This window comes from Medicago truncatula, chromosome 6, assembly GCF_003473485.1.
Source record: "Medicago truncatula cultivar Jemalong A17 chromosome 6, MtrunA17r5.0-ANR, whole genome shotgun sequence".
Lineage (NCBI taxonomy): Eukaryota > Viridiplantae > Streptophyta > Magnoliopsida > Fabales > Fabaceae > Medicago > Medicago truncatula.
The window spans coordinates 19,736,502-19,791,059 of NC_053047.1; the positions used below are offsets into that span (position 1 = coordinate 19,736,502).

General features: G+C 33.0%; 5 protein-coding genes across 8 annotated transcripts; 4 read left to right on the forward strand and 1 right to left on the reverse strand.

Annotated features, from left to right (window-relative positions):
- Nucleotides 1-286: 286 nt before the first annotated feature.
- Nucleotides 287-1,364, forward strand: LOC11443657 (uncharacterized). The gene has a single exon (XM_003619362.4). It carries the CDS (start codon nucleotides 473-475, stop codon nucleotides 1,217-1,219), a length of 747 nt encoding a protein of 248 aa, XP_003619410.2. The 5' UTR covers nucleotides 287-472; the 3' UTR covers nucleotides 1,220-1,364.
- A 4,138-nt stretch (nucleotides 1,365-5,502) lies between these two features.
- LOC11441193 (DUF21 domain-containing protein At2g14520) lies at nucleotides 5,503-12,455 on the forward strand. 2 transcript variants are annotated; one of them, XM_003619363.3, is made up of 12 exons: nucleotides 5,503-5,763; nucleotides 7,257-7,333; nucleotides 7,838-7,921; nucleotides 8,264-8,377; nucleotides 9,074-9,160; nucleotides 9,243-9,382; nucleotides 9,574-9,661; nucleotides 10,148-10,221; nucleotides 10,504-10,622; nucleotides 11,125-11,378; nucleotides 11,899-11,945; nucleotides 12,037-12,455. In XM_003619363.3, exons 1-12 carry the CDS (start codon nucleotides 5,520-5,522, stop codon nucleotides 12,185-12,187), a joined length of 1,479 nt encoding a protein of 492 aa, XP_003619411.2. In that variant the 5' UTR covers nucleotides 5,503-5,519; the 3' UTR covers nucleotides 12,188-12,455. The 2 variants fall into 2 exon arrangements, with proteins under 2 accessions (XP_003619411.2, XP_024641471.1); XM_024785703.2 differs by lacking the exon at nucleotides 11,899-11,945.
- Nucleotides 12,456-17,785: 5,330 nt separating this feature from the next.
- On the forward strand, nucleotides 17,786-27,443 carry LOC11438769 (DNA-directed primase/polymerase protein). Its single transcript, XM_003619366.4, has 14 exons — nucleotides 17,786-17,991; nucleotides 19,030-19,181; nucleotides 20,078-20,247; nucleotides 20,361-20,507; nucleotides 20,593-20,644; nucleotides 20,762-20,936; nucleotides 21,707-21,789; nucleotides 21,989-22,201; nucleotides 22,683-22,799; nucleotides 23,072-23,228; nucleotides 24,317-24,424; nucleotides 24,998-25,063; nucleotides 25,154-25,407; nucleotides 26,252-27,443. Exons 1-14 carry the CDS (start codon nucleotides 17,910-17,912, stop codon nucleotides 26,372-26,374), a joined length of 1,899 nt encoding a protein of 632 aa, XP_003619414.2. The 5' UTR covers nucleotides 17,786-17,909; the 3' UTR covers nucleotides 26,375-27,443.
- A 1,548-nt stretch (nucleotides 27,444-28,991) lies between these two features.
- Nucleotides 28,992-34,726, forward strand: LOC11439705 (DNA-directed primase/polymerase protein). 2 transcript variants are annotated; one of them, XM_003619367.4, is made up of 14 exons: nucleotides 28,992-29,505; nucleotides 29,877-29,973; nucleotides 30,051-30,172; nucleotides 30,274-30,361; nucleotides 30,453-30,599; nucleotides 30,684-30,735; nucleotides 30,837-31,011; nucleotides 31,196-31,278; nucleotides 31,471-31,683; nucleotides 32,341-32,463; nucleotides 32,901-33,057; nucleotides 33,277-33,384; nucleotides 33,902-33,967; nucleotides 34,058-34,726. In XM_003619367.4, the coding sequence occupies exons 1-14, from the start codon at nucleotides 29,091-29,093 to the stop codon at nucleotides 34,207-34,209; spliced, it is 1,998 nt and encodes a 665-aa protein (XP_003619415.2). In that variant the 5' UTR covers nucleotides 28,992-29,090; the 3' UTR covers nucleotides 34,210-34,726. The 2 variants fall into 2 exon arrangements, with proteins under 2 accessions (XP_003619415.2, XP_024641466.1); XM_024785698.2 differs by having other exon boundaries at nucleotides 32,347-32,463.
- Nucleotides 34,727-36,861: 2,135 nt separating this feature from the next.
- Nucleotides 36,862-44,674, reverse strand: LOC11440642 (uncharacterized protein At3g49140). Of its 2 annotated transcripts, XM_003619368.4 has the most exons (11): nucleotides 44,476-44,673; nucleotides 44,066-44,171; nucleotides 41,500-41,722; nucleotides 40,566-40,668; nucleotides 40,403-40,470; nucleotides 39,743-39,919; nucleotides 39,498-39,626; nucleotides 39,037-39,372; nucleotides 38,364-38,522; nucleotides 37,860-37,955; nucleotides 36,862-37,248 (listed from the first exon to the last, which is right to left on the reverse strand). In XM_003619368.4, exons 1-11 carry the CDS (start codon nucleotides 44,546-44,548, stop codon nucleotides 37,144-37,146), a joined length of 1,575 nt encoding a protein of 524 aa, XP_003619416.1. In that variant the 5' UTR covers nucleotides 44,549-44,673; the 3' UTR covers nucleotides 36,862-37,143. The 2 variants fall into 2 exon arrangements, with proteins under 2 accessions (XP_003619416.1, XP_024642074.1); XM_024786306.2 differs by lacking the exons at nucleotides 36,862-37,248; nucleotides 37,860-37,955 and adding an exon at nucleotides 37,986-38,178 and having other exon boundaries at nucleotides 44,476-44,674.
- Between the last annotated feature and the right edge of the window lie 9,884 nt (nucleotides 44,675-54,558).

Below are 54,558 nucleotides of genomic sequence, written 5' to 3' on the forward strand. Positions count from 1 at the left end.
TAGTCGACAAATGGATGAAAACTCAATTTAAACTTTAATCACAATGAGCATGAGACTTAACTTAATTTGTGGTATTTTTCATTTTTGGTGTAATTTTCATGATTTTTTTGGTCAGGTAGCACGATTTTTTTTGTCAGGTAGTGAAATTAAGAGACATGTAATGATGGTGCAATTTGTCTACTATTTTTTGTCTACACATCTTAGGATACTTATTTTATACCAAACAAAAGTAACAGTGATAGGGTCTAAAGTGTATTATATCAATACCTATTCAAAAATTGTACTTGACAAACATTTTTCTCAAAGAAGAGAATCAACCAAAGAACATCTTTATCTTTTCATCCCTTCAATTTTCCCGCTCTTGAACACCCTCCAATCAAAATACTTACTAAATCACCATAAATACACACAAAGAACAACATCATCACTATCACAAAAAACATACTCCACACAAACATTGATATAATCCAACATGGGAAATTGCTTGTTGGGTGCCAACTCAGATCCAGACACATTGATCAAAGTCATAACATTTGATGGTAACATCATGGAATTCTATCCTCCAATTACAGTCAATTTCATCACAAATGAATTCCAAGGCCATGCCATATTCCCAACCAATGATCAATCTTCCAAACCACTTTGCCAATTTGATGAGTTGGTGGCAGGACAGTCATACTATTTATTGCCTATGACTGTCCTGTCACCAAACAACAAAATTGATTACCCTTCTACCTGTGCCACCGCTGAGACCGGTGGTGGCGGCCAAATTATCCGACAAGGACATGTTAGGTCTCAAAGTGTTCCTACAACACCTCTCCCCGCCCCATATAGAATGTCATTGGATTATCAATACTATCAAGGCGTAGGGTTGCTCAAAAGAACCTCCACAGAATCTTTCTCTTGTAGGACTAATAGAAGTAGTGTTAACAAAAGCACTATCAGTAGTAGTAGACGTAGTAGTAGAAAGAGTACTGGGATTTGGAAAGTGAAATTGTGTATAACTCCTGAAAAGTTGTTGGAGATTTTGTCACAAGAGGTTTCAACCAAGGAGTTGATAGAGAGTGTGAGGATTGTAGCCAAATGTGGTGTTACTGCTGCTTCTTCTGGTGGTTGTGGAATTTCATCTACAACAAGCATTGTTTCTGATCAATGGAGTCTTTCTAGTAGTGGTAGGAGTGCTCCTTCTAAGGTTGATGCCTTAGTTCTAGACATTTAAGGCCGTGTTGGATTGTTATATTAGAGTTTATCTACCGACACAAGTACTTGTGAAACCGTTAAGGACAGCTTATGGAAACAGCTTATTTCCGTAAACTCTCCAAAGTAGTTTATAGCTTATAAAAAAATATTCTGACTTTAATTTATCTTTATGTTATACGTTTACTTGTGATGTCATATTGTATAATTTTGTGTATTTGTTGTATAATTTATACAAGTAACAGAAGGTCAAATTCTCGTGTTGATTATTGTAAAAAGGGTTAATAGGTCTTTACCCTCTGTAATATGGTGGCATTTCACATGGGAAGGTATAAAACTTTCCCACCATGGGTCACACAAGATAAATGGTTAGATTGTGCATTTCTATTAAAGCTTATCATGTTCTCCCACATCTGATCTCAATAGCTTCACTTTCCAAACTTTTCTCATCTTGCCAAAAGAGCTAGCAGTTACAACCAAACAAAAGGTTCCTGCCAACCTTATAAAACAAGCAGTGGCAATGAACAAGTAGAAAATAAGCACAGATATACATGGAAGGGCGGAAACAAGCCAAACTCCAAAAAAGTAAATTTACAAAATCCCTCCCATAGAACCGCACCAACAATAACGCTCCAGCTACAACAGCACAAAAAGGCAGATTCAAAAAGACAGCCGCGTTCATCTTCTGTTTAGACATTCTCGTGGATTCCACGTCCACTCATAGAAGAGGAAAGAAGCTATCTTCAACCTACTCAACATCCAAACCCAAGAAAGCGCTTTAATTTCATTCACTATTTTAGTTTGTTTACTCTAATTTTCAAACCATAGTTAAATCATATGAAAAATTAATTAAAAAACTATAATGTTGGAGAAGATGCTCGGAGATTCATGAATGAGAGCTGTTTGAGAAGATCTGTGTCATTCAAGCTATTGCAAAGCTGGCGTGGTGGGAGGAGAATTGGTGGTGTGTTTTGATGTTGTTGGTGGTGGGGAGGAGAGAGAAGGGTGGTGGGAGGTGTAAAAAAAAAAAATCCAGTGTTACAAGTGTATGATAATTAAGATGGTGTTTTCAAATTAATCTAATGGCTAAAACAAATTTTTCTATGGTGGGAAGGTTTTATACCTTCCCATATGAACAGCCATCTTGTAATATAGGTTATTTTTTGTTTTCTTCCCTGTAAAATATTTTTGTTTTGATTTACGTCCCTAATGGGCCAAATGAAAACCAATTTTATTTTATGTTTTTTAAAAAAATTTCGTTTTTGTTTGGCCTATAAATCAAAACAAAAATATTTTACAGTACAGGGAAAAAACTGGAAATGACATATATTACAGAGGAGTAAAGACCTATTAACCCTTGTAAAAATGGTTCTCAATGTCACTTTAATTTTTAATTAATAAAAATTCAACAGTGGAAATAATTAGTTTATTATGTCCGGCATAAATTCTCTAATAATGAGGAATGGAATAATGGATAAATAATTGGTTTGTCAACATTGAACCGTTTGGTTTCACTGAAAGCTTTACTTTGGGGTCTTAAAAAACAAAAATACAGATACAGATACCCATGTCCAAGTGAACAACATATTATATGGTGGAATATTCGGTCAACTCATTCCAACATGTAGACATGTACTATGATTTATTTATAAATAAAAACTAAATATGAAAAATGCATTATTATATGCAGGGTTCGGGGTTTGAATCCCGAACATCTCACTTATTCATCTTATAAGATGAATTCTATCTACTAGGTCACCAGATAAAAAAAAAAAAGTTAGCAGTTTAGTTATTACTTTACTTAATATTACCAAGGAAAATCATTAGCTATTTTATAGATTGATTTTTTATCAAGTGCAAATTTAAACCGTGTCAGAATGATAAATTTATCTTAAAATTTATACATTTTATATTAAATACATAATTTTATAATAAATAATTGTTGTTTAAAAAATTATCATTTTTAGTTGTCTTAACTAAAGTGACCAAAGTAACCAAGAAAAAACTAGGGTGACCAAAAAAAGTAGTTGTTTTGACTTATGCAGTATTACATAGGATAGACAAATCTTTACAGATTTTACTATATTTTTTTTTGTAATTTTCAAATTTAATTCTCCTCATCTCTCTCTCTCCTTCCCCTCTCTCTCTCCCTCTCCCTCTCCCTCTCCCTCTCCCTCTCAACAAAATGTATATTTAAAAGGCTTAAATATGTTTTTAGTCCCCGTAAATTTACCAACTTTTCGTTTTAGTCCCTCTAAAATTTTCCTTCAACTTTTGGTCCCTCAAAATTTTTCCATCTTCACTTTTGGTCCCTCTTTTAAAGTAAATTCATATGTAGAATTCATATTTTTGAATAAAATTTTGCAGAAAACATCATAATATTATAAGAATCTCTCCCAAAAAAATATAATTTTTTTTTAATAAAACATGAATTTTGATATTTTTTTATGGTTAAAAATTCATATTAAATTTATGTTTTGTTAAAAAATTCTATTTTTTTTTTGGGAAAGATTTTTACAATATTCTACACATTTAAAAATAGGGACCAAAAGTAGTGATTAAAAATTTTATAGGGATTAAAAGTTGAAGGAAACTTTTAGAGGGACTAAAACGAAAAGTTGATATATTTACAGGGACCAAAAACATATTTAACCCTATTTAAAATATTTAAAATACCTTATATATTTGACATAGATACACTACTAGAAAACTTGAAATTAGAGACGGACAAGATCTGTTTCTAAAACATGAAATTTCTCTCACTAAACAGTTTAGAGACAGAATTAGAGACGATATTTTAGTTTGGGTCTTTGATTGGAGATGAAATTTGTCCATCTTTACTCTGATTGTTTTAATTTTTTTTGAAAAAAAAAACAATATCCATACATTCAAAATGATATAGTACATTAATACAATACATATTCAAAATCTCTAAAAACAAAAATGATGAATATGCGAACAAACTCACAATATTCATATTAATAGCATAAAACGCCATAGTTCACATGTATACAAATATGATTATATTCAAATCTTCTGAATACACATGAATCAAATAAACAACGCACTAAGACGAAAAATAAAAAATACGCTACACAAACATGGAAAATCAAAACAAAACAAACAAAGTCGTGCAAAGATGAAGAAATCACAAAAACAAACAAAATAAGATTTAAAATTTGTGAAAACTATTTATTTAACTAAAACAAAAAGAAAAACAATTCAGACGCATGACTTTGGGTCAAAATTGACCCTTAATCACCCATCATCTTCAATAGATCAGATTGTTTTGCTTTATTTATTTTCAAATTGTAAGATTTGAGACGAATATAGAGACGACGTATTATGTTTCTAAAAGTTGTCACTATTCCACAAACCTTAATTTCCGTCTCCAACAGTTGAATGTCGCCTTTGATTTCGTCTCTAGTAGAGACAAAACAAATTCTATTTTTCGGTCGGTATTTGATATTTTTCTAGTAGTGATAGGGGACTACATGTGAATGATTTTTTTGTCAAGTAGACATGTGATTGATTTTCCTAGTAGTGATAAGGAACCCTTAAAATAAATAAGTGAAGAATTTAAGGTTCAAACTCAACCCCTATGTATTGCAACGTTTGTGCAGCTGAACTATATTCAGTAGGAATTATTTATTGGTGCACATATGAATGGTTTTTATTGGTGCAAAATCGTGGTAGAAAAATCACGAAAAAATAGAACCAAGCTTTTTTTGAATAATTGAAATTATTTCCCTTAAAAAAATAGAAATTATTTAACTAACTTAAATCACATGAATTTGGGATCATTTTGTGTACCAAAAATTTCTCCATGGAAAAAGTTGAATTTATCATTTGACTTAGATTAATTAAATAATTATTGTGTCTACTTATTAGTACACAAATAAAATTGCTTTGTTTTATTCCAAAAACAATTTCTTTTGTTTTTGAAAATTAAAAAAAAAAAAAAACTATGATTCAAATGTAGGTTGTCAAGAAAAATACCGACCAAAGTTTTGAACATCACATAGATTAAAAAGTTTAGTGTAACGACACATGTTCATCATTGAAAATGATTACATATATGGACAGGCACTATCTATTTTTGTCAAACATATATTAAATGCCCTAATTTTGCCTCTTAGAAATCTCCAAAGAGTTAGGAATTTATACTTTTGGACCTTTTATCAAAATGCTGGGGTGGTAGTACCCAATTTATATATATTTAAATTTGCAGGCTTCATACAAAGTGTTATTATATATACTTGTGACTATAAAGTTACTTATATTATACTTTTGTTTTACATTCCTTATTGCAATATTGTTGCATGTATTTGATATTTTCCTTTGCTTCTATACAACATTTTAAAGAAAATATGAGTTTACATGAAGTAGAAATTGATGATGAACATTGTTGTGGAAATCATTTTTGGGTTCTAGCATTATTGTGTTGGGTTTTTATGTTTTTTGCTGCTATTTCATCAGCACTTGCTTTAGGGCTTTTGTCTTTCAGTCAAGTTGATCTTGAAGTTCTTGTTAAAGCTGGACAACCTCATATCCAAAAAAATGCAGGTATATATATGTCATTGCTTGCTTTTTTACACTGTCAAAAAATATATGTCACTGTTTTTTTATTTCAATGGCATATATATAAAGGAGAACAAATATATACAAGGATGTTAGATCATCAAAAGTGACCTAGAATCCCACCAAAAGCAAAAATAAAAAACACTCACAACACCACCCAGAAAAAGACTAAAACTCCAACAAATACAAAGAAAAAACAAAAATATTATAAAGAAAAAACCTTTCTCCCTCCCTCGAAATCAGGGACGGATGCATGTTGGGATATGTGTGGGCTTGTGACTACACAAAATTTTTAGAAACACTTTATCACAAATTATTTCTCTCTTGGTCCACACATTATCGTCATATATTTCAAATTCTTTCTTGATAATATGAATATTATCAAGAATCAAATGCAAAATCGCGTGAGAGATGACCAGATAAATGATTGTTTAGTTATTTATATAGAGAAAAATATTTTTATTAATATTCAAAATGAGAAATCATTCAAAACTTACATCATATAAAAATTCGTAAAAGATAATTTTATATATGGTGTCCCAACTATTCAAAAATCTTGGATCCATCACTGTTTGAAATGTCCAAAATACAAAAGGAATAGACCAATAAGCAAAACAAAACCCCGCTCAAATGTACCCAACCAAGACCTCTCTATACTAAGGGCTATGAGCTCCAACAGAGAAGTGGTTCCACCACCCACTCATAGTGCAACAAGGTAATAGTACATTTAAGCATTTTTCTTTTATATTCAAGTGAATTCCACAATAATTTTACATTCTCACTACCAATAATATTTTTCCCAAAAATACCCTCATGCAAGCATTTACTCTAGATAGGTGACTTGCAAAATCAAGTTTCTTGGTTTCTAATTACTTTAGACATTGTATTCTTTCTACATCAAAATAAAAGGAATACAATATGTGACACCAAATTTGTTTATCTCCATCTTTCTTACTATTTAATTTGTACAATTTTCATACAATTTAATAAAAAAAAATACAAAAATCAAAATACCAATGAACTTGACATCAAAATTTTGGTGTAAAAAAGCCACTTCTCTATATTGGGGTATTATTGAAGAGAATATACTCATAACAAAAAATATTATTAAAAATTATATTACAAGAATAAAACGAGAAGTGTGAAATTGCACGTTCCAACCTACTACTAATATATCAAATGTTCGTGCTATCGGTAATCAGATGATTCCGTAATTCTATATCAAATACGATGAAAAGATAGATTGTGTTGCTCTTGAGTCTTGAGAAGTCATTAAAATGTTAAGACTGAATAAAAGATATAAAGTAAGTTGGTCTTACTAACTTCATAACCTCCTACCCAACTTTACTAATCACTTTATTTAACAATAATGTAATACCTACTTTTTGCCATATAAATTGTACTTACAGGATGAAATGTGGACTATTTATTTGTTACTTTATTAAGTGAAGATGACGTTAATTTTTATTTATCTGCAGCAAAGATTATGTCGATTGTTAAGAATGAGCATTTAGTTTTATGCACCCTCCTCATGGCTAAATCATTGGCACTAGAGGTATGTTGCATATATCATCTCATTTAAGAATTTTTTTTATAAGAATCAATCTATTTTTTTTTACCTTTTTTGTCGGTAGCCTGGTTAAAATTTTACCTCTTAAAAGTGAATAATTGGGATAATCAGGATTCGAACTCCGACGACCGCATATTACAATACATTGTCCCTACTAATAAAGCTAAATTCACAGGAAATAATCGATTAAACCTTTGTTCTTAGATAAATAAACATTACTATGTATATTATTCCAATATCCACTTGGTATGATTGATTTTCGTTTTTAAGTAATCTTTAAAATTTAAAATCTCTTATCATATTAATTATTTTGAGATAATTGTAGAATTAAATTTGAAGACCCAATCCATATTTTGTGAAGTGGTCATAGATAATTAATTACCAATGATATTCTTCCAAACAAATTTGATCAAAGATTTTTAATTTCATTTTCATTTTACAATTTGCTTAATTTTATGTTGCCTTATAATAAAATTTGTATTATTAAAGGGAGTTTCTGTTCTTATGGAGAAAATGTTCCCAGAGTGGGTTGCTGTGTTGCTTGCAACTGCCCTTATCAGTATCATTGCAGAGGTGAATATATTATAGCTATGTTAATTTTACAATGTTTACTAATTAATTGGTATATATCATACATGATTAATTATGATTATATATTTATAAGGTACGGACACTCTTTGGATTATGTGTGTTTTGGTGTCAGACACACGTCGGTTTCCAACACAGACACGATACCGACACCTGTAATTACACTAAATTATGTCATTTTTTTAAATTATTATCGGTATCGGAGTGTCTGTGTCGTGTTCGGTATTTGCGTATGTTTATGTGCTTTATAGTTGCACATACAAAATAAAATTAATACTACAAACTTTAATTTACTTAAATACTCATATGAGACATTAATATTATCAGGTTATACCTCAAGCCTTGAATTCTCGTTATGGTTTAAGATTTGGAGCTACAATGTCTCCTTTTGTTCGAGTTCTTCTCCTACTTTTCTTCCCATTTGCATATCCAGTTAGTAAGGTAATTGACACTTTCTAAGCTGAGACTTTTGTAACATTTTTGAATTATTAATAGACTTGTATCATTGTCATAATTTAGTGTAATATATCGTGCAAGTTACGTTTTACATAATCGTCTGAAATTGCGATTTAGGCTGCGACATCATGGTTTATGATGTCACCACAACAAAATAAAAATGTTACTGAAGTAGCATTGGCTTGCAGTCGATTGTGATTCTCCATAACATAAAAAATCGCAATGCCATCATCAATGTTATCACAATTTTTTTTTTTTTTTTTGTGGTGGATGGGGTTTGAACCCTGGACCTTGCATATATTATGCATTGTTCATGCAAGTGAGCTAACTTATATGAAAAAGCACGATTTTTTCCCCACTTATAATCTACATTTCAATATAACACAAAAGCAAAAAATGAAACCAGGATACTATATGTACGACTCATGGTCACTGATAAGTGGGAAAACGCTCTAGCATAGCGAGATGAGTGTTTAATAAAAAATCTACATTATTGTCAGCAACCTCTATCGTCCAAGACGTAGACACAATTGGTTGAATTGTGATCGATCGTTTGCATTCTTGTCTGCGTTTATTTATCTTTTTATTTTAGAGTAAAGTTTGTTGTTCTAACAAATACCTAACATAATTTTTAGCTTTTCAATATTTTACTTCTACTTGACTTGTATTCTACTCTTATAGTTGTTGGATTGTCTTCTTGGCAAAGGACACACTGCACTTTTAGGAAGAGAAGAGCTGAAAACTTTAGTCAATTTACATGCCAATGAGGTTAACTATCTTCTTTTACTCAATCAAATAATTTAATTAACATTTTAATTTCATTATATGCTAAAGTAATTTATATAATCAGGCAGGGAAAGGTGGAGAGTTAACACTCCATGAAACAACAATAATTGCTGGAGCTTTGGACTTAACTATGAAAACTGCTAAAGATGCTATGACACCTTTAAGTGAAACATTTTCACTTGACATTAACTCCAAACTTGACATGTATGTCCCTAATATCTATCACTACTATTTTTTTTTGTGGTGTCGGGGTTCGAATCCCGGACCTTGCATGTATTATGCATTGTCCTTACCAACTGAGCTAAGCTCACAGGGAGTGAAATCATTCAGTAATATGATGCTTAAGCATTAATTAATTTTTATTTTCTTTTCTAAATTTCTGATTTTTTTTATAGGCATACAATGGGCATGATAATGAGCAAAGGTCACAGCCGTATACCAATCTTCTCTGGAAAACAAACAAATATTATTGGTCTTATCCTGGTAATCCTTCAAGTAGATATATTTTTGTTCTAGTTGATAACAATTTCTGTTTGGACCCTCTTAATAGTCTCATATTGGACGAGATAAGACATGGAAAAATGTGTTTATAGGTAGTGCGCAATTCTCACTTCAGTAGAAGTCATGAACTTATAAAACATGAATTCTCGAACCGTGCCTAGCGGGAGCTCTAGTGCAAATCCTAGAATTGGTGGGACCCCTTCTGTAAAAACAGGGTAAAGCTGCATACAATACCCAAAATAGTGGGACCCCTTCACAGACTCTACGTATATGGGAGTTTTGGTGCACCGGGCTGCCCTGCCCATTAGCGCAATCATTTAAGTAACAAAGAACATTGTATCATTTTACATTAAAGTTTATATTGTATGGTTTTACATTAAAAAGACTTTGCTAAAGTTTCTGCATAATATAACTAAACATATTTCTATAAGTATATAACAAAAATTGCTTGTTTCAACCATGATTTAGGTCAAGAATTTAATGTTCTGCCGTCCGGAAGATGAAACACCAATTAAGTTTATGACTATAAGGAGAGTTCCCAGGTATGAAATTTCTCTACCTATTTTTTATCATGATATAAAAATATGACGATGCTGTTGAAGAATATGAAGGTTGATAAGAAAATAATCTTTTTTTTCATAACCCTCCGATTCTCAGAAGTTCGAATTTGGATTCTCCAGAACAACCTGTCGTTAACTAAAACTAATCGACAACTTGAGTCTAACATAATGCTCGGACATTCTGCTAATCGTAATTGATTAATATAATATTAGTAAGAAGAGAATTATCTAAATTTGGTTTATGATTTTCTTTTTGGTTAACAGAGTAGGTGAAAATTGGCCACTATATGATATACTGAATCAATTCAAGAAGGGTCAAAGTCACATGGCTGTTGTTCTCAAGAGTAAAGAGAACATTAGAACTGCTGCAACTAATACAGAAGGTAGAACTTCTAGCCTACACGAGTTATTTTCATTCAAAATTGTTTAGACCCCGTCTTTCAAAAGTACAAACTCGCGGTGTTTAATGTTCTTACGATAAGATGGTGATTTAATCCGTGCCGGTTTGACAAAAGAAATAAAAAGTTACACAACACTGATCAAGTTACCGTCTCATCTCTGAAGATGAGGTGAAACTTGAGCTTACTTCCTAGGAGTGTCGTCAATCTTCGTTAAAGTCACTAAATGATGCAGCGGCTTATAGAATCGTCAGATCAGAAATTTCTCTCTTTAGATCTGACGGTTTTAGTAGCCAATGCGTCATACATTGACCATAGATGATCCATACGAAATTTCAGTCTTTCAGCACATAGTAGAATATGTCCATAGATTCTTTCAGCAGATTTATGCTTCATCCTAAACAACTTTTGCATAAACAACCTAAACTATTAGAACAATTGCATCTAAAAAAGGAATTTAAGCTTATACATACTATGGACATTGCAGGATTCGGCCCGTTTTTACCACATGATTATATTAGCATATCAACTGAGGCATCAAATTGGCAATCAGAAGGATCAGAATATTATAGTGCAACATTGAAGAATGCAATGCTTCAAGAGAGTAAAGACTCGGATCCATTGCATAGATCGAAACAACATGACACGAGTATATCGTTAGAGAATATGGAGTCTCTTCTAGGTGAGGAGGAAGTTGTTGGGATTATAACTTTGGAAGATGTCATGGAAGAGCTACTTCAGGTTAGTCTTACTTCCTATCATAGTACAATAATTTTTGTTCATCTTCAGACCCTCTGTAAAATGTGTGTCGAGTCGCGTGGATCATACTCTTTTTAGGGTAAAACTCCTTTTTGAGCCGATTTTTTCTATTCACAAGACTCAAACTTAAGTTTTATTGAAAAGATATGAGTTTCTTACTACTTTGACTAACCAACGATGGTTGAAATTTGGTTTTCAATTCAATAACATTCGTATTTAAATAAATAGATTGCTATAAATGGTTGAAGACCAAAAAAAAAGTTGAAGGGGTGTTTAGTGTCCGACACATATCAATGTCTGACACAAGTTGCATTCATTCAATTCCATTAATTTTCTTATATTATTATTAGTGTCAGTGTCAGGTTTAGTGTTCGCATCTGTGTTTATCTTTCTTATCATTATAGACACCTTATAAAAATAATTAGCAATTCGATTTTCCCATGTTAATACAATTTATACTATAAATAAGATTGCTAATACATAGTTGTTTTCATTATTCAAGGAAGATATATTGGATGAAACTGATCAATACATTGATGTCCATCAAAAGTGAGCACAATTTCAAATATAATTCCATAAACACATTGCATTAAAATTAAGATTATAGTCTAATATTTTGATTATATATGTCTTGTTTCAGTATCACAATAAAACTGCAACATCCAAGAAGAGGTTCAACAGGGTCTTCCAAAAGAGCTTCAACTTCTCATCAACAAAGGAGAAGTTTAGATGCATCTCGAATTCGATTTTCAACTCCTACAACTATTTCACCAAACTTTCCTTCTAACTAAAGCTAACATTGCTCAGTCCTCGTGAGCTTAGCTCAGTTGATAAGGACAATGCATAATATATGCAAGGTCCGGGTTCAAAATCTCAACCACCACCAAAAAAGCTAACATAGCTCACATTCTTCTGCTGACATATTTGTATCAATTTTTTTCTGTCTCTTGTTATTTCAATGAGTATTTATGACATAAGTCTCTAGCCTCTTTATTCTTTCTTTGTTAAATATGTAAATTATATATATTGAAATTTATGAAGAAAATGTACTTCATAGAATTTTATAGGCTTAATTACACTTTTGGTCCTCGTGTTTTGGCATACTCACGAAACTGGTCCTGCCCTTTTAAAACAGAACAAAACGGTCCTTCAATTATCATTTTTGTTGCATTTTTCGTCATACCCCCCATTTTATTCTCCAAAAACGCAGAGAAATGACAGTTTTAGACCTACCCTCTATGCTCAACCATGAAATTAACAAGGAATAAAGCATGTGGGTACAATGAATCCATTTTATTCAACACACTAACCAAAAAAACCCTAATATCTAAGATATGTTTCAAATTAAGGTTTTTTTGGTTAGTGTGCTGAATAGAATAGATTCATTGTGTCCACATGTTTTATTGCTTGTTGATTTCATGGTTGAGCATAGGGGTAGGTCTAAAACCGCCTAAAACTGTCATTTCTCTACGTGTATGGAGTTGGAAAATATGAGGTAGGACGAAAAATGTAACAAAAATAATAATTGAAGGACCGTTTTGTTCTGTTTTAAAAGGGCAGGACCAGTTTCGTGAGTAGGTCAAAACACGAGGACCAAAAGTATAATTAAGCCAATTTTATATTTGTCACACAATGATGAGCTAATTTTTTGTTTTTCAGTTTTCTTTATATAAAAACCATAAGGCATGCAATGACATTGCAACACAGACAATGGTTACAACTAAATTGGCGCCAAAATCTAACAAACATTTCCAGCTGTTTTTACTGATTTTTGGTAAACAACCGCTAGTTTAAAAATATTTACCTACAAGGTCAATCAGTAAATCTTAAGGATATATTGTGTTTGTTATTTTCCAGAAATTTAATGTTATTCTTGAAGAATCTTGATAAATAAAAGAAAGTAAAAAGAAATTGAATTCAACCCGGTTGAACCAATCGAAATCGGTGTAAATGACGGTAAATGAATTGTTCAAAAGAAACAAATAAATTGTAGATTGCAAAAACATTTAAGAAAATGAACTTAAATTGTATTGATTGAATGTAAATTGATACACATGTTCATACATTGCAACTTGTGACTCGTTTCTCTCTTTCATGCGGATAATTTGAGTGTAACTTTTTTGTATTAATGAATTGTGACCCTTTTTTTCTAAGGAAAACTACTATTTATACAAATAGAAATAACTGCCTAGATTTGAATTTAAAACTATAACTGCAATATACTAACTATACTTATCCATTCGATTTGAATTTCGAATGTGTCTTGAAAAATACCCGTTGCTTTGACCTTATCTAAATCCATAACAAAACTGCCCTTTGATAACTTTCTGTCTGTCGAACCGAAACACGCGCTTTCGAGTATCTCCAACAAGTCCAACTTCGATAGGAATGAGAAGACAACTTCTTCGATGATAAGGTTGACCCATTTACTTAGGCCCAATACAATCCAAAGCCCAAACACCATGTTTTGCAAACTTACTTGCAGCATACCCTTTCTCCACAAAGGGGGTGCACGAAGCGAGTGAGACCGGTTCAAAGGAACCACAACGTCTCTCCGCACATTCCCGCAATAAACTCTTTAGCAGTTACACTTCCCACAATTTCGTAACCATCAGAGCCAGGTGTGCCACTACAACGGCTCTACAGCCCTCTACCTCTATAAATAGGGGACTCACAACAGTCTCCAAGGTAGAATCTATATTTTTCTCTAAACCCTCACTCTCTGATTTCTACTTACTTGAGTGTTGGAGTGCCTGCAGGTACACATTGTAACGCCCTATTTAATTATTTGATTGTTTTATTGAGTTTAGAGTATAATTATATGATTTATGTGATTTAAATGATTATGTGGTGTGTTGTTATTTTATTAAGTGGTTTTATTTTATTATTTAATAGAATAAGATTTGAAAATAAAATAATATTGAGATAAGGGGCTGTTTTGAGAATTTAGAGAGTTTAGTGAAATAAGTGGAAATAAGATAAAGAGGGTTGAGGAAATAAATAGGAGAAAATAGGTCAGAATATAGTTTTTACGTGAAACAAGTTTTGGAGAAAAGCAAGAGAAGAAAAGAACCAAAGAGGAGAGGCTGCCAATCGATTATCCTAAGGTAAGGGTGGGACTAACCTTCAATAATTCTGAGCATTGATTCTGAAAATTGAGTTTAACATATTGTGGTTGGGAATTTGAGGAATTGGGAATTAGGTTTTGAGAATTGTAATTAGTTGTTAATTGAATAGAAAATCCATAGAATTTGTGTACATATGGTATTCTGATCATAGGTTATTCATAGTCTAATGTTCCAATCAGTTTTGGAGTTGGGTTAATGAAAATTGGGATTTTCGCTTGAAAAGTCGGTGTTTGAACGTTTTGCAAATAAGTGATTATGTGAGGTTTTGGAAATCGATTTTTGGGTGGTTGAAACTTGAATTTTTCTGTAGATTATGATAGAGCTAAGTGTCAGGAGCGTTTAGGCAAAAACGGCATCGAAAACGGGTTAACGGTTTGATTATTATGTGCGAAAACGTGAAGGTTGAAAATCTGAAGTCATCTGTCAAATCTGGAAAAATCGTGCCACGATGGGAGACCAACGTGCCACGATGTTGTCAAACAAGAAACCTTAAAAATGCAATTTTCTTCACTCCAATTGTTTCCAAACTTCTTCCTAAGTGTAGGGACTTTATCCTAACCATCTAGAGATGTTTTAAGGAAAGAAATGACCTTGTATAAAGGGTCTAGCGAGTTCTTGAGTTGATCTTTGGGGTAAGAATGAAAGTTGTTTAAATTAATATTGTTGTTCAGAGAGTCTGAGTTAAGATGATTAACGTTGTTGGTAATGTGATGTAGCTATATATGTATTATGTGGAAAATGTATGATGTTCAAGTTGTTGTTGATTATCATTGATCATTGTTATGTTGTGAGTGCTTATGTGATGTCTCTGCTGTTGCTGAATATTAATTAAGTTGCAAGTGTTGGTCTAAGTTGCAAGTGTTGTTGAATATTAATTAAGTTCAAGTATTGGCCTAAGTTGCAAAGTTGTAAGTTGTTGTTCCAAAGTATTGGAGTCATATAAGTTGTTGATGTTGTCCAAGTTGTACACGTTGTTGAGTCCATGCATACTCATTAAGTTGAGGGCTTGATGCCCTGTGAGCTTTTGCTCTTACGTTGAGGGCTTGACGCCCTGTGAGTGTATTTATGCTATTATGTTGAGGGCTTGATGCCCTCGTTGGTACCACATGCATGATTAAGAAGATGTAGTTTCATTGTCAAGTTGAAGTCGTAGAGGTTGCATAGTCGTTGTTGATAAGTTGTCGTCTATCCATGAGTTGTTAATGAAGTATTATATGAAGAATTATTATTGTTAATTGTTGATGTTTATGTTGTTAAATGCATTTGATGAATTATATGCTTATTATTATTGGATGTGAAATCTCACCCCTTCTACTTGGAAATGTTGCCTTTCATGGGTAACTTGCAGGTGACCGAGAATAGTTGCAGTCGTGAGTGAATTTCTCTCACGTGTGTCTTAGGTGCTCTGATACGTAATGGGATGTCAATTTTTTCGTTGCTTTCGATTCCTTACGTATTATTTTATGAACTTTCATGAACATGTTGTTGGATTAAATTTTATAAGATTTTACGTTGAGGCCTTCGTGCCAAAGATTGTTTAAATGATGAATAAATTCCGCTGCGATGTAATAAATGAAATGTTGTTGAATTTGAAAGATAAATAGTAATTTTATCCTATTTAAGATTTTATGAAAAGAAGTGTGACATTCCGTTTATGTTGAAATACTCTGATTTATATGTGAAATTTTCAAGTTGGGAAAACGGGGTGTTACACACACCCCCATCCGCTCCAAGAAGCACTCTGATGTATTCCACCACCACTTAAACCACCGCATTTAAAACACGGGCAGTCACTTTTTGATCATGTATGATCACTTATATTGTACTGTATTGTAGTTGCAGTTTCGTCTATAGACGATTTTTATTGTAAATGTATTGAGTCAAACAATATTATTTATTGTTTTTAGTTTAATTTAATTCATAGATTCTTTCACATTTTTTCCACACCAAAATATAATGTCTGGATCCGCCCCTGGTTTCAAACCAACCGAACCAAATATTAGAGGTTCCGTAACTCTTGAGTTAGTTTGTTGGTGTTGACTTGCGTCATTGGAGTGTGCTTCTTTTTAAAATGTGATATTCAACTCTTTCTGACCCAATTTTGACGGGATAGTTTAGCTTTTTCAAAAAAAAAAAAAATTGTCAAATATTAATTGAGTTATTTATTTAAACTGACCATGTATGTAGTATACGCGAAGTCTGAAAAATTAATCTATAAAAATAATAACACACCCTAATTGTATAATTTGATATTCTTCTTGACCATATAATATTCATGAAGTTCATAAAAGTGATCCGGAGGTTGAATTATTTCATGCTTCTAACAACCATGTTTAAAACGTTAAATTATGGATTTTCAAACAAACAAAAAAGAATTTTCAAACAAGGGATAAATTAATTAAGAAATTTTAAAGCACAAAAAACTAAAAAAAAATCAAAATCAAAATCTAAACCTTAAAATAAATTTTGAGATGATTGTTTGCATAGGCGTCTATAAAAGTACATAGAGAGGATTTGCGAACATTCGTAGCATTTCTAAGACACCTCAGTTTATTTTGATTTTTCAATCGAAACGTGCAAAATTGCAATATTATTTCGAGTAAGCATATATATGTTAGTGAAATTTCGTTCACTAATTTTATATGCATGCTTTAGAACATCATAATAACATTCAACATGAAATTTTGATATGTTTAAATGAGGGACATATTAAATATGAATTGTTTAAGGAATTTATAATTATGGGGAACAAAAATTCATAATTAATCATGAATTTTTTAACATTTATATGACAAGGTAAATAAAAAAGAAAGAATCTATGTTAAAGGATTAAAATATGTGCTTTTTATTTATAGTTGAGATGACAATGGACACCCTTTAAGCAGGATACTATGATGTCCATCCTCATACGCACGTTTATTAAAAATTTCTTACCCAAACTCGTACCTCATGGACAACAAGTTTGGTGCTCGTCTGCGTTTATAGTCATTTTTCATACTTTCTATATATTACAAGGTCATTTTAAAACAATCAACCATAAATTAAACGTTAAAAAAATATATAAAAATAAAATAGATATGGTGTATTCCTTTAAAAAATATATTAATATGTTATTTTGGAAAAACATAGATGACCCATCTAACAATATTTCAGGTCGGGCTTTAAGGCCCATATTTGATCAGACCGGATCCAGACCCAAATTCCTACACGTTTTGGCCCGGTTCCGAAACACTTTCCTCATTCCTCAAATTTCTCCTGAAATTCAAATTCCCGCCCCTAACGGAAAAGTGCAAGAAAATCGAAAATTTCACAATCTCAAAATTGAAATTCTCATTTTTTTTCTTCTTACAGAAACCAGAAAGAAAAGAAGAAGAAAAAAAATCCAATGTCATCATCAAAGAACAACAACAACATGAACGATGTTGATCGTTTGTTCGCTTGTTTCAAATGCGGTATATCACCACCCAGTAAGTCTTTCATTCCTCTCTCTGTTCTTTTTTTCTTTTCTAATTTTTTTCTTATTAGATACTTCTGATGAAGGCGTGTCCAGTGTCCAACACGTTTCAGTGTATTTGACATCAACACAACACTGACACATGTGATTACTTTCAATTAATTCAATTTTATCAAATTATTATTGGTGTTGATATGTCAATGTGAGTGTTATATCCGGTGTCTGATCTATGACACGTCAACGCAAGTAATAATCTGAGAAAATGAATTAATTGAATATGTGTCAATATACCGTCAAAGTTAGACATGGACACACGTTGGATCGGAGGTGTTAGATACTGAAACAAGTTGGACAACACTGACACATGTGATTACTTTCAAATTATTATTGGTATTGACATGTAAATGTGAGTGTAATATCCGGTGCATCAACACGACTACACGAGTAATAATTTATGAAAATGAATTAATTGAATGTAGTCACATGTGTCAAGCCAGACACTGAAAACATGATGAATCAGAGGTGTCGGTGCTATAAGCTACAAAGGTATCTAATGTTTGTGTTCGTGCTTTAAAGTTAGAATCAGAGCGTAGTAAACTATAAAATTTCAACTTTCTTTTGTAAATATTGTTGATTATATTCATATTGATGACTATGAAACAACTCTGATGAATACGTGTCAGGCATGTTTCGTGTCTGGGACACACATGATTATGTTCAATTAATTCATTTTCTCAAATTATAATTAGTGTCAAGTGTCAGCCTGTCAATGTGAATGTCATATCCGGTGTTATGTGTAGTGTCCTTGTCTATATGACACGTCAACACCAACACCAGTAATAACTTGAGAAATTGAATGTAGTCACATGTGTCAGTGTTGTGTGGGTATTGGATACTAACATGTGTCAAGCACCTGACACGTCTTCGATCAGAAGTGTCGGTGCTACAGAGGTATCCAGTGTCTGCGTCCGTACTTTATAGTTAGAAACAAATCTTAGTAAACTATACCAATTTCATTTGCTGAGTATGAAATTAAAAATGTGAAATACAGAATCTGCATTGATTGAAAGAAAAAGGAGGAAAAGGAAATTGGAGAACAATGGGTTTGCAGCAGAATCTCCAAATCAAGGATCAATTGGAAGAGAAGAGAAAACTCCTTTATCACGCATCAAAACTACAAATCTAGAATCTTCAATTGAGAAAGTAAGTGATGTAGTTAGTTACTCCTATTAGTACATTCTCCTTGAGGTCCCAGGTTCGATTCTCCCCAGTGCCAATTTAGGTGGGCTAATTTAGCTTCTTCAAAAAAAACTTAAAACTTTTGTTAGTACATTGTTTCTGTCCGTTTTACTATTATGTATTCTTCTCTTTTATTTGAGTAAATATGGTTGGTTATGAGTTATGTATACTTTTTTTTATTATTTATTTTTAAAATTTTGATGAATAGTATTTCAATTCTTACAATAAGGGCAAAAATTGTAAATAATATAGTTTAAATGAAGTGTAAAATTGAAAATAAATAAAGGGTCATACTGAAACTTGGTATCCCCTTTAGGCCCTGCTTGGATAAGTAACTTGATTAAGTGCGTATAGTATAAACGTTTATCATATAAGTGCTTATGTATGTGCTATTTTTACAACAAAATAAAGTAAAGTCAAATTGTTTTCATACAAGTTATAAGCTATTTTCTTAAACTATCCTGAAGAGGTTATGGAAATAAGCGGAAAAAAGGTTATGGACAAACATGCCATAAGGTGTTTCCATAAACTCTCAAATAATCTCACAAATGCTTATGTGAGTATATAAACCTAAATAAGCCTATCCATATGGCCATAGTCAATTTGAACAGACTGCAACTTTTTTGTCAAATAGTTGCTTTATACCTAACTACTACTCTTCAAATGCTGTGAGAAGAATTGTATGCGTTGTTTCTAGTGACATCTTGTTTAATTGCTTATTTTTATTTCAAAAAGAAAATTGGTTATTACTATTTGTTTCTTTACATATATTTGTTATATAATGCATCCTCTTGTACCATTATCACTGCTACTAGGTTCATACTTTATGCGTGTCAAAACTAAACTTCATTCCATTTCAGCTTAAATCAGCAATAGCTAAAACCAAAAGTTGTAGTAATCGGAAGCAGATATCTCCAGTTGTATTCTATGGTTCACCTCATGGCGTACCTCCGAAAAAACCAACTCGTTTATGGCGTTTGTTGCATGAGATACGTATTGATCTCTCTCAGCGAAATAAACAGAACATAAGGTGTTTTTCCGAAGCTGATTTCTACGTGCCCTTTACTTTTTCCACTTGTTTATTTTTCATGTACTTAATGTATTTGATTATGACATGAATCAAGCTTTTTTTTTTTGGTCTAGGAAAGAAGTTTGGTTTACATTCCCAAGGCAGGATGAAGCAATAAATTTTGCCAAAGGTCAAGAAGATGTTCATCTCTTTAGTTATCAAAATCACTTTAATGGCCAGAGAAGGTTCCTTGTGTCTACATATACAGAATTCTGGCGAAGGTCTCATTCATATAATTCTCTTTCAATTAATTATGGCTAAGATCCTTGTTTCTATATATTCATATTGTGAGTTCTGTACTCTCAGGTACAAAAACATGGATTCCAAATTCCGTCATCATTATGAAGTGATTCAAGAGGTAATAATTGCGTGTTTTTATTGTTCACTTGATTTAATGGAAGTAGTTATATTGTGTGACGTAAGCTGTTCATTTGCCATGTATGCTTTTTCTAGTCTCAAGTTTTTTTTCTCCCAGGGTTTACCGTGCCACCTTTATTTTGATTTGGAGTTTAATAGAAAAGTCAACGTAGGAAAGAATGGAGACGAAATGGTTGATCTTTTGATATCAGTAGTTCTTGAAGCCTTACATGAAAAGTATGAAATCCATGGAGACCATGATTGGATAGTAGAACTTGATTCTTCAACTGAAGGTATGGTTTTTCTTCAAGTGAATCATGTCTATTGCATTTGTTGTATACTGTAGCTTTGAAACCTGCAGTGAATAAGATTTTCCTGCTTTCTTATGTCTTTTCTTTCAAAAATGAATGACATGAATTTATGGTTCCATCTGCATTTACATTTTCTCTTTGGTTTATTATTTCTTAAATGTAATTTAGAGTAAAATTCAGATAATCTGCATATACTAGCATTGACATATTGGCTTTGGCAAGAATTGATTAATGCACGGGAAAAAGTGTTCATGTGTCCTCACTGAGAATGGCTGCCATCCTTTTTATTGGTCCTCTTGTCGACCAAAACATTTTGAACTTATAAAATAGAAACTTTGAAGATTGCATATCTTATCTTGTTGACCCTGAAATGCTTAAGCTGCCTTTATCTATCTCCCTCTCTCCATTTCTTTATAATTCTTTATATATGCTGCTGGATTGGCGCGGGTTTGACAAAATAGGTGATTCTCATCTTTCTCTACAGCACATCTGTTCTCGGTGATGGGGGAATTCAATTCCTTGTCCTTGTAAGAAGTGCTAAGGGACTTTAACGTTGAACCAATTCCACCTTCAGCGCTTTCTAAGCGCTCTTCTACATGGTTTTCTTTACTGTTTTCTAAAACATTTTATATTTGATTTAGATGTTCTTTCTTTATATTTTTAACTTTTATGAATAAATTAAGCAATTGTAAGTGCTGCTATGACGTTGATTCTAATATTTTCTTATCATTTCTTATTAAATGTACTTGCAGATAAGTTCTCTCGTCATCTAATAATTCGCATACCGAAGGCTGCTTTCAAGGATAACTCCCATGCAGGTGCATTTGTTTCAGAAGTAAGTCCAAGTATGCTCATCTTTACACAGTTAACACACATAATGAGTCATTTTATAAATATTTTTAATTCAGTAATTAATAATTATCAATGCTTCAAAGCGAAATTACTTATGAAAATATTAATTATACTAGCTGATAACACAACCTTCTCTGTAGTATTGCTTTTGTAGAAGTATCAATTATTGACTATTTTGTCAGATATGCTCAAGAATTCTAAATGCAAGGGGGAAAGATAAAAGTTATGAAAAATTGTTTATCGCAAAAGATTCAAGTACCAATGAATCTGCTAGCCAACTTTTTGTGGATACTGCTGTATATACCCGGAATCGTTGTTTCCGTCTTCATCTATCTTCAAAGGCAGGAAAAAGTTCAATTCTTTTGCCAACAGAGAGATTTAAGTGCAAGAATTTGGTATGGAATTTTTCTTACCTAATATCACTATTTCTTATTATACCATCAAAATAGGTTTATCAGAAATGATTTTCCTCAAGAAAGAATAACAATATTATGACTATTGGAATAACTAGTTCCAAGCCCACTTTGCATATTATAATAGAATAGGGAGGAACTTGAAACTGAGAGTGCGGTGTAATAAGTGTTATACTTGCGCAGAGATCCTATGGAAGAATCTGTCACCCATTTGATGCTTTTTCTTTGTCATTTAGAGAGGATTATAGCATGTAGTTTTGTCGGTTATTGACCTAAAAATCTAATATTTCTTGTCAAAGACAGATAAAGGTTGTAGTATCCTATCCAATTTAAATGCTAACAGTACATGCATGACCATGATCAAACCGTTGTATTTATGACTAGATTTTTCCTTTAAATGGTTTGATGCAATTTTTATTGTCACTTAGTTATTTTTCAGTTTTGTCGTGCCTTTAAGTGACAGAGTGAAGAAGACATGTTCATGGCTTCCTTGATATGCAACATGGACGCTGATTGCGGAAAGCTTCTTGTCTGCAAACCAGACTTAGATTGTGTGAAGACTCTGCATTTTGATACAGAGGTTGTTTTGGGCTTTAAATTATAAACTTCCATTGCATCAAATTTATTTGTATTCAGTTTAATTTATAAAATTTATTTCTTTGAAATAATACAAAGTACTATTATGTCAAGTTTTTACTAAGATTTCTGTGTATAGGATTTAGCATATCGAGACTTAGACTGGTATCTTGGTTTTGTGAATACTGATCTGTTGATCAATTATAACCATCATGGTGGATTCCTAGAAATTTAAATTGTCGTGATTACTGATTGTTGCTTATTTGACTTTGACAGTTGAATGGTAACGTTGGACACTCTGTCCAAAGTCATACAGAATTTGCATTAAATACTTGTACAAGTGATGTTTCAACAACATACTTCATGGGAAAGTCACCATTCCCACGTCTGGAAGAATTTATATTATCCGTTGCCTCTGTGGGAAACATACCAGGTAATATAGTGGTCAAAGCATGTTTTTATAGTAATAAATGAAACAATTAAATGAGTTTGATTTTGTTTTACTATTATTCAGTAATGATACTTGTAGCGTTGCGTATACTTTTTTCTCACACACCTTCACAGACTCCCATGATATCAATTGGTAGCATCTTCGTCCTGCTTTCCCTTGGGCTTGGAGTCCGAGAAGTTTCTGAGAATAAAGTTCTTGTAAATTTCATCATTAGTCTTTGAACTGTTCTTGCTTTCTCAGCACAACAAAAATTTGGGTAGTTATGACTTTGCATTGTTTATTTATTTTTATTGAAAAATCAAAACTTCTTATCTCCGTATCTTCCAAATATATTTTAGGCAAAATTGCACCAAAGGTCTTTTAACTTAATTTAAAGCTTCAAATAGGTCCTTTATTTTTTTATTTTTTTTGTGTCAGGCTAGTCGCTTATGTTTAAAAATGCCAACAATGCTACCAAAAGTCTTGTTTGACTATTCAAAAAAGTAAATTATATCTTGAATTCATGAAGATAACTTCTAAATTACATCACAATGACTGTTATTATATCCAATTCATCCACATAAACATATCTTTTTCTAGTTTTTATCTAAGATTATGATATCGTTGTTGTTAAAGAGGGTTTAGTTATGTTGTTTAGTGGTGAAATATTCTTTATAGTATATCATTCAATAATCATGTACACAAATTTGTTACATAAGTAGACGAAGAAAAAAAAATTAAAATTGTATCAACGGTGTAAATAATTTTAAAGACTAATTTGACACAAAAGAAAGATAAAGGACTTATTCAAAATTAAGTTAAAGGACCTCTGTTGCAGTTTTCCCCATATTTTACTGTATAACTGTCTCACTGAACTCAACCTCAACTGCTAAATTGAAGTTTTACATGATTACTTGACCTTATTTTAGAATCCTCATGGTGTTATATTAAGTTTGTTTATTTCAATGTTTATTGGCTGTCCACAACACACTTATTTATTTAACTTCATTGTTTAAGCTGTCCCTACATTTTCAAGCTTGTTGAGACTTCAGTGTAATTCTACTAACTGTGTTACTTTGCTGAATATGCAGGAAAAATTCATAGCTGGTATTTATTCTCTGAATTTGGACTGATGGTCTACAGCATGATAAAAAATAGATATTGCGAGCGAATTGGCAGACCTCATAAAAGCAATAATGGTAATCTCCCGGAAGTACTTTTTTTGTATGTTCTTATTTTTCTACTGGATTTTTTTTTGCGACGTCTGAATGTTATAATTCTCCACTCTTGAATGAGTTTTTGAATATTTGGGTAGAGATTCCTTGTGTTATGATTATGATTGTAAATTTAGCAAGGTAAGAGACTTTTCTCTCGTCTTTGCAGTAGTAAGTAATGTGTTTTCACCTTGTCTGTCAGGATATAGAATAAAGGGTGATTATTAAAGTATTAAGAGTTGCTAGAGCAGTTAGGTATTTCGTTGGATAGTTAGAGGAATAACATGTATAAATAGATCGAATACATGGATAGAGAGGGTTCATTTATTCAGATTTATATACTTTGATGAATAGAGCAGTGGCTCTGTTGTAGAAGGGGAAACCATTGGAGGAGAGATTTGTCTCCTATCCTATTCTTTCCCTCTCTGACGCTCTTGCACTTTGTAATCTTTTAATAAATTAGTTCTCTCCTTATAGTTCAATTTGTGGTTCCTAACTTTGTCTTTCATTCTAATCTGATTGCAACTTACTAATACATTTGATGATTTTCTGGTCCAGTGATATACGTTGTTGATCTAAGAATGGCAGTGTATTATCAGAAATGTCATGATCCTGACTGCAGAGGTTAATATATTTACAACAAACTGATAGAGGACTCTTTTGACTCGCAATTTTTCACTCTCTTTTAACATGTTAATTAATTAATGGGAACAGGTTACCGATCTTCCTCGCGACCAATTCCAGTTCACGTGTTGGCCAATCCTTCAGTTGTTATTGGTTCATCTGGGATGTTAGATGATAAACATTCAGAAGATGAGCAGGGACATCAACCGAATGATAACAAGCCCAATTTTCTGCAATATGAAGACACTGTTGAAGACAACTACAGTGATTCATGGTGGCTAGAAGCGATAAAAGTAGTTGAGGAAGTGGAGAATAAGAAAACTGCAACAGAGCTATGCAGCAAGGTTAGTCTGTCTTAATTTAGCTTTCCCTTGTTATCTTGTTTAACAATAGGACTGAAGCCCTATCCCCTTTATTTAGACGGCATAGGAGAGTGTAGTTTCAAATACAATAGATTGTGCTTTGTTTGATTTTAAAACAAACAGGGACCTACTTTTAATCTGTTTTGAACTAAAGGACTAAATTAAATTTGAAGTGAAGTTATAAGAATTAAATGGTTTTTGTTTTTGATAAGCGGATTGAGCGATGTAAGATGTTGACAAGCTCAGCTGGTGAAGACCTCTTTGCAAGTGGGTGCAAGGGCATGATAAAATCTTTCTTTCAACCCCGTGAAGTAAAAAATGAACCTTCTCCTCTCTGTGTGATGTGGGGGGTGCATTTGTTTTCCTAGGTGAATGTGTTGTATCGGCACAAGCCAATTGTTTGATACTTGGATAAAATCTATAGGGTTTCCTGTATCAAAAACAGTGATGTCCATTGCGGATTGTGGAAAATAGCAGTTTGTTTGAATTCCGCCACGCAACAGTGCTATAGTGCCGCTATTTCACAATATTTTGTATTAAATAGTGTATCGCAGAACAAAAACGACATAAGCTGCTAACATTTTTTTTTTAAATATAACAAAATAGTGCGACATAAGCTGCTGACATTTTTTCTTAAAGAATATCCTAACATGATAGTGAACATATTAGTATATATATCCCTACACCTAATATACTTTTTTTCACCGAAGAATGGATTTGTAAATTGATGCATTCAGGGTTTAATTTGTATGTGTTGATTATTTATCTTAATTGTTCACATGAACAGAACATTAAATATCAGTTCCATAAAATGTGTTCAAATCAGGAGGCAATTGATGATGGAGATGAAGAATGGTGGCTGGCTGTAGAAAGCACTGCATCCCAGGTTGAACTGACATATACTTCAACTAATTCAGAATGTTCACAGCACAATTCAGCTCGCCAGTAATGTGATGTGCAAGTAATGATGAATCTGTCCATTTGTATGATACTCTATTCAGAAGGTCTCAGATGAAACGAGTTTCTGTGGCTCTGTACTTTTTTGATCAATAATTAGCTGTAAGGACTTGATGATTGAAGCCAAAAAAGGGGTTTGTAGCACTTACCGCAGCAACATAGAGAAGAGATCCTGTAAAGCTGAGAAGTTATGGAGAAAATGCGGAAAATGAGCTTAATATCTGAAGAAGGAAAATGAATTCAAGCGTCGGAGACATGGACTTCAACTTTTGCACTGTCAGAACTAGTGCACGTTTCTGCAGAAAGGTTATAGGGCCATGCAGAATTTTGCATTACAGTCAAGCACATGAAGACCTTTGCACGACCGTTTAAGTTGCGATAACTTTTGGATCTCTACAGCTGTTGCACAGTGCTCCTGCTGCAAAGGATTCATACGCCTTTTGGGCCCATTGGGATCCTCTCCTGCAGAAAACAAAAGGGAGGGGCAAGAGAGAGAAAAGAGAAGATAGAAAGATGATGGAGAGAGAATGAGAATGACATGAGATGGAAGAATGTACACCGGAGTTACACAACCATCTAAGAACTCTATTCTCTTGTGAAGTTTCAACTAGGGGTGGGCATGGTTCAGTTCTGGATGAAAACTGAACCGAACTGAACTGAACTGTGTGCTAAATTTAAAATAACTGAACTGAACTGTTTGCATTTCAAACCAAACTGAACTGTTTCAAACCGAACTGAACTGTTCCGAACTGAACTGAATTGTTATTATTGATACCTTTGAAAAAAATATGAAAAAACAAATGAAATTGAATTTTAGTTACTGAACTGAACTGTTCCGAACTGCACTGAACTGTTTCGAATCGAACTGAACTATTTTGAACTGAATTGAACTGCTTCAGTTCAGATTCAGAACTGTTAGTAATGGTTTAGTTTTTTTTTTGGTTCAGTTCAATTTTTGGTTTTTTTGCCCACCCTAAACCACACATATTTTCAAGCTATATGAAAGTGATCTCAGAATATTGTATCAAGCATGAGCCAATAGAATTTGAATTTTTTCTTCATTTCTTGTTTGTTTCTTACTAATGTTATGCATTATAGTTTTCTTATGTGTTTATTTCTTCAAGATGTGTAAGTAAATTAATAGTTAGGATTGTAGATCATTTTGTTTGAATACACTTAATTTGTTCAACGTTCTTTGTTATTATTGAATGTTATAAATTATGATCATTATCTATTGCCATAGAATCAATTCGAGGTATTGCATTTAGTTGATATATCTGTTCGTCTTCCAATGATGATTTGTACAACCATTTTGTGACAATTTTTAGACAACTTCCTTTCTCAAACTCACATTATATTCTTACACTATCTCTTCATTTTTCTCTCTCTATTGTTTTTGAACAATAAGGAGAGAAAAATGAGATTGTCATAAAAATTGTTAGCAAATGATTGTTCAAATAACATTGCTCCAAAGGAAATAACCACATGCTTATGAAATTCAAAACCTACCTGAAACTGGAGCTTAATCAAAATTATAGGAATAAGTGGTCATGGTCATGGAAACACCAAAAGGATGAAGAATATGAAAGATCACTTGCTAGCATGTATTAACTACATAATTTGAATGAGGATAAGTTGATTTGACGAAGACATTTTGAGATTCAAGTTAAACTATATTTAAGAGAGGTAAATTTTAAAAATATATGTTAGAATTTCAAATTGAATTATCAACTTAAAAGGAAAATGAGAGAGGAGAGACATTTGAGAGAATGAGAGAGATTTTTTTTTTTTGAAAGAGAGAGAATGAGAGAGTATTAAATTATGAAAGAGTAGTGAATGACAATTATAAGAGTATTTGAAATTTGAAATTGAAAATTTGCCTCCACTTCATTGTAGATATGACATTAGATTATATCTTTTTTGTACAAAAGAAAACTTTTTTCGTTTTCCGTGTCAACCAAAATCGGATTTATTTAGTTGGCATCAAATGGAAATGACTTTATGAAGAGCAAATGAACTAAACTATTAATTCTTTATAGTTACATGACATCATCTTAGTTAATTGTGGTAATTTGGTTGAATAAAGTAAATTAAAGACAGATTTTACCCTTACTTTGATGATTTGTCAATTAACCAAGCCAGGACATTAATAGAATTTCCACAACATCTTATCTTTTTATATTAAGAGAGATTCTACATGTTGATCGATGAATATTTTAATCCATGCTTGTTTACAACCACAAATTTTTAAAATAATATATTTTTAATTTTTTTTTTGCAACATTTTTCCCTTACTTCCCCATGTGCGGTGATTTGTAAAGATTTATAGAGAAACTATCTACGCCGTTGGATTACTTGTTATATCACACGTGGCAAAATCTAGAAAGCCTGAGTTAGAGTTTTACAGCGAATACTGTTATAGAACACCTTTATAGTACAAAATTCTGTTCATTGAGCTGTTATTACTTGTTTCCCAAGACAAAAGTATTACCATATAATAAATTAACTAGAGTTAAATGATAGGTAACTTAGATAGTTAGAGAGTTGGTTATCTTCTATAAATAACACACTCATTCATTGCATTTTTGCTATACCTTGTTACCTATTAAGATTTTTTTTTTTTCTATATAAGCTGCTCTTTGCTGCATTGTTTTGTACCAAAAATACATTGCAAGTTTGTTTGGGTGGTTCCTTACTTACATTTGGTGATGGATAAGTCTATACATAATTTGGATGATGTTGTTCCTGGTAGAAACGCTGATGCCTGGAGATTTGTTGTTCGAGTTATTAGGTTGTGGGAAGTTCCATTGTTTACCTCTATTGAAATGGTGCTTATTGATCAAAACGGGGTGAAAATACATGCTACTATTCCCAAGCAGTTGATGTATCTTTTTCAGCACAAATTGATTGAGGGAAAAGTTTACAAGTTATCAAACTTTACTGTCTTGCTAAACTCTGGTGCTTATAGGACTACGCATCATACATACAAACTAATATTCCAAATGAAAACTAAGGTGGAGGAGTCCCATGATTATGAAATCTCATTGATTCCAAACCATGGATTAACTCTCACTGACATTTCTCAGATAACCAGCCGTACCCAAGACTATGAATATTTAGTTGGTAAGTTCAAATTGTCTACAAATGTTGTAATTCTTTATAGATTAATATATGTTTACTATTAGCAGTTTTTTTGCTAATTTAGATTCCAACCCTGGAATTTGAAGATTCTTTAGCCTCCTGTAATTTGAACGAATTTCGGTTTACCCCCTGCCATATCATCGATTTTGTACAGTTAAAATTAATGAAAGTTCAAAATCAAAGAATCTTCAAATTACAGGGTTGGAGTATAAACTTTTTTTTTTTTTTTTACAGGAGGTAAACCAGACATCGCTAATATTACAGGGGTAAACATATATTAAGCTTTCTTTATATTTTTTTTTTTTAAGGAAACTTATGATAAAACGCTTACTATTACATGCTTCTCTGTATAGATGTAATTGGCTTAATGACTGGTATTTCTGCTGAGAGGGAGTTTGTTAGGGACGGAAAACTGACAAAGATTCTTGTGATTGAGTTAACTGATCACAGGTTAGCAGCATTAACTAATTCATCTTAATTTCTTTATAGTAAAGTTATTTCAATGGTGTTGAGTTTTATTTGTGCAGTGGTAAATGTGAGTGTACTTTATTTGGCAATTATGTTGATGAGTTGCATAAACTGATGAGTAAAGCTGTTGAAGGATCCCCTGTAATCGTTATTCAGTTTGCTAAGGTTAAGATATTTAGGGGTGAGTAAATTAAATTTGGAATGAATTTTTCATTTATAATGTATTGGAGATTAGATTTGTTGAGTTTTACTTAACCGATTTGTTTTATGTATTTGTAAAAGGCAAAGCCTCAATTCAGAATGTCGTAGGGAGTACGACGAGAATTTATTTGAATCCAAGTTTCCCGGAGGCACTGAAGTTTAAAGAAGGGTTAGCAGCTATGGTTATTTCATTTCATAACTTATGGAATTTATTTTTGATGTTCAGTGGTAGAATTTACAAATGCCACTTTCTTGTATAGGAAGGAAGTCTGGTTTACGTTTTCGAAACAGAATGAAGCAATAAAGTTTGCCAAAGGACAAGAAGATGTTCATCTCTTTTGTTATCAAGATCACTTGAATGGATATAGAAGGTTCCTTGTGACTACATATACAGAATTCTGGCAAAGGTCTGTCGTATAATTTTCTTTCGATTAATCATGACTAAGATCATTGTTTCTAAATATTCATATTTCTGAGTTCTGTAATCTTAGGTACAAAACCATGGATTCCAAAACCCGTCATTTTTATGAAGTGATTCAAGAGGTAATAACCGCGATTTAATGGAAGTAGTTATATTGTGTGATGTAAGCTGTCCATTTGCCATGAATGCTTTTTCTAGTCTTAAAAGTTTGTTTTGCTCCCAGGGTTTACCGTGCCACCTTTATTTTGATTTGGAGTTTAATAGAAAAGTCAACGTAGGAAAGAATGGAGACGAAATGGTTAATCTTTTGATATCAACAGTTCTAGAAGCCTTGCATGAAAAGTATGAAATCCTTGGAGACCAGGATTGGATAGTCGAACTTGATTCTTCAACTGAAGGTATGACTTTTCTTCATGTCTGCTGCATTTGTTGTACAATGTAGCTTTTAAACTTATAGTCGATAAGATTTTCCTTTTTGCGTAACAGACGACATTAATGATCCTTGTTGTACAATGTGGCTTTGATTCTAATATTTTCCCATATTTAATGATCCTTATCATTTCTTGCTAATTGTGCTTGTAGATAAGTTCTCTCGTCATCTAATAATTCGCATACCGAAGGCTGCTTTCAAGGATAACTCCCATGCAGGTGCTTTTGTTTCAGAAGTAAGTCCAAGTATGCTCATCTTTACACAGTTAACACGCATAGTGAGTCATTTTATAAGTATTTTTAATTCAGTAATTATCAATGCTTCAAAGCGAAATTACTTACGAAAATATTAATTACACTGGCTGATAATACAACCTTCTCTGTAGTATATCTTTCCTAGAAGTATAAACTATCGACTATATTGACAGATATGCTCAAGAATTCTAAACGCAAGGGGGAAAGATAAAAGCTATGAAAAATTGTTTATTGCAAAAGATTCAATTACCAATGAATCGGTTGGACAACTTTTTGTTGATAATGCTGTATATTCTCGGAATCGTTGTTTCCGTCTTCATCTATCTTCAAAGGCAGAAAAAACATCAATTCTTTTGCCGACGGAGAGATTTAAGTGCAAGAACTTGGTATGGTATTTTTCTTACCTAATGTCACTATTTCAAATTACACCATCAAAATACTTTTATCAAGAATGGATTTTCGTCAAGAAAGAAGTAACAATAGTATGACAATTGGAATAACTAGTTTCAGTATTGAAGACTCCTCTCTGCATATGATAGAGTAGCTATGAACTTGAAGAGTGAGAATGGTGAATGATAAGTGTTATACTTGCACGGAGATCTCATGGAAGAATCCGTTACCATTTGATGCTTTTTCTTTCGGGTCCTGCTAACCGGTGCCCCAGGGGCACTGGTTAAGCATAATACCATAAAAGGAAATTATTACCATAAAAGGAAACTGTTTTTGACTTTATTATAAATTAATTACACAAATTCAATGCATTAACTACTATATAATTTCCTTTTTCATATCCTTAACCAGTGCCCAGGGGCACCAGTTAACATTTCCCTTTTCTTTATCATGTAGAGAGGATTATAGCATGCATTTTTGTCAGTTATTGACCTAAGAATCTAAGATTTCTTTGACGACAGATAGGGGTTGTAGTATTCTATTCAATTTAAAAGCCAATAATACATGCATTAATGCATACATTTTTCCTTTAAAAGTTCTGATGCAACTTTTATTGTCACTTAGTCACTTTAAAGTTTTGTGGTGCCTTTAAGGGACAGAGTGAAGAAGACATATTCATGGCTTCCTTGATATGCAATATGGATGTTGATTGCGGGGAGCTTTTAGTCGGCAAACCAGACTCAGATTGCGTGAAGACTCAGCATTTTGATACAAAGGTTATTTTGGGATTTAAAATTATAAGCTTCCATTGCATCAAATTTATTGTAAAAAAAAGGACAACCCGGTGCAGTAAAGCTCCCGCATACGTAGAGTCTAGGAAGGGGTCCCACCATTTGGTGTTCTGTACTCAACCTTACCCTGATTTTTACACAAGAGGCTGTTTCCAAGATTTGAACCCGTGACCTTTTAGTCACAGGACAACTTTATTTGTATTCAGTTTGATTTGAAGGTTGTCATATCTTTCAATATTATAACATTTATTTGCTTAAAATAATAAAAGATATTTTCATGTTAGGTTTTTACTAAGATTTTTGTGCATAGACCGGTACATTGGTTTTGAATATGGGATCTGTTGATCAATTAATCATCTTGGTATCTTCCTAGAAATTTAAATTGTCGTGATTGATGATTCTTGCTTATTTGACTTTGACAGTTGAACTGTAACGTTGGAAACTCTGTCCAAAGTCATCCAGAATTTACATTAAATACTTGCACAAGTGATGTTTCAACAACATACTACAAGGGAAAGTCACCATTCCCATCTCTAGACGAATTTATATTATCCGTTGCCTCTATGGGAAATATACCAGGTAATAGTGATCATAGCGTGTTTTTATAGTAATTCTCCTGATTTTGTAATTCTCTTATCAAATAAGTATATGTTGAGACTTCATTGGTTGTCCACAACTCACTTTTTTTTTATTTTTTTTTTTAACTTCGGCACATATGTTTAAGCTGTCACTAGATTCTCATGCTTGTTGAGACTTCAGTGTAATACTCCTCACTGTGTTACGTTGCTGAATATACAGGAAAAATTCACAGCTGGTATTTATACTCTGAATCTGGATTCATGGTCTACAACATGACAAAAAATAGATACTGCGAGCGAATTGGAAGACATCATAAAAGCAATAATGGTAATCCACAGGAAGTGCTATTTTTTTGTGTATTCTTATTTTTCTACTGGAACTTATATGTGGCCATGTCTGAATGTTAAGATTCTTCACTCTTGAATGAGCTTTTGAATTTTTGGGTAGAGAATTTTTATTATGATTAATCATTGTCTCTACAGTAAGTAATATGGTTTCACCGTGTCTGTTAGAATATAGAATAAAGGGTGATTAGAATAGTAAGAATTGTTAGAGGAATAACGTGTATAAGTAGAACGATCCATGGATAGAGAGGGATCATTTATTCAGATTTGTATGCTTTGGTGAATAGTGCAGTGGCTCTGTTCTAGAAAGTGAAACCATTGGAGGAGAAATATCTCCCCTATCCTATTCTTTCTCTGTCTCTTTATTCTTTCTAACCTTTTGATAAAATAGTTCTCTCCTTAGAATTCAATTTTTTGGTTCTTGACATTGTCTTTCATTTTACTATGTTTTCTCTTATCTGAGTGCAATGTACTAATACATTTATGATTTTCTGGTCCAGTGATGTACGTTGTTGATCTAAGAAGGGAAGTTTATTATCAGAAATGTCATGATCCTGACTGCAAAGGTTAATATATTTACAATCAACTGTTAGAAGATTCTTTTGACTCGCAATTCTTCACTCTCTTTTAACATGTTTAATAATTAATGGGAACAGGTTACCGATCTTCCTCACGACCAATTCCAGTTCATGTGTTCTCCAATTCTTCAGTTGTTATTGGTTCATCTGGAATGTTAGATTATAAACAGCCAGTAGAAGATGAGCAGGGACATCAACCTGATGATAACAAGCCGAATTCAGAATGTTAGCAGCACAATTCAGCTCGCCAATAACGTGCCTTGTAAGTATTGATGAATCTGTCCATTTGTATGATACTCTACTCATAAGGTCTCATGGATGAAAGGAGTTTCTGTGGCTCTCTACTTCTTGGATCATGATTAGCTCCAGTGACTCATGATTGAAGCAAAAAAAGGGGTTTGTAGCACTTATCCACAGAAACATTGAGAAAAGATTTTGAAAAGCAGCAAAGTTGGGGAGAAAATGTGGAAATTAGCTTAATGTCCGATGAAGGAAAATGAATTCAAGTGTTGGAGATGTGGACTTCAGATTTTGCACTGTCAGAACTAGTGTACGTCCCCGTGGAAGGGTTGTAGGGCCATGCAGAATGTTGCATGATTGTGCAAGCACATTAATACCTTTGCATGATCGATTAAGGTGTGACCACTTTTAGACGGATTTGGATCCTCTACAACTGTTGCAAATTGCATCGCTGCAGCGAAATCATGAACATTTTGGTCCCATTTGGATTCTCTCTTGCAGAAAATAGAGAAATATGTTAGAAGAAAGAACCTTTGGCAAAGATTTTGATCCCTTAGTTTAGTGGTTTTAGAGGGGGAAAGAATCGGGCAAGGAATGCTCGCCTCATTTGATCCCATGAAGTGATGGAACGAACTTCTAGGGAATGGAACCAAGCGCTAGCTCTATCCCTTAAGGAAAAGGGAAAGAGATGAAGTCTTACGGCTTCTTGGTTCTCTTTTATAGTGCCACTGATTCTTAGGAAGGAAGAAATATGGAGATTTAGATCCTCAGTGGGTGATCCAGAAAACTGATTTTGCTGCACCAAATTGAGTAGTGCAGGCTTGATTTCGAAGTTGTTACCCTCAACCGTCGGGTACACAATAATAGCTTGTGGCTCTTCCGTAGAAGGTGTTGCATACTCTTTAAGAGTACGTTCAGCCATGACAATATTATTTTGTGCCTCTCTCCTTTTCTTATGCAAATATCTTTCGATCTCAGGAATGAATTCTCCGAGACTTTTACTTCTTCGCATAAGAAATTGAGAACCCAAGAAGTTAACGGTAAAACAAAAGAAAGAAAGAAGTAGAAGAAAAGAGAAGAGAAAAGATTCTAATCACAAAGAAAAGGTTAATTAAATTAGTTAACTCCCTGGTAGCGGCGCCAAAAACTTGATGGAATAAAACCGCAAGTGTACGGTTCTATCGAATTAGTAAAATAAGAGTTATGGAAGTTGTTTGCAGCTTTAGGAAATTATAATATGGATTTTGTAAACAATTTATATTGTCATTGGATAATGGATTAAGTTTTAGTTGTAGACCTGCAAGTTTGTTTTCCTTAGATTCAAGTGCTGGTTACTCTAAAATTATATGTTATATCAGCTGGCATTTGTAGAGTCTTAGTAAATCACATCCATTGTTGAGGGTCCTCCATATTATTGTAACTTGTATTTTTTTGTAAATTTGTTGGTGCATGTTTCTTATTTTAACAAAATTTGGATTTTTTTTTTTATTTTTAAATTTGGTCTTAAAAATCAGTTTTAACCAGAAAATCACCGGTTTAAAACTGGTTTTTAAACCAATAAATAACCATTTTTAATCCGGATTAAGAAAAAAACTGGAAATTTTTTTAAATTAAATCATATCCATTTAGAAACTAGATTTGTAAGAGTAATCGGTTATATATTCATAACCAGTTTACGATAAAATATGGTATGGTTAGAAATCTAAAACCATATAAGTGGTTTATACGTAGATATGGTTTGGTCGGTCAAAATATCCATCCAAACACAGCCTAGATATAATAATATTATATCAAGCATAAGCCAACATAATTTGATTTCTCTCTTCATTTAGTACTTGTTTGTTATGAATATTATGCATTACAGGTGTCATTTGTAGTATATCATTTTATTTGAATACACTTCTTATTTTATTCAATGTTCTTTTTAATTTGATTTGATGCTTTATTTGTTATTATAGAATTGAATGTTATGAATTGTGATCACTCTCCTTGCCATAGAAACAATTTGAGGTATTGCATTTAGTTGGTATTTATTCTATAAATAGTCTTCTAATGACAGGTGAGGTGACAATTTCACACTTTTGTTTAGTGTCATTTTATCAAGTTGGTTCAGCTTTTAATCATACATATATTACGTTAAAAATGTTTTTAAAACTCAAGTAATGTATTCAAATTGTTTTTTAACTAAAATATTTAATTGCTTATGCAATAAATTACACATGTTGAATCATGAAGGGAGCCTAAAATACTGATGGATTATATTTATCACATTATATGTTGCTCAATACTTACATTTTCATCTAATGTGAGACTACTTTAATCATTATTCACACTTGACTAATAAAAATATAAACAATAATCAGTTACATGCATAAATATTTTACTATTTAAAACTATAAATAGAGTTTTTTTTTTAGCTTCATTTCACGTTAGTTAGTACTCAACAAATCTGATGATAGGGGATGTCAACAGAAGGGGGCAGTCTTGCATCTCTATATGTGAACACTCAACAAATACCAAAATCTATCTAAACCTAACAATAATTAAATAAGTCAATCAATAACAAAAATAAATAATCAAACAATGCCTTTACATCTGCTACACCCATGCATTGCGCGGGTCTAAATCTAGTTTGTTTCGAATTGACGAACAACAAGCGAATTCATTAGCTTCTCACGACTAACGTCTCTAGTTACTTGTTGCACAACAAATAGTATGAAAACGTTTATAAAAAAAATTTAGGAGACAGGATAACAAGGAAGTAACTGAGGAAAAACATTACTTCCAATTATTGATTAAATGCAACAAAAATTACACAACCTCATTGGCATTTGCATGGGACATTTACCCTGCCTTCACTTCTGTACACAATCATTGGCCAAAAGCATACAAGCCATACAAAATTTCACGTGCGAAGTGACATTTTAGCATTCATTTTGATGTGTTTGCTTCGTTTTTTGTTGCTTGGGGTGATTTCTTGGAAATAGTATATCATTGAGTTGTCTCTCAGCACTGTATTCCGACGTAGCCTGCAAGTATGATATATTAAGCGCAAATAAGATTAGAAGTGTTGAGTAAGTTGCAATTTCATGCACATAAGCTAATCTAAGATCAGATATATGAAGGTGGTGTTTGTCAGGGTAAAACAAATTCTCAGCCCAAATTCTAAACACAATGAAGCAATTACCAAAATTATGAAGTTTTGTAAAATTGTGATCTATAAAAAAAATGAAATGATGTCCCCTCTTCTTTAACTACAAATTTATTATAGTTCTTGTTGAATAAGAGAGACATACGATGAAAACCGTGTATCTAAATAGCACAACGGAAGATTTATTATATAGGAGTAAGTAGCTTAGAGACTAAGCTATGATATATTTATAGAATAAATATTCAACATAATATTCTATCCTAAGTAACTTAGAGAGTAAGCTAAAATATATTTACAGCGTAAATATAATTATTTAGTATTTATTTATATGTCAACAGTTTCAGATATCTTTATTTCGAACCAGCTTTTAACTCTCTTTATTTTTACGTAGTTTGTATTTGTATTAGGAGGTATAGTACAAGGCATAAACGATTTTATTTAAAATATATAGGCATTTAAATATGTGGCTACGAAAGATAACTGAGGTACCCTTTTCTTGAATCCGAATCTCAGTGTTTGAACTTGAGTTCCTGAACAAACCCTTACGTCAAACCCGAGCGAGTCCACACAGATAAGTTGTGCCTCCTGCAATGAATTGTAATCAACATTGATCACCAACTGTAACATGGCAAATGTACTAATTCCTGTACTTAAGTGTTCTAAAAAGAATGGAACAGATGACAAGGAAGGTAATGAACTTCCCAAATGGTATTTGATCATTTCTATTTTAAATTCAGATAGATGTCCTTTAATAAGCCACGGCTTCTCATTTATAAAGATAGTGCTACAAACATTCTTATTCCGGCACCTATAGTAGTGAAATACTGTAGAATCAGATATTGCATTAATTTGTACTTTTGGCTGTAATTGAATGAGAACTTTCTTCATGACTCTAAACCAAATACGCTAAAATCACTCTCAAAACCGTTTAACTGGGGAATTAGCAAGAAAGTGATTGCATCGAAGACAACATGTCAAGAGTTTATGTATTACCTCCACTTGAATACCCTTGCATATCCAACAGAGAGACTTAAGGGCTTGCAACGTCTTTTCTGATTCTCCAGCAGCTTTCAAATGAGATATAATTTTGGAAGATGACCTTGCAATAGCATCAGGTTGAGCTTTCGTGTAGTCTTCTACTTCAAGGACAACCTGCGCAAAATCAGAACAAAAATTTAATAACATATGATTTAACAATTCACAATGTAATGTTTTTATATTATCAACACTTGAACCATGGGTAGGTCATACCTCGTATTTCTTAGAATAAATAAGCCAGCAAATAGGATCGTTGATTACCAGCTAATTAGAACAGTTTTGAATTATATGGATGTGTACTTGTTTGACGATTCTAACCAATTGAGTTATGAATTAGAGAAATATCTGAAGTTGTTGCAGGAGAAAAATACCATTCATGACAAAATTTTAGGTCGATATTTATAAATCAGTAAAGAAGCTGTTATAGTTTTTTCTTTCTTTCTGTATTTAACCCTTTTAAATTAAATATATCCATTATTTATTAACTGAGTATGATTACCAATTAAAGCAGTCACTAAATTGCATCGTAAAACACCAAAATCAATAAATATGAACAAAGTGCATGATCAACTTTAGGAGTTCCTGGCACTTGTCTCTAAACACAAACACAAATACATAGATAGCTTACAGGATGTCCATGTGCAGAAAACACTTGAATCTTAACAATCTCCAATCTGTAAAAGGAAGTCTCGTCTGAAGGGGTATCACCATTCTCATTATTTTCCACCTTTTGTGATGCGTTATCTTCAGATGACTCTTTATTGTGCTCATGACCATTAATCGCACCAACACTTTCTTCTTTATTTTCTGTTACTTTACTAATTTCGGCAGTACTGGATTGATTGGCAGATAGATGCTTCTGTATTGGAGAATTTTCTTCAATAAACGCAGGTCTTATAACTCCTTGGAAGACTACACAAGCTGGAGGCTGCTCCATCCAATCAATTGGATCATCTGAAGCAATCTAGAAAGTAGTAATGATAAAAATATGAAGTTAATTAATATCCAATAAACCGAATAAAAGTGCGACAGAAAAGGTGTTACAATGTAGTCTCCAAAAGCCACAAATTAGGTTACATTAACATCTACCTCAGTCAATTTTTTAGCAAAATCCATTGGATGAGAAAATCGCATCGTCTCCAATTTTGCCCAATCTGCAAGTGCTTCATCATCGTCGTCGTCAAGCTCATCGTCATCTGATAGAACAGCCAGCCATTCCTGCAAACAATAATATGAATAATAGTGGATAATATTTCGTTTCAATAATGTGTGACATCAGTTGAGAAATGAACATAAGCCTCATAATTACATTAAAAACAATGAAAAATTCAGACCGAGTCATAATCCTCATTCTCATCTTCATTTTCATTTACGTCATCTTCAACATCACTGTCATCTAAATCATCAGTATCTTCATCATCAATTTCCTCAATCCCAAAGTCAATTTCTGATGGACCTGATAAGTCCATCTCGGAGATCATTTCCATGGTATCCACACCAACTATGACTTGCTACAAAAATGCAAATAAGATAATCCATAACCCTGTTAAGATATGCAAACTTCGTAATGTGAAACAGAACTTGAGAATTATGATTAGAACAAAAGGATTTGAAAATAAAATGAAAGATGAAAAAGATAACTAATTAATCAATTGAGCAAACAAATCATGGATAAGGCTTAATACTTAAAATAATACAATGAAACACAACAAGCCCAAAAGTGTGAGGATATAACATTTTCTGATATCAACGAATGAACATCAAGAAAATGAAGGTAACTTTGTAATTTCTTGCTTATAAAATGCCATTAATATAAGAACAGGGTCACCGAATCTATGTATGGTGAGTTTTCCTCAAAGTACATGTCTACTTGTTAGAGTAGAAGGACAGTACACAAAACTGTAAGTATGTGAAAATGGTTCAAGTGCACTGGTTGTAAGTATTTCATAGGAAACTCTCCAGCATTATCTACAAGGTTAGAGACCTAGTCTTACCACAAAATTATTTTCTGAAGTTAGGGACTGCAAAATATCTTCACCGGGCTTTGCTTGAAAATATATATCTGCGATGCTTGTAGAATTTAATTAAGGGGGTGAAACTTCCCAAGAACAGGAAAATCAATACATAGTGTAGGATAAGCATATAGCCATCACTTACTTCCATGTTCATCTGTCAAATATGGCAAATCTGGCCAAACAATATTATCATGATATTCATCATTAACGAAAGTTGAAAACACCATTGTTGCTTTGCTGTTAACCTAAAAATGATATGCCACAATCATCATCAGATATACATACGATAAACAGAATAAAAGCATACGATAAGCTGCTAGATATAGTTATTTTCTCAAATACAGCATTTTCATTGCATCAGTTGAGGTTGGGCCAGATTTCTATGAAGATGAAGGACGAAAGGTTTGCATTCAGTAAAAACTATAATGACGTTTGACACAATTTCAATAATTCTGTCAAAAGAAACAGTGGGTTATTGTGACTTACATTTAGCAAATCCAAACAAAATTTATACATTTTTTCATAACTAGACTTCCCATAATGCAGATATACTCTATTAGGGTTGCAATCGATCTTCCCAACTTACGCATATTCAATAAGTCAAAACAGGCTGCACTAGAAAGAAAAATTCTGGAGTAGTTTGTTCGGATAGTTTAATTATAACACATGGATTCAAAACATAGAATAATAGAATGGCCAATTTAATCTCCTATTTATCTGTAATTATCTACACACCCAACTGTAAACCTAGAAAAAAAGGTGTTCTTCCTTATTTAAAAATGTTATTACCTTTTGGAGGCAGGTAATCCTAAATGAATTCTAAACAAGCAGAGAGAATAGAACAGTATTTTCTAAAATGAAACGGAAACCCTGACTATGGTTTTAGCATTTATATTTATCTTTATTAATTTTCCTTCATGTAAGAAAATTACATGCTTTGTAGCATAGGATAATGTCTAGCCATCATGTAAACCAATCAATGTGGTTTTTTTATTCCGTCGTACGAAAATAGCACTGAAATAAGAAAACCAAATGTTTGCCAAATTTTATTTTCTCCTTGTGAAACAAATTAGTACCTCAATAACAGTTCTACTTGTTTCTGCTGCAGTAAGTCTAACATCCTCACTAATCTCCAATGTGGAGGCAGCTATTTCCTCAAATGGGTGATAGGATGGCTTCTCATTTTTCTTTACAGGTTCCTGGTCTGAGCTAGGATGTTGTGATGATACTCGAATTCTATTCTTCACAAGTTTGTTTCTCCGGGGAAATGGAGTGCCCAGGTACTTTTTACTTCTTATCCTGCATAATTATATCAAATTATTTATTTCCTCTCATTACATACAGTATTTCTAGACATGAAAGGTAGACAATTTATAATATAAAGTACAAGTAAACCAAGAAGTCACAAAATTTGCATTTGTTAATTCATTTCTCAGGATAAAGAAAAATGTGTTTCAAAGTAATGTCACTTCAGGAAAATCTTGGATGAAAGTTCTTGGGAAGAAACCAAGTCCCACATTGATAAAAGATAAGGCCTGATTATAGTTTGTAGAGAGTGGCACTGCTCACCTTACAAGCCAATTTTGTAAGGATGAGTTAGGCCCAATATAAAAACCTAAGATGATATCAGAGCCTATCGTAGATCTGTTGTCGGGCTTCCCGCATTGTCAACACTTCAGGCTCATTACCCGAGCGTGAGCGGGTGTGTTGGAAATTCCGCCTAATTGCGGCATTTTGGGTTGGGTTCATTGCATCCTCCAACACCTTCACCGTGTTGGGTGTGAAGGGGTTGATTTAGTCCCACATTTCCTAGAGATATGGCCTATGTAGTGTTATAAAGCTTGGGGAGCACTCGCCTTACAAACCGGTTTTGTAAGGTTTAGGGTTGCCCAACTCAAATTCTCAAAACAAAAGTTTATCGCAACAAATCGGTGCAATCATGACAATTTATCCATATAAAGCTCAACAGTCTAAAGTAGGGATGTCCATGAGATGGTTTAGATCAGGTTTTGCTAGTCTCTGACCTTGCACGTAATTTTTATTGGGTCAATTTTTTAGACCTGAAACTGCCTATAAACCTGCAGAAACCCGATAATGTTTAAGTCTAACAAATATTGGATTTTAAGTAGAATGAGACCAAGTTAGCAAAAAACTAATATAAATAAAATCATAGAAATGCTCATCTAATAATAGTAATCAAAAGATTATAGTTCATACAATCAGTAAATATATCATAATAAACTATAAACTATAATTTTCCTCAATAAATGTAGTGGATTTTTACTTCCTTTTTTATTTATTTTTATTTTAGAACATACTAAGGGTAATAAACAATAGTATATCACTAGATAACTTTATGCGGGGAATGTGTTTCTACAAGTAGATGGATGAAGGTCGAACTCAAATACCTTAACTACAAGAATAAAATGAGGTATTTCACATGACATTTGGAATCAAATACAAGAGAAGAGAACAATTGAAACTAACTTGAAGAACAAGAGCAACTCCTAAGAAGTCACAATTTACCATCTGAATTCAAACCAACCATTAACACACTTGACATTTGTAAAAGCATTCGCAGAGAATGACAGAAGACACATGTCAACTGTTGATTTGAGTGTGTATGGAAAATGGTAAGCAACCAATAGTTTTTCACAAACCCAAGAGGCTGTAAGACAGACACAATGTAAACTATAAAGTACTCAGACACAATGTAAAGCTCTATCCAACTTCAATTACATTGCAACTTAAACTTAACTAAATTCCATAATTTCACCCTTAAATCATCATACGATACAACGAATCACTGTAAGACAGTTAAGCTCTCTCTAAACGCAACTGCAGCTACATCAACAGAATCTTTCCTCATTCATCCACAAACCCTAACTTAACTAACTTCCACAATTTCACCTGAAAATCATAAAAATATAACCACAGAATCGCAAGAGGAAAGTTAAACTCCCTCTAACCACAGTTACATTGGAGCCAATGTCACAATAACCTTTCCAAAATCTTTACTCGGAGGTTATCATGAGAATACTCGGAGGTTATCACAAGAGGAAAGTTAAACTCTCTCTAAACGCAGTTACAACCAATAACATCAACCAAGGATGCATGGGTACGAGTACGAAACAATAGGGACAGGTAGGTCAATAAAACACGATCTTTTCTAATTAATATAACATGAGAAGTAAATTGTTCAATTCACAACAAAACATCACAAATACACAAATGTTAAGAATATATATATATATAAGAAAACGACAAATTTCTCTCATGACAGAATAAGTACCGGTACCAAGTATGTACCCAGTACGGTACTTCAACATTTTACAAATACACATGCTTTAGAGACATGAACCTAATCTTTCCTTAAGTATCCACAATTTCCCAACCATAACTAAACTAATTTTCATAACTTCACCCGTAAATCATCAAAACAGAAGATGCCCCAACGGTGTAAAATAGTTTTACACTGACATCCAATAAACTTTAATACTCCACCATATCACAAAACTATTTCAAAATTAGTTGTATAACATAGCAGATTGGCAGTTTCTTAGTTGTATGATAGTGTAAAACTATTTTACACTGTCATTGCATCACCATTAAACTCTAATAATAACAGTTAAATAACAATACCACGGCGCGTCAAAACCACCGCAGCTACAAGCAAGTCTACACGACGCCACGTAACCTAATCCACCACCATTCACATCCTCCGCATTCCACGTTGAACGGTTATTATCTGCCAAAAAAAAAATAAAAAAAAAGTTTCAAAAATATTAATCAACAAATGCACATCTATAATAACCAGCAAGTAGTAACTAACAATCTCTATATATAACACTGACACTTCTGATCAAAGATGTGTCCATGTGTCAGAGAAATGTAATTACATTGAAATAATTCATTTATGCGTGTCTGTGTTTGTGTCCGTGCTTTATAGTAAAAACTACTGTTACTAACAATGTTTCCGTTTTAGTTTCTGAGTTATCACAGAATAAATATAACACTCAGAAAATGGAGAGAGAGAGAGAGAGAGAGAGTACGGAGATTGGAAAAGCGAGTGGAGGAGGAGGAGAGGTGGAAGCGGGTGGCAATGGGAGGGTCGATAATCATCATAGTTGGTTGGGAAAGAAAGTGTTATGTTAAGAGAGATGCATAGTGGTGGAGAAGAGAAGAAGAAAGAAGAAAGAAGAAAGAAGATGAGGTACACTTTGCTTTTGGATTTGTCTACTTCGTGATTGGATACAGCCTCAAACATGTTCAACTTTTTTTATTTTTATTTTAGGCTTATCATTTCAACTTTTTTAATATTTTAGGATTTTTTTTTTTTTAAGTAAATGATATTCTATTGATAAATAAAAAAATTATTTTATTCTTATATAAATTATAAGAAATTAACACTATAATTCATATATGATAAAACAAGTACAAATATATGAAAATACATCAAGAAATAAGTGGGAGTAAGTATAAACGAGTAGAGATTCTCTATATTTTTTAAGAAATGGAGAGGATGTGAACTCGATGTAAACTGCATTATTGACTTGCCTTTAATTAGACTTGACCTGTGAGTTTTGAAAACTAATGTTAAATAATTGTTTACTTAAGTGTTTTCTATATTTGTTTCTTTCATAAAAATAGTCTGCAATCTTCTTGGAGTCTATAGTGAAATTCACATTATCTAGTTAAAGGTCTTCTACCCAAATTAAGGGTCCGTTTGGACGTGAAAAGAAAGTATAAGGAAAGAAAGTATGAGAAAAGATTGATGATGAAGAAATGAATGTAAGTAGAAAGTGAATGAAAAGTAAGATGATTTTCATAGTTGTTTGGTTTGAGTGAAAGTGATTAAAAAGTGGAAGGAAAGAAAGATTTATATTTAGTATATGACATAACTACCCTCATAAAAATGATATATTTGTATATTATATATATTTATATAATATAGGAATACACCATGTAAAACAATCAACGGTGGATAAACATGTTCAAACAAATAAATAGAACCGAAAGGATATATTAATTAGTATGCTTAAAGCCTTGATTAATTGATCTGGGAAGCAAATAAATTGAAGAAAAAAAAATATATGTAGTGCTGGAAACATATATTCAAGGTGAAGTTTAGCATGGGAAAAGCTAATTTTTCCCACCATGGGAAAGTTAATTTTTAACCATTAGATCAAACCAAGAACAAATCCTTACCATACTCCCTCATCACTAGATTTTGTAATTTTATTATTTTAAAACCATTTTTTATTTTTATATGTTTATTTTAATTTCGAAATATATTTTTTGTTTTTAAAAAATGGTTTTAAAATAATAAAATTACAAAATCTAGTGATGAGGGAGTATGGTAAGGATTTGTTCTTGGTTTGATCTAATGGTTAAAAACTAACTTTCCCATGGTGGGAAAAATTAGCCTTTCCCATGCTAAACTTCACCATCAAAGTAAGGCTTGTTTTGTCCTTTTAAAAAATTAGAGCTTCATTCTACATTTTCTCTACATTGTTGGACGGAAAGGTTTTTGTGTGTGGGTTCCATAAAAAAGTAACATTTCTTTCCTCTCGAGTTCCAAATAGAGGAAGCACACTTTTCAAGAAACTTTCCATCCTCCTTACTATCTTTCCACTTTCTTTCTTTTGAACAAACAAACCCTAAGGAATTATAAAGGCCTAAACCTTCTGCCCATATACAAAACATAGTGGAAAAAATCATACGGTCTTCGCTAGCACAAAACATTTGTATTTATCACAAGTACGCATACTAATTTCCACCTTTTAGTAAGTAGAAAGAGAATGATGCATCTACATTACATTTATATCTACTTGAATCTGGTTTTGCCCACCTATGGACGCCACGCCAGCTCTACTTGGCCCTTGTTCGTTGATCCACCTATGTTACATGTTTGTATCACATTAGCCATGTTCCAATCTTCGAGTAAATGAGTAGTTAATTTCAATGTATGGACATTTGTCTCATCAACATTTTTCCATAGCTTCAGATTTATGAATTTCCATAAGCTTCACAAAATGATTGCAAATCTTTCATGTTGAAATGCATGGAATCTATGCAAAGGCATAAACATCACAACCTCCATATTTTAATGTCCCCATAGTGCTTTATCAATCTCTTCCCATAAGTTTGTTGCACGCCACACTTGCACTGCTCTAAGACACTCCAACAGTGTGTATATACTATCTTTATAACTTTTGTTGCATATCACTCATTCCATTAGGTATGTGACGTCCAAACTGCTAAGATGTGTCCTTCTGGGAATACAATCTCTACACATGCGCCACACAAGGTTTTTTTATCGCAGATCCAGTGCCCTACTCGTCTCAAATGGGAATTATCGACAATGTTATCCATGCAAAGTATGTAAGCATTACACACTGTGTAATTTCTATACACACACTTGGTGATGAAGAGGGTATTAAGAATCAAATCTGTTTTTTGTTAATCAAATAATTGGTTTATCAGGTGTGGCTTCTACATTTTTGTTGTCTCGTCAATAAGAATGTTGACCTTCACATTTTTGGTGTTTTAGCATCAGCTGAAAAGTGGATGTTAAAAGACAAATTGTGAACACTAAACTGATGCTATTAGAATCAAAGTCTGAAGCTAAATGATCATTTTCTTGTATTGAATATAGCCAAAACAAGACAAAATATGACATTACCTACAAAAAATATTGAGTGAAAATTAATTTGGTCCTATTTTTTTCACTATTAAAATAAGTAAAGGGTGAGCAGATTAGATCATCATCACATTAAATTCACTTTTATTGTAAGACATGTTCACCCCAAGAGCATCATCAATTATATCATCCATCAAACTAAACTATTTACCATATTCTACATGTGCTACACTCCTTGAAGTGTGTAAGATAGAACACATTATTAATACACGACATTATGAATGCAGTATCTTCTCCCCAAAAATAATGTATCAAACTTTCAGGGAAATAATTTTTTTAAGAAGCTAAATTATTCCTCCTAAATTGACAGTAGAGAAAGTCAAACCTAAAACCTTGAGAATGAATACACTTTGAGGAAAATAATAATACTCCATCTTCTATTCTATGTTGATGACATTCAATTTTTTCTCTCGTTGCACTACAGCCCACAAATAAATTAGAATTTCTCTATCAACGAAATTAATTACTATTAGGGGGCTTGGAGCACCCGAAAAGAGGAGGGAGGTTAACAGATTAGTTGCCGAGAGGAAGCCGTCAGTGTTATGTTTACAAGAATCGAAATTGGAAGTGGTTGATGAGTACTTCTGTCGTTCTATTTGGGGGCCTGATCCCATGGCTTTTTATTTTAAATCTTCAGTTGGTGCGTCTGGTGGCATTATTACGGTGTGGGATCCTAGTGTGTTGGATGTTTGGATGACGGTAAACATTGCAAATTGTTTGATGATCAAGGGGTCGTTTATTAAAAATCATGAAATGTTTTGTTTGGTAAATATTTATGCTCCTTGCAATAATAGGGGGCGCCAGATTTTGTGGGAAGCTATCTCTAATTTGTTCTTGGTTCATGGTGATGTAGCTTGGTGTGTGCTTGGTGACTTCAATGTTGTGCGTTCTAGTGAAGAAAGGAGAGGCCGAATTGAAAATACAGCTTCTGTTGACTATGATAATTTCAATCAGTTTATTGACAGTAATTCTCTCATTGATTTACCTTTGTGTGGTCGTAACTTTACTTGTTATCGGAGTGACGGTGTTTCGATGAGCCGTCTAGACCGGTTTTTATTATCTGAATCATGGACGATTTTATATCCTAACTGTATACAGGTTGCTCTTCCTAGAGGGTTGTCGGATCATTGTCCTATTCTGTTAACTATTGATGAGGATAATTGGGGGCCTAAACCTCTTAGAATGCTCAAATGTTGGGCGGATATTCCAGGGTATGGTGAGTTTGTTAAAGAAAGTTGGCAGTCGTTTCAGGTTCAAGGGTGGAGTGGTTTCATTCTGAAGGAAAAACTCAAAAGATTAAAAGAACGGTTGAGGAATTGGCACTTGAATCATACACTTAACATCACAGTAAGATTCAAGGGGCTAAAGAAAGAATGGCGGCATTGGATGCTATAGGAGAGAATAGTTCTCTGAGTGATGAGGAAGTGAACGAAATTCATATGCTATCGGCTGACATTATGGCTTTTTGAAACTTCAAGCTAGTATGCAATGGCAGATATCAAGAATTAATTGGTTGAAGGAAGGGGACGCAAATTCAAGGTTTTTTCATGGTATCATGTCTTCCAGAAGAAGGTCGAACTCTATCATTTCTTTGGCAACCGATGATGGTAATATTGAAGGTGTGGGGCCTGTGCGTCATATGATCTTTCAACACTTTCAAAATCACTTCAAAAGGAGTCCACAACCGCGGCCAGATATGAGTGGTTTGGTTTTCAAATCGTTGTCGATGGCGGATGGGGCGGATCTCATCAAACCTTTCCTGTTAGAAGAAATTAAAGCAGCGGTGTGGGATTGTGATAGCTTTAAATGTCCCGGACCAGATGATATTAATTTGGGTTTCTTCAAGGATTTTTGGGAAATCTTAAAGATTGATTTATTGAATTTTTTTGCGGAGTTTTACCATCATGGTAGGTTAAATAAAGGCCTTAATTCTATTTTCGTAGCTTTGATTCCAAAGGTTGAAAGCCCTCAAAGGGTAGCAGATTTTCGTCCTATAGCCTTGGTGAGTAGTGTTTATAAAATTTTATCTAAAGTTTTGGCCAATCGGTTGAGAAAGGTGATTGGAAGTGTGGTGTCTGCTTCTCAGTCTGCTTTTGTTAAGGGTAGACAGATTTTGGATGGTATTCTGATAGCAAACGAATTGGTTGATGATGCAAAGCGTAATGATAAAGAGCTACTTATGTTTAAAGTGGATTTTGAAAAGGCGTATGATTCGGTGGATTGGAGGTACTTAGGTGAGGTGATGGGTAAAATGTATTTTCCGCGTATGTGGCGTTCTTGGATTATGGAGTGCGTTACAACGGCTACAGCTTCTGTGCTAGTGAATGGTTGTCCAACTGATGAGTTTTATTTTGAAAGAGGACTTCGTCAAGGGGATCCTCTTTCCCCTTTTCTATTTTTGTTAGCTGCTGAAGGCCTTAATGTGACGATGACTGCGGTTGGCTCAAATGGTTTGTTTACATCGTATACAGTTGGGACGCAGATACCTATGTCAGTATCTCATCTGTAGTTTTCTGACGACACTTTATTGGTAGGTGTTAAGTCTTGGGCTAATGTTAGAGCAATGAAGGTTGTCCTATTATTATTTGAAGCTATATCATGTCTGAAAGTTAATTTTCACAAAAGCATGTTGTTTGGTGTGAATATTACTGAGTCTTGGCTGCATGAGGCAGCAGTGGTTATGCATTGTAGGCATGGACAATTACCTTTCATTTATCTAGGATTTCCTATTGGTGGAGATCCTCGTAAACTTCTCTTTTGGTACCCTTTGGTTGAGAGAATTCGTCGGCGGTTATCCGAGTGGAAGTCTAAAAATTTATCGTTGGGTGGTCGGTTGGTTTTGCTAAAGTCCGTTCTGTCGTCCATTCCGGTTTATTTCCTTTCTTTCTTCAAAGCTCCCTCAGGTATCATTTCTACCTCTTGATTCTATTTTTATTAATTTTTTCTAGGGTGGTGGTGAGGATTCTAGGAAAATTTCTTGGATTAAATGGGATAATATTTGTTTGAATAAGGAGAATGGGGGTTTGGGCGTGAAAAGATTGCGGGAGTTCAATATGTCTTTATTAGGAAGGTGGGTGTGGAGGGTTTTGGAGGATAGGGAAAGTTTATGGAATGTGGTGTTGCGTGCGAAATATGAAGTGTTTGGAGGGAGGGTGCGGTTTTGTGAGGGTGTTGGGTCGATTTGGCGGCGTCAGTTAAACCAAATTAGAGCTGGTGTGGGGTTGGCTGAGTCTACATGGTTGGTTGATAACATAGTCAGGAAAGTAGGTGATGGGAGTACCACATTGTTTTGGGAGGATTCTTGGTTGTTAAATGTTCCGCTGGCAGTGACTTTCTCTAGACTTTTTGAGTTGTCAGAAAATAAAGGTGTGACGGTGAGGGAGATGTGTTTGTTAGGATGGGGGGTCGATGGGGGTTCCTGGAGGTGGAGACGGAGATTATTTGCATGGGAGAAAGAGTTGGTGGAGGAGTGTGTGGAGCGGTTGTCTAACTTTGTTTTGCAGGTAGACATGTCTGATAGATGGGTGTGGAGACTCCACTCGTCACAAGTATACACGGTGCATTCAGCTTATTCTTACTTAACAGCGGTGGACACTAACATCACTGCAGATTATGATCAATTTTTATGGCTTAAAGCGGTACCCTTAAAAGTTAATATTTTTGTTTGGCGGCTCTTTCTGAATAGACTTGCTACAAAGGATAATCTTCGCAAGAGGAATGTTCTAGAGGTTACCAATGTTTCTTGTGGTGCTTTATGTGGTAAGGAGGAGGAAAGGGATCATTTGTTTTTCCAATGCGATTATTATGGTCGATTATGGCTTATGCTATCAGATTGGTTAGGTTTTGTTATGGTTCTCAATGGCAATTTATATACTAATGCTAATCAGTTTTGCGCTCTAGGAGGTTTCTCAAAGAATTCTATGAAAGCTTTTACTATTATTTGGATCTCGGCCTTATATACTATATGGAAAGATCGCAACAAGAGGATTTTCCAAAACCAAATTGTTCTTTTGGAGGTTCTATTTGAAAGAGTCAAACTTCAAACGTTTTGGTGGTTGAAAGCTAACTACATCTTGTTCGTTTTTGATTACTCTTATTGGAGAAATAATCCTTTACCTTGTTTACAGACTGTGTTGTAAAGTCTGTTTCTGGTTTTTGTTTTATGGCTCTTATAGCCTTTTTGTATTGTATTTAACTTTTTCAGTTTTCTCTGGCACATCTTGTGCTTGAGGGACTGATTTTTTAATATATTTCTATTAGTTTCTTAAAAAAAAAACGAAATTAATTACTTGTTGTCGATAATATTCTAATATAATGTAGAATAATTCTAGCTATAATTTTTTTTAGGCTTAATTATAATTTTAGTCCTCGTGTTTTGACTTACTCACAAAATTGATATTGCCCTTTTAAAACAGAACAAAACCGTCCTTCATTTATCATTTTTGTTGCATTTTTCGTCCTACCCCCATTTTATCCTCCAAAAACGCTGATGTATCCAGTTTTTTGATGATGTGGCCAAAATAGCTCTTATGTGTCAATTCCAACTTGGAAAATTATTTTAAAATGTCACAAAATTTAGTTTTTAAAATTTGGAAAAACATTTTAACATTTTAGAAATTATAAATAAAAGAAATAAAAATGAAATTACATTTAGTTCTCAAATCCTAATTCCATAAGAACCCTAATTCCCAAATCCTTTCCATCTTCAATTCCTTCCATCTAGTTCTTCTTATTTTGTTGTTGTCTTCTTCCCCATCTTCATTTTCGTCCAATTCCTTCATTTTCATCTTCGTTTTGTTCTTCGTTCTCTATTTTCTTCAAACAAGGCTGGTGTTAATGCCAAATAGAGATTAAGTTGTGAAGTTTGGAATTAAGAGTGATACCATTCTTGAATCTCCAGTAAAGAACAGGACCACACACCATTAAAGCCGATATCATCGCAAATAAAACCAAACACCATCTTAACCATGATGATGACCGAAGAATCAGATCTCCCTCTTGACATTTTTTCTTTATCAGATCTAATTCTTCTATCTTCTCAATTCACAAACAAAGAAATAAAGAATACTATGTGCTGGTTATATGTTGGTTGCCGATTTGATTTTAACAAGTCGTAGTAACAGTGTTGTACTTGTTGTGCCGTGTTCCCACTTCATTCTCGTTCTCAAGTCCTGTCCCTCACAACCCCTTTCCTTTCCTTTTATTTTCTTTTTTTTCTTTTTTCGTTCATTCATAGTATAATATTTAAATAGAGAAAGAAAATCTTCAACTTTTCCTTTTATTTTATTCTTTGGAAATGATTTTGACTTTTATTTTATTCTTTAGAAATGATTTTGAAGATAATGAGAAGGTTTTTTTTAGGATTTTTGCAAACCCAAATGGTTGAGGCGTGAAAAAGTCCTAGTGTGTTGTTGTTGATGATGTTGAGGAGTTTTTTTTAAGGATTTTAGCAAACCCAGATTAATGGATGCAATTTGGCTTAAACCCATAAATTTTATTATTGTCATTAGTTAGATCTAATTAGATAGAGTTGAAGGTGAAAATCATGTTGTTGAGGTTAATGAGGTTGAAGATAGTGATGAAGAAGAAGAAGAAGAAGATGGTGTTGATGATGATGATGATGAGAAGTAGGAATATTGTAATTTAGTTTTATTTATTTTTAACAAATTAATTAAATTAAATTTTAATTTTTAAATATTTATTTATTAATTTGATGTTGTGGAAATTGATTTTTCCACATGTCTTTTGCCACATCTTCACTTTACTTGCCAACTCATTAAAAAATGTGACACATGAGCGTTTTTGGAGGTCAAATAGGGGATAAGGACTAAAAGTGCAAAATAATGAAAACAGAAAGGCAAAATTGTTCAATTTAAAAAAGAGATGACCAATTTCGTGAGTTGGTTAAAATTCGAAGACTAAAAGTGTAATTAAGTTTTTTTTTAATATTTAGTGGTCTAATTTAAAACAAAACTCATGCTCATATTAATATTATTTTTTAATATACTAGCTACAAAATAATATACGAACACAATTTTTTTATTTGCTTATTGGCATATATTTAAAATACACATGTTTAAGAATAAATAAATTACTAACACTTAATAATTACAAAATACAATATTACAACATTTTATTTCGTATTTACTAAAAATGTTTTAAAAAATAACGCTTATATGGAAACATTACCTATACATATAATTTATAATAATTATACTAGCTAGTACTTAAGTTATAATAAAATTAAAAATGTTGTCTAATGTGCATAAGTAAGTTAATCTTGCATCATGATAAAATCATTTTTAAACATTGAATCAATGTGTCATCATAACTCACTTTGTCCGAAAATAAAATAAAATTTGTGCATTCGAGAAGACTTATAAATTTTGAAATACAAAGTATATAAATATGTAACAAGAAAAGTATGATATCATTGCCTCCACAGGTCAACCAACTTGTCCAAATCAAGCTTAGAAGACCCACCATCACTACATTCAAAATGAATAAACTCATACATTTTTTTTTTTTTTTTTATAATTATAACTCTAATACTTAAGTTACAATAATATTATAAATATTGTCTAATGTGTAAATTAATATGTGTCATCATAACTCACTTCGTCCGAAAATAAAAATAAATTTGTGCATGCAAGAAGACTTATAAATTGCGAAGTACAAAGTATACGAATCCAAATGTAACAAGAAAAGTATGATATCATTGCCTCCACAGGTCAACCAACTTGTCCAAATCAAGCTTAGAAGACCCACCATCACTACATTCAAAATGAATAAACTCATACATTTTTTTTTTTTTTTTTTTATAATTGTAACTCTAATACTTAAGTTACAATAATATTATAAATATTGTCTAATGTGTAAATTAATATGTGTCATCATAACTCACTTCGTCCGAAAATAAAAATAAATTTGTGCATGCAAGAAGACTTATAAATTGCGAAGTACAAAGTATACGAATCCAAATGTAACAAGAAAAGTATGATATCATTGCCTCCTAGGGCTGGACAGAAAACCGGGAAACCGGTCCAAACTACCCTACCCGTATTGCCCGAACTGCATCAGTCGGATTAACGGTTAAACCGGGTTGAACGGGTTTGAAGAAATGGGCTTATTTGGTTTGTAGCGGTCCGGTTTTGGGTGGACATATCCAGTCTAACGAAAACCGTAGCCGTCCGACATAAGCCCATTTTATAACATCCCAACATATATAAGCATAAGTTAATAAGAAAACCCTAGTTCATTTCACAAAATCACACAGCCGCTTCTCTCTCAAAGTGAAAGCCTTGTTTCTCTCCTCAATCCATCGATCTATCTCCTTCTCCAGAAATCATCATCCCTTCCATATTCTAGTAAAATCATCATCTCTAAGCTTCAAATATCAAATAAAATTTCAAACAAAACCATCAAATTCTTC

What these genes read in the sequence shown, in the direction of transcription:
- LOC11441193 (XM_003619363.3), top strand. Translation starts at nt 5,520, where the DNA reads ATGTATTTGATATTTTCCTTTGCTTCTATACAACATTTTAAAGAAAAT. An exon ending in TTATCAGTATCATTGCAGAG is followed by an intron (nt 7,922 to 8,263) that starts GTGAATATATTA and finishes TAATATTATCAG; the next exon opens with GTTATACCTCAAGCCTTGAA. An exon ending in TCATGGAAGAGCTACTTCAG is followed by an intron (nt 11,379 to 11,898) that starts GTTAGTCTTACT and finishes TCATTATTCAAG; the next exon opens with GAAGATATATTGGATGAAAC.
- LOC11440642 (XM_003619368.4), bottom strand. Translation starts at nt 44,548, where the DNA reads ATGATGATTATCGACCCTCCCATTGCCACCCGCTTCCACCTCTCCTCC. An exon ending in TTTGACAGATGAACATGGAA is followed by an intron (nt 40,471 to 40,565) that starts GTAAGTGATGGC and finishes CAAGCATCGCAG; the next exon opens with ATATATATTTTCAAGCAAAG. An exon ending in TTTCTGCACATGGACATCCT is followed by an intron (nt 38,523 to 39,036) that starts GTAAGCTATCTA and finishes GATTTTGCGCAG; the next exon opens with GTTGTCCTTGAAGTAGAAGA.
- LOC11443657 (XM_003619362.4), top strand. Translation starts at nt 473, where the DNA reads ATGGGAAATTGCTTGTTGGGTGCCAACTCAGATCCAGACACATTGATC.
- LOC11438769 (XM_003619366.4), top strand. Translation starts at nt 17,910, where the DNA reads ATGTCATCATCAAAGAACAACAACAACATGAACGATGTTGATCGTTTG. An exon ending in TATACAGAATTCTGGCGAAG is followed by an intron (nt 20,508 to 20,592) that starts GTCTCATTCATA and finishes CTGTACTCTCAG; the next exon opens with GTACAAAAACATGGATTCCA. An exon ending in CTCTGCATTTTGATACAGAG is followed by an intron (nt 22,800 to 23,071) that starts GTTGTTTTGGGC and finishes TGACTTTGACAG; the next exon opens with TTGAATGGTAACGTTGGACA.
- LOC11439705 (XM_003619367.4), top strand. Translation starts at nt 29,091, where the DNA reads ATGGATAAGTCTATACATAATTTGGATGATGTTGTTCCTGGTAGAAAC. An exon ending in ATTGAGTTAACTGATCACAG is followed by an intron (nt 29,974 to 30,050) that starts GTTAGCAGCATT and finishes TTATTTGTGCAG; the next exon opens with TGGTAAATGTGAGTGTACTT. An exon ending in ACATCATAAAAGCAATAATG is followed by an intron (nt 33,385 to 33,901) that starts GTAATCCACAGG and finishes TTTCTGGTCCAG; the next exon opens with TGATGTACGTTGTTGATCTA.